The 71,654-nt window shown below is 36.5% G+C and overlaps 6 protein-coding genes across 6 annotated transcripts; all 6 read right to left on the reverse strand.

Moving 5' to 3' along the window:
* Positions 1-2,121: 2,121 nt before the first annotated feature.
* On the reverse strand, positions 2,122-6,138 carry LOC107790327 (uncharacterized). Its single transcript, XM_016612246.2, has 4 exons — positions 5,547-6,138; positions 4,598-5,029; positions 3,846-4,152; positions 2,122-2,584 (listed from the first exon to the last, which is right to left on the reverse strand). Exons 1-4 carry the CDS (start codon positions 5,982-5,984, stop codon positions 2,442-2,444), a joined length of 1,320 nt encoding a protein of 439 aa, XP_016467732.1. The 5' UTR covers positions 5,985-6,138; the 3' UTR covers positions 2,122-2,441.
* A 328-nt stretch (positions 6,139-6,466) lies between these two features.
* Positions 6,467-11,819, reverse strand: LOC107790326 (4-coumarate--CoA ligase-like 9). Its single transcript, XM_016612245.2, has 6 exons — positions 10,371-11,819; positions 9,524-9,713; positions 8,647-8,792; positions 8,467-8,534; positions 7,081-7,183; positions 6,467-6,844 (listed from the first exon to the last, which is right to left on the reverse strand). Exons 1-6 carry the CDS (start codon positions 11,385-11,387, stop codon positions 6,719-6,721), a joined length of 1,650 nt encoding a protein of 549 aa, XP_016467731.1. The 5' UTR covers positions 11,388-11,819; the 3' UTR covers positions 6,467-6,718.
* A 5,302-nt stretch (positions 11,820-17,121) lies between these two features.
* Positions 17,122-24,587, reverse strand: LOC107831767 (putative aspartyl aminopeptidase). The gene is made up of 11 exons (XM_016659560.2): positions 24,452-24,587; positions 24,180-24,315; positions 23,989-24,067; positions 23,667-23,869; positions 23,050-23,119; positions 21,505-21,627; positions 21,198-21,353; positions 20,451-20,621; positions 18,027-18,101; positions 17,814-17,954; positions 17,122-17,546 (listed from the first exon to the last, which is right to left on the reverse strand). The coding sequence occupies exons 1-11, from the start codon at positions 24,513-24,515 to the stop codon at positions 17,325-17,327; spliced, it is 1,440 nt and encodes a 479-aa protein (XP_016515046.1). The 5' UTR covers positions 24,516-24,587; the 3' UTR covers positions 17,122-17,324.
* Positions 24,588-32,555: 7,968 nt separating this feature from the next.
* Positions 32,556-35,326, reverse strand: LOC107831764 (O-fucosyltransferase 37-like). The gene is made up of 6 exons (XM_016659558.2): positions 34,157-35,326; positions 33,900-34,068; positions 33,683-33,772; positions 33,270-33,553; positions 32,926-33,184; positions 32,556-32,847 (listed from the first exon to the last, which is right to left on the reverse strand). Exons 1-6 carry the CDS (start codon positions 34,792-34,794, stop codon positions 32,632-32,634), a joined length of 1,656 nt encoding a protein of 551 aa, XP_016515044.2. The 5' UTR covers positions 34,795-35,326; the 3' UTR covers positions 32,556-32,631.
* A 135-nt stretch (positions 35,327-35,461) lies between these two features.
* Positions 35,462-40,614, reverse strand: LOC107831765 (adenylate kinase 4). The gene is made up of 6 exons (XM_016659559.2): positions 40,414-40,614; positions 37,551-37,696; positions 37,327-37,446; positions 37,047-37,214; positions 36,650-36,739; positions 35,462-36,237 (listed from the first exon to the last, which is right to left on the reverse strand). The coding sequence occupies exons 1-6, from the start codon at positions 40,520-40,522 to the stop codon at positions 36,139-36,141; spliced, it is 732 nt and encodes a 243-aa protein (XP_016515045.2). The 5' UTR covers positions 40,523-40,614; the 3' UTR covers positions 35,462-36,138.
* A 23,773-nt stretch (positions 40,615-64,387) lies between these two features.
* On the reverse strand, positions 64,388-66,461 carry LOC107831763 (putative pentatricopeptide repeat-containing protein At5g59200, chloroplastic). The gene has a single exon (XM_075255808.1). The coding sequence runs from the start codon at positions 66,291-66,293 to the stop codon at positions 64,410-64,412; it is 1,884 nt and encodes a 627-aa protein (XP_075111909.1). The 5' UTR covers positions 66,294-66,461; the 3' UTR covers positions 64,388-64,409.
* Positions 66,462-71,654: the final 5,193 nt, after the last annotated feature.

Raw genomic sequence — 71,654 nt, forward strand, 5'->3', positions numbered from 1 at the left:
AGATATTGATATATATATTTGCTGACATTCTGAACATGTTGGTCTTGTTGTTTGATTTGAAGAAAATGGAAATAATAAGGGAGGTGCTATCCAAAATTTCGTAGATGAGCCTGTCGATCATTTATGTTGAGTTCTAGCTTTCGTAAGCTTAACAATGGCCCCTTATTGTTTGTTGTAGATTGAAGTACTAACGGGTTGAACCGACATCGTGTGGTTAAGTAATGACATTTTGAGTTTACAAATGATCATGTCGGTGTATAGGCTTGTATCTCATATATATAAGTTTGTATACCATGTTGGATCATCCTATATCGAGTATTCCCTTATGTTTATTCTGGGTATCTCATGACGGCTTTCCGGTTCATTGGCCCATGATAGTATGATAAGAAGGATACGTTACGTTGGTACTCGGTTGAGTTAGGCACCGGGTTTCCGTCGCGACCCTCTGATTTGGGTTGTGATAGTCATTTGTCGCCCTAGTCTCGTTTCCTTGGTTACTTGCCATGAAAATGTCTATACGTACAGAGAGGGAAAAAAACTTTGTGGCTCATCCGGTTAGCAAGTTACGTGAGTTGTAGTTCTAATGGAAACTAAAAAATTAGCTAAGAAATTCCCACATACGGTGCCAAAATGTTTGACCAAATTTTAGATCTAGGTTTAAGCAATTACATTTTCTTAGCAAGGTAGGGTTAATCTTAGCCAATAATAATATCCAGTAGATTATTTAATTAGTGTTGTGACAAAATATTGCAAAATCTGTGGTAATAGTGATGAATATATGATAATGAACAATGCTTAATGGCGTAAATGTGATATAAGTAGCATTAAATAGCAATAAATAACGTATGATGGTATTTATATAAATAGATGTAATAGATATGATCGAGAAGGGGGGTGGAATTGTATAATGTTCCTTCTGATAACAATAAATGATTGATGAGCCTTTGAATATTCGGATTCTCCTTGGATCGTGGGGGAAAGACTAGATAGGGATCTCAAGAAAAATGTATCTTTTGTATGTATGTAATAAAGCAAGAATCTATAGAGAATGTCAAAGTGTTCTTTTACAAATGAGTGTTTAATGTCCCCTATAACTATGTTTCTTTCTATTTACAAGGGGACATGTGTCACAAAGCCCTAATAGTACAGATCCAGAGAATATTCATTGGAATATTCATTGGAATATTCTCTTTAAAGTCTTCCTAAAACTAGTCGCTATTACTCTGTTCAAAAAGAGTGCTCGTCCTCGACCTTGATCTCTGTTGATTCCTCGACCTAGCCCTTCATCTCTTATCAGATCACCTCGACCTTGAATCTATCTTTTGTAGAAGTCATATTGATGAAACGTTGCTGCCCTCGAAGGCCCTCTTAATGCTGACGTGGTCTAAACATAACTAAGATAATTTTTGGCCTATACATAAACATCTTACCCTCCTTAAGCTCCACTTGTGAGAATTCACTTGGTTTGTTGTTGTTATTGTTGTCAATTCACACTGAATTTCATCAATCATTTATTTTGAGTCGTATCTTCATGTTAGATAGATACCGTCAGAGAAATTACCCACCGTATGGTCAAAGTTATAAGTTGGTTAAAAAACGTCATATTTGTACTCGCATAATCTTGGGAGGAGATGATTTAAATGGAATAACATAGTTAATGAGTATTCATATAGCCGACTTCAAAAGTGTCCAGTTGAAACTGTTTCTTTTTCTCAGATCCCTTTATTTCATAAGTTATTCAGTTTATAAATTTCAAGCAAGATAAAAAAGATCCTTGAAACATAAAAAACTAACCAAGATCCTGATTTACTACAGCGCCTTGCTTTACTGGAAATACCGGAGCTTTTAGTTTTATAGCTAAGTTTCATATTCCAAACTCCCATCAGTCAAGCAGTGAACCGTACATTTTATCGGTAGGAAGAGGTTTTTAAAAGGAAGAATAATTAAGCACCAACTTTGATCGTAAGCTGAGTAATATATGGATCACATAAATAAACCCCTCCACCCCCAAAAAGAAGAAGGGGGAAAAAAGGGCAAAAAGGAAAAGAACCATGAAAAAAATAAGATAATGCATGAGTTGTGATGTTGATTACAAAACAAGAAAAGCAGCGCTGGAATATATGATACAGTAAAATTTGTTTTACAGAGGTTGCACAACATTGTTTTAGTCAAGAGTACAGTTGATGTTTCATGAGGGAAAAAAAGAAATAAATAACACAGTTGTCGTGTTCTTACAGATATCATCCCTATTTTGGACCATGATAAAAACTGATATCCAAAATACAAGGGAATCAGGTATATATCATCATACGGAGAAGCAAAAGGTTATGGCTCTAGCTTTCACCTGAAGAGAAACTCGAGGAGAGCTGCAAAGCACATGAAGTATTAATTGGAGTTGCTTGTATGCAACATTTAGCTGTTGTTGTTACAGTCGGTGTATGTCACCTAACTTTTATTGTTAGAGTCATCCCGAGTAGAAAAGTAACCAACGTCATCTCAACGAAGAAAAGTGTGTTAATGAGTAATCGATCGACCATCCATCCAAAAATGCTAAAACCACCATGGTTAGACTGCACATAAGCCACTGGAAAGATAAAGCAAACAAGATTTTATTTGCTGTCAGAGGAAAAAAAAAAGGAAAGCTAAGGGATTCTACCGCTGTTCACATGGATTTGATTCGAAGATAGTGAGAAGGATATACATTTAAAAAAGAAAAACAAGAATGTAATGGAAGTTTGGGTGAGCTAAACCGATGATTGTCACTCGTTACAGGACACATAAAATACAACCGCAGGTATTTTACACAGCATATTCCCAACCTTCCAAATCTGCTTCTCTAGAGATCTGAAAATCCAACTCTACTTCTCCAGAGGTCCCAAAACCAAACATCAAGCTATGCATCATAGTCCCACTACATCTAGAAAATTGTAAATACTATGCCCACAGCACTTGTTTTAACTTGAAGTGCTTAATCTTATGAGACCCCTTTATCTAGGGGCTTCACTCAACTGTCTGACAAGAGACTAGTACTGATAACTACGTAATTCTCTTTTGGAGTAACAAAGACTATTGAGATTATTATTAAATACAGTTTGTCCTGAAAACTTAGTATTTCTGGCAGTTTAGACCCTCGCTTCACCTGACTTTGCTCATGAGCAGAAAGATTTAAAATCCAAAGCAATAATTATTTAAAGCAAAATAATCAAAAAGAAGAAGGAAGTTCTAGCCAAAAAAGTACGCGTCTTTGGTTTCTATAAGGAAACATGAAAAGCATAACTTTGCAATTTTTCAATGAAAAGCATTCAAACTGCGAAAATGCAACATCCAAAAAAGAAAAACTGAAAAAAATTCAATGTAAAAGCATCAGAGTAGCTTTTCAGTAGTAGATCTGTAGATGAGATACCGATCTCATGTCTTTTTAAAACCTATATAGGCATTCCAAGACACTTCACAGGACAGGTTGGTACCCTAAGGGTCATAAAGTTTTCAGCACAGGAAACATGTGAAGCAAATAAATAAATAAAATAGGCACATTCACGCTGTTTCTTGTTTTGTTATGTGCTGTCATTCCAGTTAGAGAACTCACACCGCCAATCAAATGCAGGAAGGTAACAAAAGAGGATCTAAAAAGAGACTATGGCAAATGCGTTATGCAGGTACATCAATCATTATAACAATGTGGACTAGATGCTACTTCATACTATGTTGAACAAACAGACCTCTTATATTGCCTCAGTGAATCATGTCATTAAAGCTGCAAAATTCCCTTTCCACTTGGGCATAATAGGAATATAATACAAGCATACAAGCAGTACAAATTTCAGCAGAAGTTTGGTTTTGCATACCGAATGCTTGTCTCTTGTGATATGGCGACATAGTAGAAGTGAGTTGTATGTTTGTAGGTGGAGGCATACAATCAGCGGATTCCAGATCACCTTCTGAATAGTTTACAGGCAACTGGCTCACTGTTGTTGGTGTTTCACCATTTTTACCATCAGATGGAAGTCCGGAGACAGAAGTGTCATTGTTATTACATGTAACTAGTGCATGCCATCTACTGGCTACTGATCCAAGGCCTTGTGCTCTATGCGATATCTTTGCAGCTGCATTCAGACATATAACTAGTCCAAGCAGTTGAACAATTGATAATACCTGAATATGAAGTTCAATAGAAATAATACGATTAGCCAAGTAACAGTTTTAATATACTATGGTAGAGAATAACCACTAATATGATGATATTGTTTCGTAAGTTCAAAAAGTAAAGACAGGTACAAGATTTGATGGTCTAGATACACAAGTCTCAAAGATTTTGAATGCACTTCTCGGCGCTTCATATAAACTAACATGCCGAGAAATTTAAAAGTAGCATTCCCATGGGTTCCCCTTCACCTGGGAAAGAAGATTACATCCTGAACAATCAAGTTACTGTAAGCCAATCTGAACTGGGATTTGAACTTGTTGAATAAATGCATTATCTACAAAAAATTTGGGGCCTTAAAATTCTATAGTATCAGTAGATGCAGACAGACAATTTAAGAACTGTACGGTGAAACCAAGTGATTGTGTGAATGGTACTTAATATCAAGATGCATACCGCAAAATCACCAGCATTTATGAAGTTGATAATTCCTCGATTTGTAGTTGTCTGTAATAGAACTGTACATTGGCTGGCTGTGATTATCAAGTACTCCAGTAGGAGGAACATTCTAAACCTGTGGCTAATTTTACACAAATAATAAGTCAGACGCATATGTTCATTGATATAAACTGAGACATCCATATCCATTTCCAAAAGCTCGCCAAAATGTTCGAAGTGTATAATTTGTAAATTGCCCACTAGATGAAACAGAGCAGTTCCTACAAGAAAGATAATGGTAGAATATGCCCATGATACAAGTGAAGCAACCACAATTCCAATTGACCACAACACAGAACCATTGTAAAGATACACAGCCCTAGTGACTTCACGAGTTATCTTCAGCAAAAAGCAAATTGTCATCCATGAAACCACCAAATAATAAAAGGCCTGAAAACAACAAATTTGCCAGAATCAGAATGAGAAAAAGGGAGAAACATCGTGTTGGAATGGTAAAAACTTACCCGCTTAGAGATTCCTGAAAACACCAGTTACTTACGCCAAACCAATAGATTCATAACATATGTATATATATTTCTCACTTTACCATGGCCAATTAACATATACTCTCACTTCATTAAATCACTTAGCCATGGTAAGCTAATATAGTTTGGTGTACACAGTACTTCCAATAGCATACTATTTCGATTTTACAATTTATGAAGCATACTTTCGCTTTTTAGTTTGTCAAAAAAGAATGATTCCGTTCCATATATTTAGAACTTTAAACTTTCTACTTTACTATAGATTTATAACCACACAAACTACTTGTTTCTTTCTTAAACTGTGTACCCAATCAAACAAAGCCAAATAAGTTGGGAAAGTAGCTAAACAAATATGGACGCCATTTTGGGTGAAATTGTTGATGTGAGATTAACAAAAAATTAGGCTTGAATTGAACACTTACCCGTATCTTCTTGAGGTACAGCGCACTAAACTGAGTCAATTGACCATGGTATCGATCCACGAAAAGCAATTTCCTGATGCGATATTTACGAAGATTGTGTGAGATGCACAGCAACGATGTGGCGGCGGCAATAGATTGGCTTACAAGAACCTCGAGCTCAAAGTGATCAATCTTATACCGCTCACAATTAGAGCAGTAACTGAAGTCTACGAGAAGAGGCACAATAATTGAAATGACAAAAAAGGCCAGCCAGGAGAGACCGGTGCTTAAAATAGAGTACTGACAAAAGCCTAAAACTCGGAGAAAGCGTTCAAGCTTATTTAAGGAAATGTCGAGATCAGTGAAGTTTTGAATAGCGTCTATAAGCGAGACGTGAATCGAGTTGTCGTCGGCGTCGGCGGCGTCGGGTTCCGGTGGACGGCGTTCGACGGCGGCCATGACCCGAATGAGGTGCCGAAAAAGTCGAGGTTTTGGGTTATTGATGATAGCTCGTAAGTTTTTTCAACTAAATTGACACAAGAGACGTTAGCAAGTAGCCTAAGGTTTATGCTTCAGAAAGCAACATTTCATATGACTGTATCAAATTCTTTGTTTCCTCTTTATTTTTTTATTAACTTTTCATTTTCTTTTTTACGGGGAGAAGTATTATACAATGATGTTTGACGACGGTATGCACGTTCTATTACAAAGATTTTAATATTATTTTTTTAAGAATACAAGAAAAGGTAAGGCACCTTGCCAAAGTTTAGAATACAAGTTACTCTGTTTTTACCCTTATCTATCAATTTTGTATATAAATTTGCAATTCTTGAACATCTGGGGAAACTTTTTAAGTATTTTGTTACCTAAGCGAGTGACTGTATTTCGCTTTTGCCTTATTACATTAGAAGTGCTTTACTTGTATAAACAGACAAGTGTAAGACAGAAAATTCTGTTAAATATAGAGAAAAAAGATATAACAATTGATCACCCTATCCATGACATCAAAAGAAGGCACTTTGCCTCCTGTGAATTATTGCTCCATAAAACTTAAAACACCTGGTAATTTAAATTATGAGCTTCATAGGAAAATACATTGATGCAATAAGGTGACGTGGAAGACTTAAAACAACATATTATACATTAATATTGAACTGGTAATTAAAATTATGTAGATATATGTAATTGTTCCGTCATAATCTTGCAGAAGCACCACTAGAGGCATGATTAACGAGTTCTCTTCTCAAAATCTTTCCTGCTGGAGATTTTGGTATTGCGTTGATGAATGCAACACGCCGTATCTTTTTGTATGGTGCCACCTGCAAGGTAACTTCTGGTTACAATATGGATCTGTTGTTTACATGGACAACAGAATGTGCCAGTTCAAAATTAAATAGCCATATCTGGAACACATCAAAGCAACATGATACAGATTTTGATAGTTCATTTTAATTTCTGGTGCCATAAACACTCAGAGAGTTCACTTATCCTCTACATATACTAATGCAATGATCAAGCAAAACGGTTTTGGTTTTATATTCGGTTAGAGGCATACCTGTTTTGCGATGGCATCTATAATTTGCGACTCACTAATAGTGCTTCCTGGTCTTCTGACTATATAAGCCATAGGAATCTCCCCTGCTTCTTCATCGGGATATCTAGATTCAGGTGAAACGAAAAGATCGTATTAGGAGTTCGAATATCAAAAATGAACTGAAATTGAGAGTCAAGATCTGCTTGGGAAGCTTATAATTTCCACGAGTGGCCGAATACTAAAATACACAGACAGAGAGAGAGACACACACACGACACATCAGTGCCTCATTCATATTCCGTTGCCACCTTCAGAGCTAGTAAAGATTATTTAGATGGCAAAACAATTGCTTCAATTGCTTTTGCCATTGCTTAGTTTTCTTCGCATAACAGAATTCCCAGAATCGAAATCCTCTGGTGTCTGTGGAATCGGTGTAAGTCCCCAAATTGAGCACACTAGAATTGCATATCCCAAATGTGTCGTGTGGTAGAATATGTGTTCAATATGTGTGTCAAATGCTTATCATGTCTTATCTTCCAATGTGAATATGTTTAACAATGTGGAATATGTGTTGAGAAAGGTTAAGAACTCGTGTCAAAGAAATTGAATAAAGATTGTTGTGTCAATTCGTATGCAAAGTCTCTATGTGCTTAGAATTTCCGAGCTTTTCTCTTGTGTGTGAACATGCCTTACTTGATAGGCCTTATTGTTGCCATGATAATGTTATTGAACATGTAAAAAGGGAAACTTGAATTGTAAGATACGGCCAAGTGCCAAGAATGACAATGAATGAGGCTACTCGTGCCATGAAATGAAAGATGGGAAAGAAATGTAAATCGAGATGAACGATTTACCAGGCTAAAAATCACATATTGAAATACTGGGCTTCAATAAGAACTATAAATATTTATGAGTTTATACTTTATATGACACTCCTTTTCCTTTTTATCATTTTATTAGTATGAAAATGTAGAAATAAAGGTAAAGACACAAGCTTCTAAAAGAACAGATGCTGTAACTCTGCAACTACACAGTACAGTGGACCAAAGACTCACCTGATGTTCTAAAAGCCTAAGTATCAACAAGTTAAAAACCCAAAGAGAAAGTAGAATTTCCAGACCAAATTTGTGAAAGACATGTGTTAAGAAGATTCTATTACAAATGTGATACTAGTTAAATACTAGAGAGAGAGTACGAATACGTAGTCTTGTAAGAGGAAGCTGGACTGCAAGTTTTTGAACAATAATGCCCATTGGTTAAGTTGTATTGCTAGAAGTGAGTTTTTAATGAAATCAAATGTAAATTTTTCAAAAAGTTTATGATTTTCCCATCATACTGGTACATGAGTACATAGCGATGGCACAAGAATTGGGAAGGCGGCAGAGGGAGGCAGATAGGATTACATACGGAATAACTGCTGCATCAGCAACATCAGGAATTGATTGAAGCAAATGTTCAAGTTCAGCAGGGGGTACCTGAAAGTTCATCGTTTCATAAGATACTGAAGCAGTAACATAGTAAGAGAGGAGAGATAACAAGTTTGCATACGAATAACAACTGAAACAGGATCAGCTATAATTTAACTACCTGATACGCCTTGTACTTTATCAGTTCTTTTAACCTATCGACAACATATAGAAACCCATCTGCATCAAAATAGCAGAGATCGCCAGTTTTCAGCCAACCTTCTGAATCGAGTGTTGCTGAGGTTGCTTGTTTATCTCCAACATAGCCTGCCATTCACCACCATTCTCTTTCAGAATTCAAGTTTGATTGAAAGGGTATTATAAAGGCCATATTGGAAACAAATATAGTAGCAACAACATAAAAGTATGTTTCAGATCATATATATTTGCAATCACGTACACTATTTTTCATATTTGCCTCCTTGAATGAAATCAACAACACTCAGCAATATCAATAAAAAATATTACAAGGAAACTTCTCGATTGTGGCATATTAGTAAACTATACTAGTTAAATTTTTAAAACAATGAATTGCTTTTGACTTTACTTACTAACTCAATCTGCAAATCGTAAGTTATTGATGAAATCCTAGTTCAAAGCTATCATTGAAATGCCTAGTTCCTGAAGCAACATTCTTCTGTATTACAGGAATGAAAGGAAAGGGGAACAGACTGACAAAAAGCAAGCAAAGGCTGTGAATATAAATAATGTCAAGCCATTAAAGTAATCCTTGCAAATTCATCAACTTCAAAGGCCCATATTTGCACAACCAGAAGGTGAATTAACAACTATATATGCAGGAGCCAATGCCATATTTGGGCAATGAATGCAGCCTTACTTATCGTCTTCAACTTGATCCATAAAATTATAGCTGAACTATCCTTTTACAAAAATATATGTTTGTAATAACTTCTTGCCATAAAGTAGCAGTAGGTGGAGAAAGATCCATGTCCACAACTTAACATTTTGACTCTGTGTCTTATATATGCAAGCATCACCTTTCATGATTGTTGGCCCGCGTATCCAAAGCTCTCCACGCTGGCCAGGAGGTAAGGTCTCTCCACTATCAGGATCAACAATCTTAGCTTCCGCATTCACAGCAAGGCGACCAGCAGATCCATACCGGTCTGATTCCTCAGGGCCACTCATCCCTGTTGCTCCTCCAGTAGTCTCGGTCAGACCATATCCCTATGATGCATCACAATTGAACACATTAAACAAAACATTGTGTCATATCATTAGATGCAAGCACAATATGCACACATCATGGCATATAACACAAATACAGAACAAATAGTTACTCTCATAAGTATTTTCCTTATGCTTCTCCACTTACCAGAAATCTTTCACCTAATTTCTAGTTCGCATGTACCATCTCTATCTAAACATTTAGCATTTTATGTTCTAATATTTTGGTAGTTTGATTTTCTTTTTAATTTTGTTGCACCTCAATTAATCTATGCATACCTGCTAACCCCCACCAACATAGCTATCCGATAAATTTGCCCATCAAGGTTTAGATAGATGAGTAGAATTCAGTCTTGTCTCTGCTGGGAGCCAGGGACTGGAATCTTGGTTCTGATCAAGGTTGTCACTCCAACACTTAATTTCAGCAACTTTCTAATTCTTGTTAATTACTCCTACTTAAATAAAATATCTTCACGTTTATGTATATTAGTAAAGTAATAGTAAAAAATACGGGCTACGACAGTTTTAATTCACAGATAAAAGAGAAAGGGATTCCATGAGATATTCGGAAAGAGAAAAAGAAGCATCCCATGAGAGGTTACTGTTTCAGATTCACAAACACACGCCAAATCTAGCGCGTGATAACCGAACACATACTTGTATTATCATCACGTTAGGGAACCTGCTCTTGAACCGCTCTGCCACCTCCTTCCCCAGCGGCGCTCCGCCGCACGCCAGCAGCTTCAGTGAGCTGAGATCATACTTCAACGCCAAATCCGACTTCGCCATTGCCACCACCAGTGGCGGCGACACTGGGATGTACGTAACTCTGTACTTCTCCACCGCCTCCAACATCTTCTCGAAATCAAATCTCTCAATTATCACCACAGTCTCCCCGAACGCCGCTAATCTAATAAGCATAAAAAATCCAAACACGTGAAACATCGGCAACGTCATGAACGACACCTCTTGCTCCGCCTTTTCACCTTCATCAGCAGCATTATTGAATTTGTTGTAGTACAAACCGGTTATTAACGCGATTAAATTCCGGTGAGTTAACTCAACACCTTTTACTTTCCCAGTAGTTCCAGAAGAGTAGAGAATAGCAGCTGAATCGGACTGGTGAATGATTGGGTAAGAGACGGGAGCAGAAACGGGAGCTTGAATCATGGCGAGGAATTCAGGGGAATCGAGTAGAATAGTGCCAAGGGGAAGCGACGGCAGTTTAACGGCAGTAGAGGAAGTTGCAAAAGCAATGGCGGGTTTACACAGCTGAATCATGTGACTTACCTCGGCAGTGGAAGACAGTGGATTAGCTGGAGAAACAACAATCCCTAGAGAGAGGAGTGCGAAGTATACAATTGGAATATGGGGTGAAGGAGGGGAGAGAACAAAAGCGACATCGTTTTTAGAAAGGGAAGGAAAACGGGTTTGGAGAGAAGAAGCAAGAGATTGAATTTTTTGAAGGAAGTCGGCGTAAGAGAGGCGGTGGCCGGTGGTGGCGTCAATAAGGAAAGTGGTGGCGTTGACATTGATTCCGGTGGTCGGTGAGTTGAGAAGAGAGAGGGTGTATTGGATGATAGAAAGAGGTTCTGTTAACGGTGGCAATGGGACTGGTTGTCTTAGGCTATGGAAAGTTTTAGTTTGTGGGCAATAGCCATTCCTTGGATCCATATGGGTTTTGAACTTTGTTTTTTTTTTAAGTTAACCAATATGAAGAAGGAAGAAGAAGAAGGTGTATTATGGCAAAGATTTGCAGAAGTTCAATGCTATCTATGGATAATAATTATTGCAGAAATAAAAAATAAAAAAAAGTAGGCAGTTTATTCAAGCAAATATGAATGGCTGATTTTACGAAAAGCTTTGAACAATGTTTTCGTCGAGTTGTTGAAGTGAGAAAAGAAGTCAGAAGCCGACGATATTGACGGAGAGTAAGGCTAAGGGCTTGACGAGAATTAAACATGATGAGGTTTTCTAATTTGTTTCTTGTTTGTACAGGTATTGAATTTCCAGAAGAAGAGCAGGACTTGGCTTGGTTGGTGGTGGCGCTATATCGGAATTGTAGTCTGATAAAATAGTGGACGTCTACCAAACACGTCAAACTCATGGCTTTTCTTTATTTTTTTTCTTCTAAAAATGGCTTCCTCACAAACTCTTGTTATTTTTCAAATTTTAACCCCCTTTTCTTCAATTGTTAGTAGTAATTTAATCTTCAACAATGCCAAAAGCCAAAAAAATCTTAAATCTTTAATTGTGAAACCTGAACTTTTATACGGTGACTGGATCGAGTGAAATGAGTCAATGAGCAGTATTTTGATAGTTGATCTTACATTTTCTTATTACTCCTACTATGTTAAAAGATTTGTATATTACAGTAAATCCTAGATAGAGACTCATTATCATCAAAATCATTCCTCCGTCCATTTTTACTTGTCTATGCACATTACTTAATAAGCATAATAAAATAATAATTTTATTATATTACGCTTTACTAATGTTTGACTAGGCACACTCCAAATCTCTTGGAAATGGTTAGTAGCAGTACTTAATATTAAGGAAAAAATATGTATAAAATGGTTAATTATCTCTTGATTTTTCAGACGGAACAAGTAAAAGTAAATATTTCTTTAAGTATAGTGGACAAGTAAAAAATAAAGATGTATGAAGTATTAGTACTGCTTATTTCTAAACATATATTGTGATATATGCTGAAAAATTATTGCGCTCTGAAAGTTTTATCCATTGCACATTGATAGTGACATTGCCTAGAGGTCCTTGATTAAAAGTAGAAACCTTTTTGCTTGAGGGTATTTCAGACATTTTGCAGAGTTTGCTTTCTAGGAGACTTGTGCTTTATGCTTTGTTGTTTGGACATTAATCAAATTAGACAAAAGAAACAGCACACTTTTCTCTTAATTCCAGTGTATGTCCCTCAACCTAATTGAAATCCCGTTCTAGGTTGGGACGATAAGGATGTTTAGTAGCTATTGAAGATTTGTCCGTATTTCCGACTTTCTTATATTTAATTGTGACGTTTTTTTTGCTATTTGTGGACCTATGTTTCATTGTCATTGAATATTATGGGGCTAGTTGATAAATTATTATTTAGACTGTCTACATCTAAGATGATCAGGTTAGCACAAAATAATAATGGTCTTCTTTTGAGAAAGTAATAAAAATGGCCCCTTATGTTTGGGGTTGGTTTTGAAATAGTTCCTTAATATTATTCTGAGCAGTTTAATCTCTTAAGTTTGTTAGAAGTGTGCATTTTTTATCTTCATCAAATATTTTAACAAACTTTATTTGTTAAGTCTAATGGAAAACTAAAAATATTAGGTAACTCCCGTCAAATTCAAGAATTATAATACCTAAAGCTGCATCAAACACCAGAAATATGACAAAAAATACAACAACAAAAAAAACTATCCTCAAATAAAATTGACCGTTTTTTTCCATTTTCTTGCATTGTCTCGGTATCTTTTACCCCTGATTTGAAAACTTTACGACAAGTACTTTCTACCTCAAAATCGTATATTTTGAAATTAGGTATTTTCTATTGGCTTATTCCAGCTCAAAAGAAGTCATTGTTTGAATCTTATATATATAGTCCTTATTTGTTGTATTTAATGTATATAACGATCACGAGAAGAAGTATTTAGAGTCCACAGCCAGATGCTCGAGGACATGATTATGTGACGTTAAGGATGCCCATTTGTTTTTGGTTTTGCCTACGAATTATCTCTTCTTAAAATATTAACAAATTTCATAGAAAAACTTAAAATATTCAAGCCTCAATAAGATTTGCATTCATAGCCAAACATAATAAGGTAATGTCTCAAGTACGTGCCTTAACTATTATATTTATAGCAATCCAATTTGTACATACGATTTCCTATTTGGGTTATTAGTATAAATGGTTCATTTTTAAGAAAGATAAATCAAAAGAATTAATGCACAAGTCTAGAAACAGTGAGACCAATTAATGTTAACCAAAAAAAAAGACCAATTAACATTAAAAAAAATTGGAAAAGGAAAAAACAATCATACTTCTTAAAACTTTGGGACAAGATATTATTTGGTTATTACTACTTTGACAGGCAACATTAGGTCATAAATTTAGTAAACAAGGTTAAAAATAATGTGAATCTGAAAAAATACACAAGATTTGCTATTAGAAGCTTTTTTCAGTTTTTGTCACTAGAAAGATAAATCACTCTATTAGCTTCGTTTGATAAATAAGCTAGGTGGAAATCATTCTTTTGGCTTCTCAATTTTCGTTTCGACTTGTGAATCAAGAAATCAAACTTTATTATTTTATTTTAGGTGAAACTGTTCTTTTTTATCTATTTAAAAAAAAAAGTAAAACTTCTCTAGTTTTAATAAATTATCTTTAAACTTTTCATTTTATAAATTTTCTTTAAAAAGGTTAATTAAAACTTCCAGAGTTGTGTACAACAGTCGATCTGCAGTACTTATGTAATCGCTTTGCCTTTAGTATGGATATACTATAGTAAAGTAGTAATGTATAGTAGTAGGTGGTGGTTAGTCATTTTAATAATGAATTAATTATTTTAACTTGTTAATTTATGGAATTTTTACCCCCTATAGAAAACCTTAGTACCCTATTTATTTTAAATAAATACCATTTTAAAATATTACATCCTATAAATACCTTTTATCCTTTATTGCAAAAAATCTAAATATAGTTACATCCTACAATTAAGGCACCATATATGCTAAATATTATTTTTCTCTCTCCCTTTTTGTATTTTCTCTCACATAATTACCGTGTATCTGCAAACCCCAATACAATCTCTCTCTATTTGCATACAACCAGACTCTCTTCTCCCACAAACCCTAGTTTCTTAATTCTTCTCCCACCCAAATTCTCAATTTTCTGCTCCGCGTCACCAACGTTATCTATGTGCATATTCGATAAGAAATACATATTGGAATTACTAACCGTATTTGTGGAGGTTTTGAGCGGAGACCCAATTCACTGCTGGAGTCAAGAAAGAACGTAACCAAAACCTCATTTGTAATTGGAGTAGCTATTGATTTATTCTTCTCACCATAGCTTCCGTTGGCTTTGTTCCACTTCTTGACTGGAATTGGCAGCAACTTTCTCGTTGAGTTCAAGCTTGAGGATTGAGTTTTTATTTGTAAGTGTAATGTGAAAAGGGAAAAAAACAAGGAATTTGCCTCATGGCTGACCAACCGGAATTAATGGCTGGCCGCCATCCGGCGAAGCCATAGGGCTGTTTCTCTATCTAGATCGCCCAAATCGCCTATTTGTATTCAGTTGTATTCGAATGTATTCTTCGGCTGTATTCACTTGTATTCAGGTTTAACCACTTGTATTTAACTATTTTATTCAGCAGAAGTTAGTTGTATTTTGTTGCATTCAAGAGTTTATTCAGCTGTATTCAATTGTATTTTTGTTGTATTCAAGTGCTTTATTTAGATGAATTAATGTGTATTTTGTTGTATTCAACTGTATTATTCATATGTATTTCTCTTTATTCAGCTATAGTCTTTATTATGTATCTTTCAAATACAGATTAATGAGGGATCGTTTTAGTTCGTTGAGTTAAATTAGGAGAATATCATGTGATTTTATTTTCTTCCGTTTTTAGCGCAAATACGTTACTGTATTTAATGTTAATGTCGCTTGAATACAGCTAAATACATGTCAAACTTAGCTGGAATTCCAGATTTTACGCCTATATTTTTTGTTGTATTAATGAATACAACAGCTTAAATACATGAAATACATTATATAAAAACATAAAAGGTGTTTATAACATGTAATATAGCAAAGGGTATCTATAAATGGCTAATTAGACCAAAAAGATGGTGTTTTATGAAAAATTTACTTTTTTTAATACGTTCTCACCAGACCCACTCTCGCGAGAGTGAGTGCCTCTATTCTCAAAAAGTTAGTAAAAAAAGTTCCAAACCTTTACTTACATTTTTCAAGAAAAGGACAACAACAACATAAAAAAAACGTTTTAACTGCCTCTAATTTATCAATCTTAGCAAATTTTTTTATATTTTCATGAGTACTACCTGTACGGTCCACATTAAATGTATTTTTAAATTTTAAACAGACGTTTAAAACACACATTTAATAACCTTAATTATTAAAAATACGAAAAAGGGTCAAAAATACCGCTCTCCTGTATGAAAAGGATCACATATACTCTCGTATACTATCTGTCCATAAAAATCTTCGACATTATAAAACAAGTACAAAAATACCCTTCCTCCTTAGGACCTCCACCATCATCCCACATGGCTTGACATTTTGTTGAGGTAAGCGCCATGTGGCGATGCCACTTCATCGCCCCAACCCCATTTATCCTCCTCCCCACTTCTTCCTTCACACCACCTTCCCCTTCAGCCAACCACCATCATCAACATCACCCAACTACCATAATCACTACCACCCCTTTCATAATCAATAAAACAAGTGGGATGATGTCCAGATCGTTAGAGGGAGTGATATCATAATCAATAAAATAAGTTATTTTGTCAACAGATGTTAGAATTTATAGAAAAATTCTTTGACGGAGTTCGATGCACAATCAAATTCTTGTTCAGCATAACTCTTTTACCTTCTCAGAAGTCAATGCTCGGGAATTGGTTAAAATGATCAAAAAGCATTTTGGCCTCTTTTAATTTGAACTTTTCAGTGAGCGACTCAACACTCTTGAAAAAATAGACAAGTTCATCGCTGATAATAGTTTAGAAGTTTTCATCTCTATAAGGATTGAATACCGAAGTTTCATCACAGTGATGGAGAACCCTTTTTACCAAGATCATTGCTGAAACCAGATAGAGAGGAGAGAATGATGACTGATGAAGCGAGATGTGGAAGACAGAATGATGAGAATTTAAGCTAACAAGATAGGTTAATTCTATTCTTGTCGTCCTTCTATATTTGTGATTCAGTCTATTAAACGAGAAAAGTTTCTCTTTGTTGGATTTTATGGACAATAGAATGAAGGATACAGTAACTGGGTAATCTGCACTTGTTTCAATTATTATTACGATTAACGATTCAATAATCTAGTTTCACAATCAGCTGGATTCTATTTTTCATGGTTGGTAGTGATTATGGTAGTTGGGTGATGTTGATGATGGTGGTTGGTGAAGGGAAGATGGTGGTGAAGGAAGAAGTGGGGGAGGAGGGTAAATGGGGTTGGGGCAATGAAGTGGCATCGCCACGTGGGTGGGATGATGTTGGACATGGTGGAGGTCCTAACCGAGGAAGGGCTTTTATGGACAGATAGTATAACGAAGGATATATATGATCATTTTCATATAGTAGAGGGGTATTTTTGACCCTTTTCTTGCCGTTAGAGGGAAAATAAATAACCCCCCCCCCCCCTCACCCACACATAGAGACATACAGTAGTTCTTTTTATTTTATTTTTTCAAAATTCAAAACAAAGAAAGTACTGAAAACAAGCACGAGTTCTATAACTTCATGGACCGATTGTCAAACCTTTTGATTGTTGCATTCTAGCTGTGGAAATAAGACTTCAGAACAAGTTTGATATTTCCAAGTAATTCACCAGAACAAGGCATTACCAAATTACATTTGGCCTAGACGTCCACAGCAATCTTTCCATCAAGATGTGAGAAATCTTGGAAGAAGGCCTTAAAGTGCTCGTACGAATGCTTCACATCATCCACTGCACACATTTCTCTTATGCTATGCATTGACCACTGCGGTGCTCCTACATCAACAGTTCGAATACCTATCCCACTTGCCAATATTGGTCCAATTGTTGAGCCACATGGCATATCATTGCGAATCACAAAATCCTGCAAAATAAGTCACTCTCAAACATCTACACGTTACTAACTATACGTAATGAACATAAATCCAAACAGATGACAACATAGAAACTACAAATCCGAGATAAAAGAACGAAGGATTTGGCAAGGCAAAGGTTTCAGTAAGTTATTTGCATTCAGTTCTTATTTGCTCTGCCTCTTTATGTCAGCTGCCACCACTAGGAAAGTTTTATATCTTCACATTGGCCAGCTTCCGGAATGGAGTGCTTTAAGGATCCACCGTTATTCACTGACCTGAATAGGAATGTTGTGCTTAGCAGCTATTTCTCTAAATATGAAGGAAGTGACTGCATTGGTGGCATAACGTTGATTAGCATTGTGCTTTATAACAAGCCCACCATGAAATTTGGGTTGATGATTCTCTTCGTGCTTGTCCTGAAAAAGAACTAAATTAATATCAAGCCAAAAGATATTAAATTATAGAGAGTGACACATGAACGAACTTACCGGATAATTAGGATGCAAGGCATGTGCCATATCAGCAGAGACCAGGAAACTCCTCTGGATCGCTTTCGGTATTAACTGAAGCGCAACATAAAATCATATCAGCAAACCTGGAAAACGCTTCAAAGCGACTTAATGAAGGGTTTTAGGATTTTAAGATGGTTAAGGCTTTAGGATTTTAAACTAAAATAGTTTATTTTTATGCTAAGTATTTCATTAGGGCCACAGGCAAAAGTAAGGTCATTTAGTCAAGCCTGGCTATCTAGTTACGGACACAACAACTAGGATTTTGGCAATATCGTTTCCCATATTTTTCAGTTAAGTGGACTGATGGGAAACCATAGCATATTACTACTATTAATAAGAGGGAATGAGAGGAGCTTCCGGTCAATGTGAATTGACATCAAAACCAATTCACTTCAGTCCCTAAAAGGCACTTTTACTGAGGGGCAGTTTTGTCATTTCATATGCACATATGTCCTGTCATTTACTAAAAGACCACCGCCTGCTATGTTTGACTTCTACTGATGTTTTTGGTGACTATGTCTTTTTGTTTCTCTCTGTTTCCTTCTTCCGTTTTCTTAGTTTACAGTTAATTGAAGCTTGGAGTTTCGTGACTATGCCACAAACAGACTTTGACTCGAGTGATGCAAACAATCTCGAAATTCCAAAGTTCATCAATTTAAGTAGAACACCATGATATTTATAATTCTCGCTAATCAGCCATAGAGTTATTTAAATTCTACATTGATCCAGATTTTGATAAATTCACTCTTCCCAACTTTCCAACTTAAAATTTATTCCATGCTCGAACTTCAAATTTGAACAATTTCACATTTAATAAGCATTCCCAAATATCTTACTTAATATTTCATTTATAATAATAGATTAATTATTTCATAATATTGTATTAGTTTCTCTATTTCAACATATTAATCAACTTCTGATGTATTGGAGAAGGGGGAAAAGGCAATCTTTTGGTAAGGAAGATGGGGTTGTGGGAGGAGAGAAAAGTATTAGGGGAAAGACATAGTAATGAAAAGGGAAAAAACCTTGGAGTTTTATTTTAAAACTAAATGACATTGGTATAGACATTAAGAAATTAAATCTTTTGAGATGGTTTAAGATAATGATGGTGGTGGATGGACGGAGTATCCTACATTCTTTGTTAAACAACAACAACATGACATGTTCTTTTTTCTTCCTTTACGGATTGGATTTTGAAGAAATACACAAGCATTTTTCCTTCCTTTGGCTAACAAATGGAGTAACTTACAAGTTTTAAGAGTTAACTTGGTCAGAATCATCGTGCAGTGGTTTGTATCTGTATTTCTAAGTAATTGTTTGATGCCTACTTTTAAGTGGTAACTGTTGAAGAAGCACGGAAGTTGTGTATGATTTTGTTACTCGATAGACTGTATACTACTTTGTTTACTAAATTGAAGCTAGGCCTACTGTTATGCAAATCGGGAAAATACTGGATAACTGGACTTTTTATACAAAATATTGAACCTAATTCAAGTCATTTTTAAACTTTCCTTAGATAAACAGTCGTACATATAGGTCCAATATATTTGGTTTCAAGTATTAATAATTAGTAGAACGGTTGCATCAGTGAACCATAAATTAGTAATTACGGTATGAAATGGCAAGGACTATGATGAGTATTAAAATCATTTTTTCAAATAAGGCCTTTCACAATACAGAGTTCTTTGACTTCAATTAATTTATTTTTAATGTTACGTGATTATTCAATATTAATCAAACTGCCCATATTATAATATTGTGAGTGATTAGTTATTGAGAGACACCTAGATTAACTCCGTCTAGAATTGAAGCTCTAGCTGATTATATGCACTTAAAGGGTAAAAGCTTAGTGTACATTCTGATATTTGGTTGGAAAAATCCCCAATAATTGATATGATTATCTTTGAACTATGTCAAGATCGGCTGAAATACATGTTCTTATCTGAGGTAAAGTGCTTGCAGTTTTTTCTATTTCTCATAATGAGGTAGTTTTGTTCACATTGGGCCGGGGCTAAGCCCGGGCTACCCTTACTAGTATTACAATAAAGAGAAGTGTTATTTTATATGTTACTAAGCGGACAGATGGGAAACAATTGCAGACATTACAATTAAGAGAGGTGTTGGCCTCAACTAAGTATAAGCTTCTTCAGACGGATAGTTAAAACTTACAGAACCTATTTCCAGTAACTAGGAATATAAAGCAAGTCCAAATTTTTTCTCAATAGGATAAGAGCTATATAAAGTGATAATCCAAGCCTGCATGAAAACGCATTAAGAAGAGCTCTACTGCGTGTGCTTACAAGGTACCAAACATATTCTGTGTCCAAAAAACAATAAGAGACAATTTAAATATTGCAGCAATATGGAGCACTGAGATAGATATATTCATTCAATTGTTACCTTCGAATCTGGACTGAATGTACTTGTAATTCGTGAGAGAGCATCAAACATGACCGGGGATCCAGCTCCTTGTGCTGAATCAGACCCAACCTCTTCATGATCAAACAGAGCCACCATTCTTACACCAACCTCGTCCTCGAGACTATTTTGAGAAGTAGCATCTATCAGTGCCTGACTTGACCACCGCCAGAGTAGTTTCATTGCATGAAATTTAAAACAAGAAGTACCATTATTGCATTCCATGTTGATCAATTCAAATTATGCAAGTACACATGCAGGAACAGAAGACAAAGAATTATTGTTCAATATGTTACTTTACATGTTACAAAGCAACTAGCAAAGTATTTATCCTTTATGATTAATAATATTTTGCCTTTTTGCTTACAAATTCTTTACAAAGACTTCTAGGTTATCCAAATTAGCCCTGTCATAGGCTTTTCCTTGGTTTCCCTTCAGTAAACTAGGCATTCAACATGATTTTAAGTAAAACCGCTTCGTGCTGCCATTTCAAAATGCTTTACTAAAGCAACAAAAATGTGAACTAAAGAAAGAAAAAAAAGGAAAGCAATGCAGCAAAGGAACTTTGCAACTTCTAAATATTGTATCCAATCTTTTTATGTAATTTATGCACTTTGAATTTAACCATGCATCTATTAGACTATTAATACAAAAATGATGCCATTCTTTCTACCAAAATATCCATGAAGAACTATCCGGTGCAACTTTCTGTATCTATGCATCTTTTACCTTTAGAGAGCAGAATGAACTGCATAAATTATCCAGTCTTCCAGAAAAAATAAATTCCTTCATGGCACCAGCAATAACACTTGGCTGAGTATCACATGCTTGCAACTCAAAGTCACATATGTCACTTGGTTCACATCCAGCCTGAGCAGCAAGAAGCTGAAAGAAAAAGAAAATAGCATGAAAACAAAACTGTATAGCACCAGAGATCTTGGAAATATACGTCAAGGAATGTAAGAAAAGCATCTAGCAACTCAGATTCATCAACATTAACATCCATAAGGATTGCAATTTAAGCAATTTATGATACCTGCAGAAGAAGGGAATGATGTTGCTCACCACCAGGATTTATCTTTTTACTGGACTTACTTCCATCATTTGGAGGTCCATTTTCAATAGAATCATCAGCGGAAACTGGTTTATTAAGTTCATCCTGCAAACAAATGTTAGATATATAATGAATGCATTTATCCTAACAGGAAACAAGCTTATTCCAAAATAAAGAATCACACAGTTAAATAATTTTACTGTCTAATACTCCTTCTGTCCCATTCTATAGAACTTTCATAACTTTTTTTTTTTGGATTAGCGTAGCTTGAAATTTTAAGATTTCAACTTCATTTATCTATTTAACTTTTAAACTTTGACGCAATGTTTCTCTATCAAACTAACTTTTCATGCACCTTAACTTTGTGTCAAGTTATCCGTTGTCAAATAATATGGAACAAGAAGGTAATATTTCTTTTTCCTTTTTTTCTTTTCTCTATTTTCTTGTGATGAGTTCATTCTGCTTAATGTGTAATGTCCAAAGCGGGTTTGCGACTCATTTCAAGCAAGCATTCAAAGCAGGGCATTTGCAGATGCTTCATGTCCAACGAAACAATAGATTCAATTCAGGTGTTCTTCTGAAGTGCATGTAAAATGAAAAGACCCACCAACACGCCAAAAGCTTATCAAGGTAAGAATTTCCGGATTAGGGGTAGTCAGAATAACGTGTGAGCTATAAATGTACGTATGCTTGTAGGCAAGAGGAGGAGAGACATATGTACATATGCTTGTAGGCAAGAGGAAGAGAGACATATGTACATATGCTTGTAGGCAAGAGGAAGAGAGACATATGTACATATGCTTGCGGGAATCGAGGTTGCGATGGTTTGGGCATGTGAAGAGGAGAAACATAGATGCCCCAGTCAGGAGGTGTGAGAGGTTGACCATGGCGGGCTTGAGTAAAGGCAGGGGTAGGCCAAAAAAGTATTGGGGAGAGGTGATAAGGCAGGACATGTCGGTGCTTTACCTAACCGAGGACATGACTAGCGATAGGAGGGTGTAGAGGTCGAGGATTAAGGTGGTGGGTTGATAGGTAGTTGTGAGTTCCTCCTAGGTTTGTCAGTAGTACTAGTAATGTTCTTGCATTCTTTTATTCCTAGTTCTTTATTACTAGTTATGCCACTCGCTTTCATTACTTTATTATATTACTGTTGTTATTGCTTGTTGCTTTATTTTTACCATTCCTTAAACCGAGGCTCTATCGGAAATAGCCTCTCTGCCTTTATAGGGTAGGGGTAAGGCTGTGTACACATTACCCTCCCCAGACCCCACGTATGGGATTAACCTGAGTTTGTTGTTGTTGTTGTTTGTTATGCTTGTAGGCAAGAATTAGAATTTCCTAGATGATGCTAAAAAATTAAGAGTCTAAACCAGTGAGAAAAAGAATTAGTTAAGAATCTAAACCAGTGAGGAAAAGAATTAGTTCATATCACAAACATACATGTTCACATAAAGTAAATGCTTTTCTGGCAAGGAAAGGAATCTAAATGATAGGGAAATAAGTACAGAGAAGGGTATCAAACATTACCTTAATTGATGTAGCCAATACTGGTAGAAGATGGGTCTGTGTGTTCACCTTAAATCCATCATTCGTACCCCTGCAAAAATAGGAAACAAACTGTAATAATTTCTCATGCAAAGAAGCGGTCAAAATAATACGGAGAAGATAGAGATATTCTGACTCATTGAAGGTACAAAGCACATGATGATCACATAATATGTTTTTTAATTAATATGGTGACCACATAATACATTGATGCAAATCCCTCTAGTTGATTTAGAAGATTAGAACAACATGAAAGAATAATTAGCACCTACGCAAACCGTTCTGATTATCCCAATTGTATGTCGCTTGACATACAAAGGCATAAGCATGCTACATAAAACTCAATAGCTAAGCTAAGATCTTTTCTCTTCAAATCTACTCAAACATTGAAAGCAAGATTTGTGACACCTATTATCCTATGAAATACATCAAATTAACGAAATGCTCAAAACTTTCTTTATTCCAAATAGGTCCAAAGCTATTAGACACAAGACAGGAAGGCTGCAAAGAAATCTGAAACGCCAAGACCTCTGACACCCAAGATGAATTTCGAAACATGCAACATCTTAAGAAGAGAGTTCATCTTCTTATGGTTTTACCTTTCTAAGTGAATTGCCAAAGTTGGAATTCGCATTATGGGCTCCTCAATTCTCACAAGCTTGTGCAAGTAGGATTCAGAACCATCTTTCCTACTCCTTATAATCATCCTTCCCGCAACTGTCAAATCACGATCAAACCAAGTATGCCAAAGACCACCCCCATACGTTTGTACACCCACTTCCAGAAATCCATTTTTAGTTACCTACAACAACCCCAATCAATAAGAGACCTAGACGAATATTCGATAAGCCACAAATTCAAAAACTTTAACAAGCTTCAAAATCTAATTTTTTTTCCCCCTAACAGAATCAAGATTATTACCTTAGAAACTGGCTTCAGCTTCAGACAAGGACTATCTGTATGAGCACCAATTATGTAAAATCCATTTCCAGCAACGTATCTAAAAGGAAATTTACAAATATCAGCCAAATTTATTTGCATTTTCTCTGTTACAAATAGAACAAAAGAACCTAACTTCAGAAAAATAAAAAGAATAAAAATTGGGGGCGTACTTTTTACCGAGAGCAAAAGCAACAATAGTAGAATGGTTCCTAGTGAAGAAATACTTGTTCCCAGCTTTCAAATCCCAGTCCTCTCTCTCAAATATTTGTACATAACCTGCACTTTTAAGCCTCTTCTTTGCTTCCTCTAGAAAAAACCAACCAAAGCAAAATAAATCAAAATAAATAATTTCTAATTAAACAATAACAAAAAAATCAAGACTGATTTCAATACTGTGGTGCGATTAGGGAGAAAGAAGATAGAATGAGATAAAGTAGAGTACCGACTGCATGAAAAGCTGTAGGAGAAGCGTTCAAGAAATCAATCAGATCGGCCGCTACTGCCATTGTTTGCGTCTTCAAGCTCTCTGATTTCTTTGTTAAACTCTACTAGTACTCCCCAACTGGAAATTTATTGAAAAACATCGAAGACTACTATTAAGATATTAAACCAACAAATTATGATAATAATAATAATAATAATAATAATAATAATAATAATAATAATAATAATAATAATAATAATAATAATAATAATAATAATAATAATAATAATAATAATAATAATAATAATAATAATAATAAAATTGGTAAAGAGTTAAAACTTGCATATAAGCTCATAATTGTTAAAATTAGATAAATAAGCCGAATGTGACAGTTGTGCGTCCGTCCTAGAACCACGGAAAATTCAATAAGAATTTCGTCTCTCTCTTTCTCTGCAACATTGTTCTTCTTCTTTTATTGTTTTCGTCACACGTTATCAGCACGAGACTCTACTGTCTCAAAAAGCTCTTTGAGAAGATTAAGGTATAACTTTTCTCCTCTTTTTAATTATGACTGACATTATAAAAAGAAAGTTCGTTGCCCTTGAAATTTCGGGCAAGAACTATATGACATGGGTGTTGGATGCTGAAATCCACTTAGATGCAATGGGTCTTGGAGACGCCATTAAAGACAAAACTAAAACATCCACCCAAGACTGTGCTAAGGCCTTGATTTTCTTGCGTCATCACCTTGATGAAGGGTTGAAAATAGAATATCTCACAGTCAAAGATCCACTTGTTTTGTGGAATGGCTTAAAGGAAAGATATGACAACTTAAAGTTGGTCACTCTTCCACAAGCACGATATGATTGGGCTCATCTGAGGCTCCAAGACTTTAAGTCTGTTTCTGAATATAATTCTGCAATGTTCAGAATTACTTCTAAATTGAAACTTTGTGGAGATACTATCACTGATTATGATATACTTGAAAAAACGTTCACAATGTTTCATGCCTCCAATATGGTCTTGCAACAGCAATACAGAGAGAAAGGTTTCAAGAAGTACTCTGAGTTGATTTCTCTTCTCCTTGTGGCTGAGCGAAATAACGACTTGCTCATGAGAAATCACGAAAATCGACCCACTGGATCTACACCATTGCCTAAAGTGGATGAGGTATATTCCCATTATGCTAAGCGTGGAAAAGGCCATGACTCTATTCGTGGTCATGGTCGTGGTCGTGGTCGTGGCCGTGGTCGTAGACAAGGAAGAAATTTTCCTGGTGTTAATCATCCCCCAAAGAGAAATAACCACCAAAAGTGGAAAGGGAAAGATGAGGAGCCAAAAGCAAATGGTTCAGAAACTGAATGCTATCGTTGCGGTGGAAAAAGGGCATTGGGCAAATATTTGTCGTATACCAAGATATTTGGTTGAGCTTTATCAAGCATCTCTAAAGAATAAAGGCCCTGAAGCCAATTTTGTCTATGACAATGATTTTGACATCACCCACTTGGATGTGGCAGACTTCTTTGAGCGCCCTGATGGAAAAATAGACCACTTGATTGGTGATGGATCCGTGGTTAAAGATGATTGAGTAGTTCAATTTTTATTTGTGCCTGTTCGTAGTAGTTAATGAATAAAAATCATGTAATTATAGTTCTTTACATGAGTAGTAGTCATTAGTATCAGTAAGTATTATTTAATTTTTGAAATGTGTTAGTTTGTTTTGATTAAATATAGTTCTAATATTTGTTTTATACAATCAATTGAGTGTTTTAAAGTATTTACTCTTATATGTAGTCTCCCTTTAACAAACTCTCTTCATGAAAATTTGCTTCTGTTGCACATCTATCGATTTCTTAACGTGGAGTTAAAACAGAAAGTAAAATTCAGAGTTGAATTGGACAATGTATGTATATGGTTGAAGTCATGAGCGATCACGTCCATGTGGTCAGAATAATGGACAGGCAAATATGGTTATCCTTGTTCCCATGTTATTGTATAATGACAGTTAGCTTATCCAATTCTCTCTTTGTTTTATACAATGTGTGCTCGGAAAACTAATTTTTAAATTAGTTTATTTTCTTTTCTTCCACAATTGCAATTTCACACTGTGTTAATCGTATTATTTAGATGTATGGTATTTAATTCTAATAAATGTCCTTATCTTTCTCATTATTAGCTCCCTTGTTAAATGCTTGAACAAATTCATGAATATATTTAATCGACAAGAATATACTAATGTTTATTCGTATATTTCTTTTGTATGTCAAACCATGGGAAGCAAATATGGACATCTCACAAAGCAAACTTGGATCAAAGTTCAATTGTAAAAATATTTGTTTAATTGATTCATGTACGACACATACAATATTCAAAGAGAAGAAATATTTCTCTCATTTAAATATGTGTAAGGCAGATGTTACTACAATTTCTGGTAGTAGTAAATTAATTGAAGGCTCTGGAAGAGCTACTATAACTTTGCCTAAAGGAACAATACTTATCATAGAGAATGCAATGTTCTTCTCCAAGTCCAAGAGGAACTTGTTGAGTTTTAAAGATATCCGTCGAAATGAATATCATATTGAGAAAATAGATGAGAATAATCTTGAATATCCCATCATTACCAAGAATGTCTCTGGCCAAAAGAGGGTTATTGAGAAGTTTCAATCTTTATCTTGTGGCCTGTATTGGACAAGAATTAGTGCAATTGAGGCACATTCTACCGTAAACCAAAAGGTTACTGATTCCAATACTTTTGTACTTTGGCATGATCGATTGGGACACCCTGGATCAATTATGATGAGACGAATTATAGAAAACTCAAATGGGCATTCATTAAAGAATTTAAAGATTCTTTTAAATAATGAATTTTCTTGCACTTCTTGTTATCAAGGCAAGTTAATTATTAGACCATCACCAACAAAGGTTGGAATTGAGTCCCTTGTGTTTTTGGAACATATACAAGGGGATATTTGTGGATCTATTCACCCACCTAGTGGGTCGTTTAGATATTTTATGGTTTTAATAGACGCATCTTCTAGATGGTCCCATGTGTGCCTATTGTCATCTCGCAACCTCGCGTTTGCAAAATTAATGGCACAAATAATTCAATTACGGGCACAATTTCCTGATAATCCAATTAAGTCTATTAGACTTAATAATGCTGCTGAGTTTTCATCCCAAGCATTTAACGATTATTGCTTATCAATTGGGATAAAAGTGGAGCATCATGTAGCTCATGTTCACACTCAAAATGGTCTTGTAGAGTCTTTAATTAAACGTCTGCAATTGATAGCAAGATCGTTACTCATGAAAACGAGGCTGCCCACTTCTGTTTGGGGTCACGCCATTTTGCATGCAGCAATGCTAGTTCGTCTCAGACCGATAAATTATCATAAATATTCCCCGTTGCAATTAGTTTTGGGTCATGAACCTAATATATCTCATTTAAGAATTTTTGGATGCGCAGTATATGTGCCTGTAGCACCGCCATATCGCACCAAAATGGGTCCGCAAAGAAGATTAGGAATATATGTTGGGTTTGAATCGCCCTCCATTATTCGCTATCTTGAAACATTAACGGAGGATTTATTCACTGCTCGATTTGCAGACTGTCGATTCGATGAGACACTTTTCCCAAAATTAGGGGGAGAAGTTGGTGAAACCAAACGGGAAATTTTGTGGAAAAATCCATCATTATCTCATCTTGATCTGTGTGCCTCTATTTGTGAAAAGAGGTGCAAAAGATTATCCATTTGCATAGAATAACAAATCAAATACCAAATGCATTTACGGATTTGAAAAGGATAACAAAATCACATATCCCTGCAGAGAATGTTTCAATCCGTATTGTTGTCCCTGTTAGACAATCTTCTAGTGCCATAGCTAATGAGTCAAAAGCATGCCTAAAACGTGGTAGACCATTAGGTTCTAAAGATCGAAATCCTAGAAAAAGGAAAATAAATTATCAAAATGACACTACAAAAGAACCTCATGAAGAAATCCACGATTTAATAAATTCTGAGATTCATGAGGAATCCACTAAGCCCAAGGCTCAAGAAAATAAGGAACTATCAATAAATCCAATCGATATTGAGATAAAGTTGAATCGAGTGGATATAGTGGTGGATTATGTCTTTGCATATAATGTTGCATCTAGCATTATGCAAGAAAGTGAGGATCTCGAACCTCAATCTGATGGAGAATATCGACAAAGACTTGATTAGCCAAAATGGCAAGAAGCAATCCAATCAGAATTGAATTCACTTGCAAAACGTGAAGTTTTTGGGCCTGTAGTCCAAACACCTAATGGTGTTAAGCCTGTTGGCTATAAATGGGTCTTCGTACGCAAGAGAAATGAGAAAAACCAGGTACAAATATATAAGGCACGCCTTGTTGCACAAGGATTTTCACAAAAGCCACAGATATACATGAAAATTCCTGAGGGATTCAAAATGCCTAAAGCAAATAATTCAAAGTCCCGGGAAATGTTTTCAATCAAATTGCAAAGATCGTTGTATGGTCTAAAGCAATCAGGACGAATGTGGTATAATCGTCTTAGTGAGTATTTATTAAAGGAAAGGCTATATAAATGATGTCATTTGCCCATGTATTTTTATAAAGAAAACAACATCAGAATTTGTTGTACTTGCCGTATATGTTGATGACATAAACCTTATTGGAACTCCTATAGAACTCCAAAAAGCAATTGATTATTTAAAGAAGGAATTCGATGAAAGATCTCGGAAAGACAAAATTATGTCTTGGTTTGCAAATCGAACATTTGGCAAACGGAATTTTTGTTCATCAATCTGCCTACATAGAAAAGGTATTGAAACGGTTTTACATGGATGGAGCACATCCATTAAGTACTCCGATGGTTGTTCGATCACTTGATGTGAATAAGGATCCATTCCGACCTCAAGAAGAGAATGAAGAGCTACTTCGTCCTGAAGTACCATATCTTAGTGCAGTTGGTGCACTAATGTATCTTGCTAACACTACAAGGCTCGACATAACTTTTTCAGTTAATATCTTAGCAAGATATAGCTCTGCTCCCACAAAGAAGACACTGGAATGGAATCAAACACATATTGCGGTATCTAAAAGGGACTACCGATATGGGCTTATTTTATGGCAATAATTGCAGTCCTGATCTTGTTGGTTATGCCGATGCTGAATATTTATCGGATCCACACAAGGCTCGATCTCAAACAGGTTATGTGTTTACCTGTGGAGGCACTGCCATATCTTGGCGATCGACTAAGCAATCAATTGTGGCTACTTCATCTAATCATGCCGAGATAATTGCTATTCATGAAGCAAGTCGAGAGTGTGTGTGGTTGAGGTCTATAATACATCTTATTCGAGACAAATGTGGTTTGAGATGTGACAAACTACCCACTATTTTGTATGAAGACAATGCAACATGCATAGCTCAATTGAAGGGAGGATTCATAAAAGGAGATAGGACAAAGCACATTTCACCAAAGTTATTTTTCACACATGATCTTCAAAAGAATGGTGATATCAATGTGCAACAGATTCGTTCAAGTGATAATATGGTTGATTTGTTCACCAAGTTTCTACCGACGTTAATCTTCAAGAAGCTAATACATAAGATTGGGATGCGAAGGCTCAAGAATGTGAATTGATGCTCTCATCTGGGGGAGTTAACGCACGTTGCACTCTTTTTCCCTTACAAGGTTTTGTCCCACTGAGTTTTCCTTGCAAGGTTTTTAACGAGGCAACCAAAAGGTGTATAGTTAGATATGTGTACTCTTTTTCCTTTTTTAGAATTTTTTTCCCATTGGGTTTTATTTTAGTTAAGGTTTTAACGAGGCACATTACTTATCGAGTAGACATTCAAGGGGGAGTGTTATGAATAGAATTCTATTTAGAGTGAATGTCTATCTTGTAGAGAGTTTTACTTTGTGGCTAAGTCATTTTTCTCCTATAAATAGAGGGATCTTACCCCATTGTAAATCATCCCAAAATTCAATAAGAATTTCCTCTCTCTATTTCTCTGCAATATTGTTCTTCTACTTTTATTGTTTTATAATAGGACTTAAATAAACCTCTAAAAATTCACATAACTACTCACAACTTATTTGGATCTTATGGGTGTCGCCGTTACTTTAGAAAAGTCTGCTTGACGATAATGAACACATTTGGAAAAAATAAATTTGATTTCCAATTTAAAATATTGAATACTCCACTATAAACAACTCATATATATATATATATATATATATATTGTGCACAAATTTATCAAATTGTTTTTTAAGAATGCTTATTGAAATATAATCTTAAGAATGTTTATTGAACAATAACCTACTAAGTGCAAATCTTTTTTTCAAAAATTTTAATTCGAAAACTCAATATTATTGATTTCTAATGTAATTATTTTCCACGGAGTCTTGAAAATTTTAAAATGTCTTTTTTTTTTTCATTTGTTAAAATCAAATAAATATAATAAATGATGTCGATTTTATGATTTTATGTTACATTTTGTTCAAGTGACTTAATTTCACTTTGTTGTTTTCATTTTATTAAGTTGATAATGTTTAAAAATTAAATAAAGCTAGTGATCTAAGTAGGTTACAACGCGAATGACCTATGTAAGTTAACGTATTTCATTAGTCAATGGTTAGTTGGTTGATAATTTTTTGCATCTATAGAAGAAAGGCATAAATGTTGGGAGAAAATCATAAAAGCTTACTATAATTTAAGTAGCAATTTTGAATAAAATAGGTGCCGATTCGTCCTGACTATTCTCCTTTCCCTCTCCTCCCCAATCGCCCTATTGTAATGGACAAAATTTTATTGTTGGCACTTGGAAGAAAGGCTGGGCACTTTTTTCAAAATGTGTTTTCTCAAGTTTGTCATCAACAGATCAAATCATGCCTAGATATATACATCAGTCCTCGAATTATTAGTGTTTTAACTCTATCGACTATTCATTTAATATCGCTACAAAGTAAATAAATGTGCCACAAAATAGATTATAACTATACAAAGCATTGTTTTTTGTGGGATTGAAAATCATTTTGATCCCCATTTTTGTATTAAAAATCAAACTCCTCTTCCAACATTAAACAATATACATTCCGCTCCTCCAAATCAATTATATTTGTAAAAATACCTATTTTACCCTCAATCTTATCAATCTTGGTCTTTATTTTTTATTTTCTTACTCTTTAATATCTGAATATTTTTTAATCGATATTATGAATTTACCTATAGTGAAAATAATATTTTTAAAATTTTAAAAAACTGAAAAAAGATATCCAATCATATATAATTTATTGAAATTGAGTAATAAAGAAAATGGGCGCAATTAAAATATCAGAATAAAAGATCTTATTAATGTCGATCAAATAAAAGTTAGTACAGTAATATAAAAAAAATAATTAAAAATAGAGGACAATGTTATAACAAGATTACATATTAATAGCTAAATTCGCCATGGAAGATTTTTGTTATGTAAGAAATCTTTCTACTAGTGTATGTTGTAAGCTGGCTGCTCTAGGAAATGGAAAAAAAAATCCAAGTGAAAATGATATTTGAAAATTAGAGTTGTGTTTGAACATGAATATAATTTTGGGTTGTTTTTGAAGTTTTGTGAGTGATCTAAGTGAAAATTTTGAAAAATAGTTTTCTGGAGTTTTTCAAATTTTCGAAAAATTAGAAATTTTATGGCCAAACACTGATTTCGAAAAAAAGTAAAACAATTTTGAAAAAAGTAAAAAAATTCTTATGTCCAAACGGGCTCTATGTATTTGTATTAAGAATCCCCACCTTCAGTTTCGCATATTCATTTTAATTCAATTCTTAACGTTCTTCTGCGACGAAGAGTAGATGCATTTTGGCTGTTGTTAGTACAATGGCATTGAAGTGGAAAAGACTCAACTTTACTATTAAGAATATGTGCAGACGTTTTAGCCTTTAACTTTGTCTAATTAAGAAGTTATTACCCTAAGTTTAAATACTTTCTCATATCCTTTTCTTTTACTCTAAAATACTGATTTATACCTGTATTAGACCCCATACTGCTTTTTTAGACTTGGTACAGAAATGATCTTTTTTTTCAGCTTGGCAAACTGGAAATATTCAACTCTGAAAAAAACTCATGGTATTGAACATTTGCATACAAAATTTTAGCCTCAATGGTCTAAATTCTTGACACAGAGATATGTCTATTATTGTTTGCACATACACTCAGGAACAGGATATGCTATTACATCTCTGTCAATCTTCTTCGTCCTCGGCTCAGGTTGCCCCTGACTTTTTCGATGCAGTTTCTTTATTATCCTCTTGAATTCTTGATCAGGTATAGATGAATCTTCAAAGAAAGGCAGCATCATTCTCTTATTTGGCTTTATATACTTTCTGTGTCCTACATATGCCCTATGTCCCTGACCACCAAAGTTCAAAGATAATCAGCATTGTCCAATGTTAAAAAGATCAGTAAATAAATAACAAGTGCTTAATACCTCGAGAGTTCGGCCCATGTTACCTCCATGGGAATTGATGAAAACATCACTGCTCAAAGACACAATGTAGTCGATAGCTGCCAATATTGAAGATTTTTCCAAGTATGGAGTGAGCTCTCCATTTCGCGCCAATGTATGCTTTTTGACTAAATTTGGGAACTCCTTTTGTAGAGGCTGCATAGCTTGCGCGTCTCCAAAGGGTTCTCCTCCAGCAACATATATACGAGCACTGCTTGGCGCTCCTAAACCCTTCAGAAATCTGTAACATAATGCCCCGTTTGAGAGTGATTTTAGGTTAATTTTTAGTAAACCAAAACATGGTCAAGGACTTAAACAAATTTTACCTTGCCATTTCTGATGCATTTAAGGGACAAAGTCCTGCAAGTCGCCGTTGTGCATGAGTCATGTTCAATTTTCCAGTGAGGTATTCAGGGTGAGATTCCCTTTCCCTACTTATAATACTGTCAAATTGCTTCCCTAAACCGGTAAGACATCCGGTTCTGATCCAAACATCCTTCTCTAATCTGAGATGGATGGCAACATAAGGACCTTCAATCCACATTCTTCTAGCTATCTGATATCCTAGCTCCCTAATTGGAGTTGCAAATCTTAGTGCATGGAATGCAACCTGTTCATATTACAAAAAAACAAGAAAGTTACTTCCCAAATTTTTGTCAACTATCGGAGATACCCAAGGCAGCTCCCCGTGTTAGCTTAATCACTAGTGCAGAAAACAAGCTGTCGTTCGTTGTATTACCTTGCATTTGAGCTTCTGCAAGTCAGGCGGAAGATTCTTTGAGAGTTTAGAATCTAATCCTTTCAATATAAGCAGACCTTCTTCGTTTAGCTATAAAATTAAATGTAACATAAAGTTAAGACTAAATTGAACTAACATAACAAATTTAGACAGGATGAACTATTCACTACTCAACTTAAGTATTAGTACAGCAAAAGGAGCAGTTTCAATATCTTACTTGTTTGAGAAATCTGGCTCTAAGCCAGAGTGGCGATACATGAAAAGGAAGTTCGCGGTTAATAGTCTGTTTAGAAACAAAATGTGTAGATGGCAATGATGTTACAATCCGAACATCAGCTATCAAAGTCTTCTTGAAATGTTCAACATCGAATATATCCGAAAATTCACTGCACACAAAATTAAGTATTTATAATCTTGAAACCAAATGAGCCAAAACAGTGGTTAAAAAAAGCCAAAAGGAACTTCAGATTTTACCTATCATCACCCCAAATGTGATTTACTTGCAAAACAGGAACAACGAGAGAAGCTCCAAGAATTCTTGCTATGACAACTGCATCAACAATCTGATTCCTTTGCTGATTCAATCCTCCTGAAGCAACAACAACCAAAAATTTCCTCCTCTCTTCAGAAATCCTTGCAGAGGCTTTTCGATACTTGAGACTGAAATCCAAACAAGGCATGTATCCTTGATTATCTGGTTGTTTCCAGAACTCTTTTTCCTCCTCCGAAATATTTCCGATAGCCCCGTGAGCTGGTAGCGGCACCATTGCTCCAGTAGATAGAGTGACTGGTTCATTTTGAACAGAAACTGATGCTGCAGCCAAAACAGAAGCTAAGAACAGAGGAGAAGAAGAAGTCTCAGGGCATGAGACTGAATTTTGGAAAAGCGTTGTGAATGTGAGCATCAAAATGCCAAAGAAAGTGAGGAAAACGAGAAGAGAGAGGAAACAGAAAGAGAGAAATGGGGATGAATAGAGATATGTTTGGGTGATTCTTGAGTTCTTTTTGGGTGAGTAATGGAGGGAATTGAAGGGAAATAGTGAGAGCAAATGAGTGAAGAATGATGGGTTTAGAGAGATGAATGAGCTCTTGGAATTTCTTGTTCTCGCCATTGAAGATTCTCTGAGAAATTTACAGAAGCTCTTGAGGAAATTATGGAGCAGCTAAATGTATTTCAGTGGAAGATGGTTTTCTAGAGAGAAAACGGTGGAATAACAGAAAATTAAGAGAACTAATGGAAGGGGAGATTTTGGTCAAGATATTATTTACAGTTAAGTTGGTTACAAAATTCTTTTTCTCCCTTTCCCGCCAGAACTTAACCAACTGTATATTGCACGCGTATTTTCCTAAAAGAGTTGCAAATTGCAAAGAAACCCCTCTTACTTCTACTTATTGATATTGTTGACCCTTAACTTCCCTCGAAGAGGGTAAGGGTGACCAGAACAAGGGAAGCCTCCAGAGACGATTTTTGGCAACATAACTGCTAGGTGAACTCCAAGTAGCTTTTGCAACTGTCACACTCAAATTTTCTGGATCTCTGTTTTCTTATCATTGCATGGTTCCTTTACTCTCAAAGATGGACAATTTTGATTTTCTGAACACAAAGTTTTTATATGTTTTTGTGTGTGTATTCGATGTTCTATGTGATATTTGCATCGATGGTGCAGCTTCCATATGACTTTCTTTCTTCCTCAACAAGGAGGTTGAGTAATGGAGTGCAGGAGGTTGAGTAATGCAGGCAGATTACATTTATGTTCATACCTTTCACCCACCAACATCTTATAAAAGAAGGTTATTCAGACAAATGTTTTGGTGTACAGCAAAGTAATAAAAATCTAATCCAAGGCATGCTACGCTAGTTTCAGCAAACAAAATAGCACTAAACCAAGAAGCACCTTGCTCAGAACTATCAAAAATTCAGCCAATAAAGTAACCTGCAAAGAGTTTAAAAATACTCCTTTCTTCTCGTAAGAACTTAAACCTCAAGAAACATTATTTCAGGGTAAACAAACTGTTTTCTTATAAAAGACGGCAGCTAAGAGAGATGCTTTTGTGGAGCGACCTGTAAATGATAAGAGTCTCTTGACAGATATAGTAATGTTTCATAAAAGCGACTACTGAAAATAACATATCCAGAACCCAGAAGCTTCTTCAATTACCCTCCCACACACTCAAAAATGGTGGCTCCAACTAGCATCTTCTGTTACACTCTTGACTTCATCCTGGCTTGGCTAAGAGTAATAATTTTGTGTAATTTCCTACTGAACTGCAAAAGCTCAGTAGATATCAATGTTAAAAATAAAATAAAATTCAGCAACATTTTTCTGAAGTTCATAAGAAGTTGATACCAGCTAGTGCCATAAAAGATAAATAGCCCTGTCAGTCATCTAGAAATTAACGGGTTGAACCAAAATTCAGAGTTCATTGTTTAAACAAAAAAGTTTGGCATCCTTCCATCAGGAGAGAGCTTTCTTGACTTCAGCTGTGACCGCCTGTGGTGGTTTCTCGGCAGGAAGATTCACTACATTACCCTTCTTGGCGTAGTAGTCAATGACCTGCACATTAATTCAATAACTTAGCATGACGACAGAGATTGAAGGTAGAGCCCAACAGACAACAAAATGACCATTAGCCTTCACATGTTTTGAAACAAACATTATTAGGTCAAATGACTGCTATACCCTGTATATAATCTTTGTCCTAAAGTGAGAGGCTATACTCAATTGTAAACTGACGATCTCTCTTGAACACTTCGAATGTCAAAGTGGTAAACATTGCCAAACATCTTATTGATTAAGTTAGATTCCGAAATGCAATTCTAGACATACTTTCCCCAAAAGGGATCCTACTCAGTTCATGCAGGACTTGAACATTAGCTTGAGATCAATTCTCTACCAAAGCAACTAGATAAACAGATGTGTTTTCCTTTCCCTTCCCCACAATAAGTAGAGATAAACAGCTGTTTACCGGCTCAGTTTGCCTGTGGAAACCTTCCAGCCTTGACTTGAGAACAGCAGCAGTATCATCTTTACGTTGTATCAAAGGCTCTCCAGTGACCTTCATGAAGACAAATAAAATTTAATTAGATTCAGATATCAGAGCTTCCATTTTTTGTTTTTTGTTTGGAGAAAGTCCTTAATACAGAAAGTTGTGAAACTAAGTTTTTCTGACAGAATTTAAGCTGCATAACAGACAATAACGATTATAAAATTGTAAATAAACAATTGCTCAGTCTTTGCAGACACATTACAATGAAGTACTTCAGCAAAAAGACTTCTTTTTTATTTTTGATAAGTTAGAGAGGAACAACAGTATTATCACAACAGACCAATTAAATAAATAAATTTTGACAGTATTATCTTACATCATCTACCCCAGGTACTTTAGGAGGTGCAAACTTTGTATGGTATGAACGACCACTAGCTGGGTGGATCCAACGTCCGGTAATTCTCTCCTCCAAGATGGCATCATCAATCGCAAAATTAAGGACCTTATCAATTTTAGTCCCTCGATTTTGAAGCATCTCATCAAGCTGCAATAAGTAGAGAAAGACATGATTTCCTACTACAAAGATTCAAAGCTGACAGGAATTGAACATAAAGACAATATAAACATAAATAGTCATGGATTAACAGGAAAAGAACCTTTTCTGCTTGCACCACAGTCCTAGGGAATCCATCAAGAATGAATCCTTTTTGACATGACGGCTTCTTTAATGCTTCGTCTATGATACCAACAACCAAGTCATCAGAAACAAGTTCTCCCTGAAAAGACAGTACAAAAACAATTTTACTGAGGAAAGGAAAACCAATGTGTTCAGGGTAGTCAGAAAACTATAATAATAATTAAAATAAACAACCAATGTGACCTTATCCATGGCCTCCTTCGCCTTAATGCCCAAAGGCGTTTTGGCGGCAACGGCAGCTCTCAGCATATCCCCAGTGGCTAAATGACACAAGCAGTACTCATCTTTAATTATAGGAGATTGCGTTCCTTTCCCTGATCCAGGTGGGCCTGCAAAAAAATTCTAGTTTTTAGATTACCTTAAAAAAATAAAAATAAAAACTAGTTTTTAGAGATCTCAACACAATAATAGTTTGGAGAGAAGGAAAATCTATAGAATTATCTATCACAAAAATCTGGCAAAGCAAAAGAGAACTATTCATAATTCTACATATAAGTCCATATGATGACAACTCAACACCCAAATGACTTCAGATTGAGCACATGGATGACATTGTTTGTCGATAGAAACTAGAACAATAATATTTTTGATAAGGTAAACCAGAACAGAAATATTTAAACACAATTGCTATGACATAAATACTAGTCAACTACGAAAAAGAAGAATTCGTATAACTCATTAAGAAAAACCAGCTCCAAACCCAATCCAAATATATATATATCCTTGGCTAAAACTTTCAACTACCTATATATCTGCCCCTTACGAGCATTATGCAAAAAGCTTAGAGAAGAAAAAAATGCCAAAAGACCTAAACATGAAATAGGAGGCAAATTATTGTCCAGACTTCTTCTGGAGGCATGTGGAATCGATTGGAATGTTTTTTGCCTTTCTGTTTATATTATTGAGAATCAAATCAAGTCTATGAACTCCAGACCAAAGGATTACACCTTGGTTTAGTGTTGCAAGGGTTGAGCGGGTGGTAGCTTGACTTGAATCACAAAGAGATTTCCAAAAGGAAAAACACCATAGAACATTCGTATGTAGAGAGAGCACTTTACCAGAGCACAGCTACTTCTATCCAATATCAGCAAAAATGAAACAAGTCATAGAACACATGCATATAGAGAGAGCACTTTACCAGAGAATAGTATAGCTACTTCCACCCAATATCAGCAAAAACGAAACAAGTCAAAAAATAACTTTCAGTGTTACGTACACGTGATCTTAACTTTCAATGTATTATATCGTGAAAGCTAGCAACATAAAAGCTAGTATCATTACCAAATTATCCATTACAAATATCAAGAAAACAGATGCTCTGGCAGAATCCCTATTTTAGCTCGAAAGCTCCGTTGACTAATTACTCCTTTTAAGGAATACTATTGCAGCTTGACATAGCATATTAATTGTTTAGACTTGAAACTGAAATGCAACAGTACGAATTCAATCATATTAAAAATAAGCACAACCATGGACGCACTCAAAGCATGTAGAAACTAGACTTGCTAAAATGAGTTTGAGACAGCTATTTAAAAGAATGAGTTTGAGATAGCCAAATTTCTCTTACTTTCAAAAATATTTAATCTCCCATCAAGATCCTCCATGGCATCCTACTTCAAGCCAATTCCAGAAATGTTGCAAAAGGAGGCAGCACATCTTCGAGCTAAAGATTTCCCATATCAAAACAAGGCAAAATTTTACCATTTCTACTCGCTTCTTCTCATATCATAGTTATTGCACTCCCGGTGCCTCCCAATTTCAAAGACATTTTTTGACTTCTGACTTTCTAGACTCTTTCTTATACTTTCTAATATTCATAACCAATCTTCTAGAATTTTCAACATCTCACACAATTTTATTTGTGGATAAGTAACATCTGACGCAAATGTAGTACCAAAAAGTTCATATATCTATGTCACCTTATTTTAAAAAATATAGATAAGACTTCAGATGTAGATATTAACCCAAAATACGCACCACGACTTTGGTTCAGTGCTAAGGACACGACGTGAGAGATATAGATAAGGCGTGCGTCAAAAATTCGAACAATGCCACTGACAAGGAGCCTGGTGAATAACGGGAGCAAAGTAAGGGTGCAATTTTACTCTTCGACCGCTTCACTTAATAAAATTTAACCTAGTGCAACCTGTGTAAAGCAGAGATTTTTTTCAGAATTTAATATAAAAAAAATCTGGAAGATCTTGCTTCATCCTCTAAATGATAGGGCTGGGCGAGGAGGTGATACTTGTTATCAGGTCAGAGAGAACCCTGGCCCGTAAGCTGCCCCCCTTAAAACCTACTCCCTCCGGTTCACAATAAGTGACCAATTTGCTTTTAGCACGCCCATTAAGAAAATACTAAATTCTATACAAAAATACCTACTATGACTAAACTACCTCTAATTAAATATTTAATGTGAGGAGTAAGAAAACTTTTTAGGGATATGTACATAGGGGTTATTTTGTAAAAACAAATTGAATTCTTTCTTGATTACATAACTGGACACCTATTTTGAACCAAAATGAAAAAGCAAATTGGTCACTTATTGTGAACCGGAGGGAGTATTACTTAATAAGGATCTGTTACGCGCGATATGCCGACGACTTACTACTGGGAACCGTGGGTTCCGCCGAGCTTCTCATAGAAATACAAAGACTATCGCCCACTTCCTACAATCTGGCTTGAACCAAATTCACCTAAATTCCAGAACTTTCTTCTCGTTTCCAGTATGCACAATCTCCCTCCCACTCCCAAAACCCCAAGGAGCAAAACCCAACACAGAAATAAACTAATCATTACAAAATTCTACTTAACTGAAACGGAAAAACTGTAGATCTGATACAATTATGGGGGGAAAACCCATATAAAGTACTCAAAGAAAGAACTTTGAGAGTGAAAACCAAATATATGTACCGATAACATCAAAGTAATAAATAAATTGTGTGGATCTGATTGGCAAAAAACCATATGATACAGTAAAAAGAAAGAATTTTGACAACATCAGATATACACACAAATAAAAGAGAGCAGATGTGAGTATAATTACCAATTAGAATAAGACGTTTGTCAGGCTTGGAGGAACACCGCATGCGGCGGAGGAGCTCCGACATGAGGCTCTCCGACGGAACATCTTCTAAGTTCACGGATGTCGACATTGTTTCAATGGAGGCTTTGGAGTTTTGGGTGTTAGGATTCGGAACTTCCAACGCTTCAAACTGAAGCAAGATTTACACATAACAATGACACTACATGAGGTTTGCTGTTATAATGACTATTATATCCTTGAATCACTGTTTAATTACACATTCTTCCCTCACCAATATAAATATTTTGAGAAAGAAAATGTCCATATGTTGCTAAAAGACACCTTTTCTCTTTGTCTCACATAGCCTTAAAGTTAGTAAGTCTAATAATTCTTGTTTTTAAAGTTATAACAAGAACATACCCAAACTTTATCTCTATCCGATGAATGCAGAGAGGTTATTTTCGATCTCAAGAGAAGGGGAAGAAAGGAAGTAATAGAACAAACAATAACAATAACGGGATAAAAAGATAACTGAAGCGAACGATATAATAAATAGTAATATAGATTTAAAAAATAGGAAAATACAAGAATAGTAATGATACTATTGAAAAGGAAAGATAATTTTTTGACTATCTATTAACCTTTTACCCCAATTTTCGACATTTACCTCCTAATATCAAGGATCATTGATAGGGGGAATATTTGTTTTAAGAATATATCTTTTTTCGTTTTTAGAAAAAGAAGAGGAATTTTGAGATAAAGAAGAGTAAGAGTGGTCTCATATAGTAAACCTTTTGTGAGAATTATATGCTTGAGAAGATTCCTTTTAAAAGAGTGGACAGATTTTTAATAGACAAAAATGACACTATAAACATTGAACTGAAAAGTGTACTTTCCTTTTGATTGGTCCCAAAGATTCAAAGAACACTTTTAAAATTCAATGTACGATGCTTTTGATCAATTTGTCTGACTTACTAAATTTTTTAGCATACTTTCCACCTATCTGAAAGGTATTTATAATAATCTTACTTCATTTGTACCCGCTTTCGAGGATAACTAACTATAATTGATTGGATAAACCATTTAGTACGAAAGAATAGTTAATTATTGGATTTTTAACAATAGCAAACACTACTTCTAAAATAACCCAAGCAAAGACACTCTACCAAACGTGTTTGGTTAATATAGACGGGATACCACTTCAACATGTTAAAATAGCATGGTCTAATTAATTTTCGGGCTGGTCATTCAAAAATAATCGGTCTTTGTCAAGTTATTGAAAAATAACCACTATTTTGCTGCAACAAAGACCGGTCCAGCATAATATACTGGAGTTTGGTGCACCTGTGTATGAACTCCCAGCATATTATAATGGACCGATATATTTTGCTGACTCCAGTATAATATACTGGAGACTGGAGCACCGATGCTCCAAACTCCAGTATATTATGCTGGACCGAGATATTATACCGGAACTCCAATATATTATGCTGGAGTATTTTTCTGGATTTTAAACAGTTATTTCGTTCAGATTTATCTTTACATGAAAAGTGGCTAAATTTCGATTACTTTTGAAACTATGACTATTTTTGAATGACCACTTGTAAATCTGATTATTTTTGAATTTCCCCCTTCAACATAGCCTTTCCTTTTCTTTTGTTTTCTTTGTTTAACCAGAAAGTAGGAATTTCGGTCAAAGCCTATTTTTAAAAGTACTCGAGTTAATGATAATCAAAAAAATGAATATTTTTGTAATGAGAAAGGAAAATTAGAGTATGAAATAGCAAAGTAATCAATATAAAGCAAAAGTAAATTATTGTATTCCAATAGTCATCAGAACGTGTTCATACAAATGACATTTCTCTTCCTTATATAGTTATTTCTAAGTACAACATCTTTTTCCCTTTATGATCGAGTCATTATGAGCATTAATGACATTAATGAAACGTTATAATTGACAGTCGTAACTGTTTCATAAAGATTCTGTAACGTTTCTAATCATTAATGTTCATTAATTGAAGACCAATGAATCTGTGCTTTTTACTATCTTGGTTCATTCCACCGGTGTCTCTTCAAATTAATAAGAGACTCGAGCAACCGTTCTTCTTGTCTTTTAGACGTTTTGCTTGTACCTATTAAGACTCACATCTTTTTAAGTACTCTTCTCTAGCTGTCACTTTTCTAATGATTCATGTGTCCTGCCATGTCAGCCACATAATTAATTCCACGTGTAATATTTATTTTACCCAATACAGATAGTCCCCTCGCTTGCCAATTATTCAGCAATTGAATATTTGGGAAGTGGATCTCATTTATGGCGGGAATCTTTGTCGTTGTTTCCCACGTATCATTATACCTTTTTCTGAACTGATGTGTCGTACCATTTAATGCATGTGACACGTGGCAGTCATCGATTAGCTTTGCAACTCTGCAGCGGGTTTTAGGGCTTTTTTGTGGCTACTCCAGTCACAAAGTGATAGTTTTCATAATGACGTCTCCATCATTACCTTTTTTTATTTGACTGTTGCTTCTGCATATAAATACATCCTTTGCCTTTAATTTTACGATTTTTTTTCAGTGTCCTTTATTCACATCTTGTTCTCGTTCTTCAATTCGTTCTACTTCTCCATACAACTATGTCATTCATCAAACCCTGATCCTCGAGAAGTTCTCATTGTAGACGAACTCCCCCTTGCTCCTACCAGAAGTAGGAGAAATGGTAGGTTGCATAGTTTAGGATCAGTGTCTGTACAGGGTTCTTCTTCTCAACCTAGCTCTACTCCTCCATCATCTTCTAGAACTAGGGCTTCTTTTTCACATAGATCTTCTGCTAAAAATAGAGATTCTAGTGAACCAATTCGTGAACCTTCGGTTGATGAGATTATCCCTGCTGAACTATCCTTCTATTCTGATAGAGAATCGATTAGGAATCAAGTTACTTCTATAACTTCCCATGATCGTGCTGATGTTTACCCCTCTCAGATTACCGAGGGTTTGATTTCTGTTGTACGTAGAGACTGTCATTATAAATTTGATTTCCCAATTCTGGTCCCCAATGAAAACCAAAGGATCACTTATTTTAAAGTTAGCTTTTCTTTTGTGTATACATATCCCTTCGCATTAGGTTTGCCGTAAATTTGATGTGTGTTAGGACATATTGGCCCTATTGTATGGAGGGCCGTGGCATGCCTTAGGTATTTGGAAAATCTGTATCAGTTACCCTTCACATTTTATCATCTAATCCATCTTTACTCTCCCAAATTATTCTGTCGTGGGATTTTTACTCTCGTGACGAGAAGTAAAAGTGTTTTAGTTAGCCCTGAGAATGATAAAGATCGTTGCTGGTATGCCCGGTTCGTGACTGCCCCCACACGTGGGTTAGTAGGTGAAAAGAACATGCCCTTCCCTAAGAAGTGGAACTTTGCATGTAAGTTTTTCTTTCATTCTGTATTTCTCCTTTTTTTTTTGTGAAGAGCTTGTACTTCTCGTAACTGTTTTACTTTTATCTTTCAGCAACCATGAGAACTATTGGGGAGATTCTTGGTTTCCATGGTTGGGTAGAAAAATTGTTAACAATTGCTCATATGGAAGTAAGGTCTTGGAAGTATCTTTCAAATAGATTTGGATGGAAAGTTAAGACTTACGGTAACTTTCTCTTCCACTTTCTTTTTTATTTTCATTCTTATCTTAGAATTTGTTAAACCTTTTCTTTATTAGGGTTTCCCATTCGGGGTGTGAGTGATGAATCAATTGCTGCCCCAAGGCTCTTTTTAGCAAAAGCTCAGGAAATAATTTTGAGTTCCTCATAAAAAAAAGAGCTAATAGGCCACACGATTCCGAAGATGAAGAGGAGAGGGATGAAAACTCATTGGTTCGTAAGCCACGAGCCAGAAGACGGGTCATTTCTGATGACGAAACTCCTCCTCCTCCTCCTCCTCCTCCTCTTGTTTCTGTGTTTGAGCATGAGAGTGCTACTTTAGTGAGTTCTGATGAAGAGACGCCTGCAATACCCCGTGACTCTAATGAACACCTATTTTCTCGTGGATTTGATGATGAAAACATTTGCTTAATTTTCGAGGAAGCGCTTCTTGCCTCTTTTCCTATGTCTGCTCCAATGGAACCTCAGTTACTTGTTCCTATTGTTGCCAATACTGCTCCACCCGTGGCTATTTTGACTTCTTCTACTGTTACTACTACCACAACTTCCCATGCTGAAATTAGCTCTTCTAGTGGAAGTAGGGCAATGAAACAAGTTACCATTAAGATTCCCACAGATGGTAACCTTTTGAAGAAATTAGGCCAGGCTGACGTGTGGTTGAAACCACTGATAGGCCCAGTTGAGAAGTCTAAACTAGAAAGTCATAGCTCTCTAACTTGGATGAATGATATTGTGCATTCATCCTTGAAGGTATAAACCTCGCCTTTTTATCTTGTGTGATTTTTCTTTTATTAGTATCACATTTCTTTTTCTTACTATGTAGATCAATCTCATCGGTACAAAGATGATGAAAAAGATTGTCCATATAGAACAGCTAATGCATGACTATCATACTGAGGCATATAATTGGAAAGAGCAGTACAAGAGTCTTCAACTTGAAATGGAGGTTTTAGAGGAAAACAGGTGTACCTTGGAGCAGCAAGTAAAGGTTTTGGCGGCAGAACTAGCGGTTGAGAGAGCCTCTTTTAATCAGACGAGCAAAGACAAGAACCTTCTTGAGTCTTCACTTGCTGAACAACGTTCTAAAGCTACTGAAGATCAGAGGTCTGAAATACCTATTGAATCAGAAAGAAGTTTATGCTGGTGAGCTTGTTCAAACGCTCACCCAAGCTCAAGAGGATCTCCAGATGTCTTCTGATAGAGTTCGATTTTTGGATTCACTTGCTCCCCTACAAGCTTCTTATGATACTGCCTTAACTGAGAAGGAAGAACTTAGAAATGAGATTGAGCATTGGAAAAGAGACTATAAAGCCCTTGAGGACAAGACTGCCGTTGAAGTAAGTTGGGCTTTTTTGAACGCACGCCATGATACTTTAATGGAAGCAAGCCAGGAAGGCTTTGACTTAGCTGCTGAGATTGCAAAGATCAAGGAGACTATTGAGAAAACCCAACAAAGTCAAAGATTTTCTTCACCCGTGACTGACATTCTCGAGGGTGACAAAATTACTCCTGGTGAGGCTGCTATTCAATCTCCTTCCGCTCAAGTTACTATTCCTGCTTCTGATGATGTCGTTCTTCACCCTCCTAGTTCAGATTCTGCCTCTAAGTGAAAGTTTTAAGAAAATGTGAAGTGTTGTTGTGTTGTTTTTTTTTATTGGTGGAACGCTTGGAAGTTTACCTCTGATCCCATTTAGGGTGATGTTTTGGAAGATCTTGCCCCTAGTTTGTTTCGGGGTTTTTTGTAAAGATAATTAGGTTGAAACTAAGTTCATACTTGGTTTTAACCAAGTTATTATGATATTATAAAGTTTTTTGTCCAACCTTTATGACAACTTTATTTCGAGTTTCTGTTTTACTCTCTTAGTGGTTTGCCCTTGCCTTTTTCTTTATAAGTTTGGGGCTTTATTTTTCACTTAAATTTAATGTTTGGGTTTTTGTTTTACCCTTTGCTATTTTAACTTTTGCATTTAAAAATGCTTTGTTAACTTTATGACTTTTTGAACAAGCACGAATTATAAAAGAGGGCCCTTTTATATACTACACTTAATGAAGAAGACATCTCAACTTCATAATGGTGTAAACATACGAAAGAAGAAATACGAATACACATGTTTCTTTGAATAACTTTTGAAGAAAGTCTTGTATTATTCGTACTTTAAATAATACTTTACATGTATTTAAGTATCATCCATAACTTTTTTCGTATTGTTTTCTTTACAACAGGTTTGTGAAAAATTTAAGTGTATATCTTGGAAACACATGAGTAAATATTGCCTTTGCCCTATACATTCGTAAGATTTTGAAATTTACATCCATGAGTGTATTCTCCATAGGTTTGAATCAGGCTTGTGTTTTTGACTGCTCGTAGCTTTGCTCTGAACTTTCGATTTGTTGGGTAGACTTTAAGTAAGCTTGACTTGAATTCTATTTTTTCCAGTCTTCTTTTCCTTTCTCATATATACAGTCCCCCAAGTGTTTGAGCTTTGAAGTATGAAATCTCGAGCACTTGATAATTCCTTTCATATGGTCCTTTTCCTGAAAAAGGAAAAACGTACGGGACTCGAAGGCAAATATAATTTAGATGATGACTGCTTAACCCTTTATATTTCCATCAAAAAAGTTGCAACCCTAGACCAAGAATTATATTACTTCCGCGTGTCTTTCAGGTCTAATATCATCATTTGGTGTGGGCTAGCTTTTTGCCTATCATCTAAAATTGTTAGTGTAATTTTAACAATACAAAATACAAATCTTAATTGAGGGATACCTGACCGCGGGTATTTTCTTTCCTTATGAATAGTACTTCTTCAGATGAAAAGCATTCCAACTCGAGGGTAGAACCTTTCCATCTATGGTTTCCAATTCATATGCACCTTTTCCAGCGATACCTCGAACCTTGTAAGGTCCTTCCCAATTTAGACTCAACTTTCCTGCATTGGTTGCTCTTGTGGATTAGAAGACTTTCTTGAGTACGTTGTCCCCAATATTTAAGTGCCTAAGATGAGCTTTCTGAATGTAATATCGCTCAATAACTTGCTTTTGCGCAGCCATCCTTATTAAAGTTGTTTCTCTCCTTTCTTCAAGCAAATCGAGATTTACTCGCATCTCCTCCTCATTTAACTCTTCGGTTGCTTGGATGTATCACGTACTTAGCTCTCCTATCTTAACTGGAATTAAGGCTTCAGCATCGTACACAAGTGAAAATGGTCTCTCCCGTACTTGTTTTTGTTGTTGTTTTGTAAGCCCATAAGACTCCAGGTAACACTTCTGGCCACTTACCTTTTGATTCCTCTAGTCTTTTCTTGAAGTTATTAATAATAACTTTATTTGTTGATTCAGCTTGTCCATTGGTCATGGGATGATAAGGTGTTGAAGTAATCCTTTTAATTTTCCAACTCTAAAAGAATTTTGTGATCTTTGCACCTATGAACTGTGGGCCATTATCGCACATGATTTCTTTTGGAACCCTGAACCGACATATGATGTTTCGCCAAATGAAGTCCCGGACTTCTTTTTCATGAACATGTTTGAAGGCACCAGCTTCTACCTACTTAGTGAAATAAGCAGTAAGTTCTAACAAGAATAGTACCTTTCCTTTGGCTTGTGGTAATGGACCCACGATATCCATCCCCCACTTTGTAAAAGGTCATGGTGCAAAAACTGGATGTAATAACTCTGCTGGACGATGCATGTTGTTACCATATCTTTGGTATTTATCACATTTGGCCACGAAGCTCTCCGCCTCTTCTTCCATTTTCGGCCAGTAATACTATCATGCCCTAAAACTATATGACCGACACTCGGTATTCTACCTGACCCGAGTGAACCATCCTATAGATTAATACATATCCATATGCTTAATAGGAGGATGCGAAAGGCTCTTCAATTTCAATCATTTTAAGATATACGCAAAACATGAATAATGTCTTTAAGTAAATATTTTCCTTTGAAGGCAAAACTTCATAAAGATAAAAGAAAATTTCGTTCATGCATGCCATGTAAGTAACCATAGGATTACAACCCAAATTGAATACTATCGTTGTCTATGGAATATCTATGATACGAACTGAAATAGTCAGCCAAGGCATAACCTGGTGGCTCAAAAGGATATTAATATAATAAAGTCCTCCACAAATACAAGCGTGGAGTCTCACCAGATAACGTCAACGGAAAGTGTAGAGCTGCCCTATCCATGCGGTCTAAGTTGCTCAGGTCCAGTCCCCGAAAATAGAAAATGGAAATGTGGCCGAAAGGCCTAAGCTCTACATGCCTAGTACGAATCATGAATCGTTCCCCCAAAAGAAAATAGGACGATATTTAAGAAGATATAAGATATGCAATAATAATTGATATTAAGAAAAAAGTATTCATATCAATTAACAATAAAAAGTATAATAAATAATATGGTAAAACATATTTTCAAAGTCTTCCTTTATCATTGATCTTTGCAAAATCATGTTAGATTTTTCATTTATCGGGAGCACTATACCATCACCAACACGAAAAAAGGTCAACTAGGTTATGTACCTAGTGGCAAGTATCATATACCCTACTTGCTCAGATCGCCTCATCGTTGTGCCTCACGAATTGACTCAGCCATGATAATAAAGTAGCACAATAGTACCCCTAATGGGAAGTACTCTACCGTAGTCCCCAACCCTAAGGTAGGTTCTACGCCTACACCGACACGTGTAGTTTCATGACCTAATGAGGAAAAATGTCCAAGGTCAATCTCGGTGAATTTAAGTAACTCCCAAAACCTTTACATTTATCAATGATGATATTTATATCTCAACTATTTGAGAATAGCTATATCCAAGATATTTTACAACTCATGTATTTTCATTTCAAAATACTACAAGTGCTATTCCTTATTTATTTATTTATTTTCTTTAATTAAGAAACAACATTGCAGGAAATAATATTCATATCACTTAAATCTTTTATGATGCAAGAATGGTAAAATCCCAACTCACTCATCCCCACAAGCTAGGATTCGCATTTTGAAACTCAGTTTAATCGTGTTTCGATATGAGTTTGGAGAAAAGTTCTAAGGGTAGTAAGTTTCAACGTACCTCAAATTGCTTCCAACCTTATCACAAATAATCCAATAACGCCAATGAGCCACGATCTACATATACGAACTCACATAATTCAAGAACGAATCACAACGATACCTACTAAACCAACTAAGTGTCTACCACTTAAATCTAATCTTGTAAGTTTAACAAAAATCCTCATTTGATTATTGGAATGACAATCCTTGAATTTTAAATCCAACTTATTCATTAAACTTGTTATGGAATCTAGTCATTCCACTATAAACTCAAAATAACATCGTTCAAACAACACCCATCATTATTCATCATTCTTACCAACCAACTTTTCAATTTCAAGACTAGCTTGTAGGGTTTTATGAATAGATGTTTAAGTACAAATCTAACCTCATAAATATACTCTACTACGCACGTGGAGTATGGTACATAAGATTGGAGTGAAGAAATTACCTCTTTGTCGAACCCTAAAAGTTTCAAGATTTGAGTTTCTTGAAATGTCCTTGAGATTATCTTCAAAAATTTATGAATTCCACGATGTTGGAGGGTTAAGAGATGTAATAAATGAATCAAATTTATCAAAGAAAGGCATTTAATTCTTACCTTGAAGATGTATTAATGGTAAATAACTGCTCCTTCTCTCTAAACCCCAAGACCAAGTCAAATATAATATAATCTCTCCTTTTACAAAATGCCTACAAAAACTTCAACTGTGGATTCTAAATTTCGGGTGCTGAGTTGCACGCCTTCATCGGGTTCTAATTTATTCAATCACAGGAGCAACATTTTAGTCTTCAACTTTAATCATTCTATTTCCCACTTGCTTTTGTCTTTCATAATTACTTTCATTATTTCATTATCCTTGTTATTTAATTAACTCAATTGTCCCCCACTTGTCTCTTTGTTGGCCAACCACTTTTCCTAGTTTTCTAAATCCTTTCTCGTTGCCATCTGAAGACTAGGATTTTAAATCCTTGTTTTCCTTATTAAATTCCAACTCTTCAAGTTGGTTATATACCATTGAATTCTCAAAATTTCAGCACTTATGAATAGAAATTTGAAATGCTCCAAATGCATTTGATGACCTTGTAACATCCACTAATTCAATGATTAACTATCGATATTGTCCCTAAGCATTCTAATAACTTTGTTCCACTCGAATAATCATGTAGCTCAGATTTAATTACATAGCATTCTCAAGCTCAAAATTAGTAGGAGTTAACTAAAAAAATTTACGGGGCTTTACAAATACCCTGCTCTCATTAGAGTTTTTACCAAGGATCTTCCTCCTGCGTAATTTCCACAATGTCCTTCATGTATTTCTTTCATCACGTACTCTGTTTAAGAAGGTCCGAGACATCTTGCTAAAGGATCCCCGAACATTTTTCGATATAAATTGCCTCGATCCAAACAATAACGGGGCCTGAGCCTTTTTTTATCTTCAGGTAAGATTCCATTCTGCAAAAAATTAACGATCTCGTTTATCCAATCCCAGGTTAGATTATTGAAATATACCTCATTTTTGTCTTGATCGAGTGTTGAATGAAACAAATGTATCACGGAAGCATTTTCTTCATTTGTTACTTCTACAGCGGATTCAAGGTTAGCCAACATGTCTGCTTCGACATTATCTTCCCTAGGTATCTGCACGATTTTCCAAGATTAGAATTGTCTAACCAAATCTCGTGCCTTTTCCAAGTATTGTTGCATCCTCGTCTTTCTAGCTATATAAGTCCCCTGCATTTGATTAACTACGAGCTGCGAGTCGCTTTTGATTATAACCTGCTCTATTCTGAGCTCTCGTACCAATTCTGAACCTGCAATCACAACTTTATATTGTGCTTCATTATTAGTAATAGGATGGCTCTTTATGGCTTGCCTTATAGTTTCTCCTGATCGTGGGATTAGAACAATTCCTAAACCTACCCCTTTAACATTCGAGGAGCCATCGTTAAATAGGGTCCACGTACATAGATTGGAACCCGTTAAATACCTGCAATTCTTTTTTTTTGCTTCTATTACTATCCCTGGGCTAAAATCTGCCACAAAATCTACTAAAACCTGTGATTTTATTGCAGTTCTAGGTTGATATGTGATGTCATATTCACTTAGTTCTATGGCCCATTTGGCTAACCTACTTGATAACTCTTGCTTATGCAATATATTACGTAAGGGGTAGGCAGTCACTACAGAGATAAGGTGACATTGAAAATAAATCCTTAATTTTCTGGATGCCATAATTAATGCTAAAACAAGTTTTTCTAACTTCAGCAACCAATAAAGACTTACTAACATAATAAATCGGAGATTGTTTACCTTTGTCCTCTCGAACTAATACGGCACTTACCACCACTTGTGAAATAACGAGGTAGATGAGTAGCTTTTCTCCATCTTTTGGTTTAGCCAGCAACGGTGGGTTTGACAAGTATGCTTTTAAATTTTTGAGCGCTTGTTGACATTCTTCATTCCATTCAAATTGACTTTGCTTTTTCAAAACTCAAAGAACTTAAAGCTTTTCTCCGAAGATTTAGAAATAAATTTTCCCAATACAACTATCCTACCTGTCAATCTCTGCACTTTTTTTGCTCGTGAGTATATCTGGTATTTCTTCAATAGCTTTAATCTGCGCTGGATGTACCTCAATTCCATGGTTAGAAATAAGGAATCCTAAGAACTTACCTGATGACATGCCAAATGCACATTTTTCGGGATTTAGCTCAGTTAAACTTGCGGAGAATCTGAAATATTTCCGTCAAATGTTGGATGTGATCCTCCGCCTGTGTTATCTTGACTAACATGTCATCAATGTAAACTTCCATGATTTTTCCCAGGTACTCTTGGAACATTTTCGTTACTAACCTCTGGTATGTGGCTCCTGCATTCTTTAGACCGAAAGACATGACTTTATAATAGTAAGTCCCCATTTCTGTAATAAAGGAAGTTTTTTTCCTCGTCTAAAGGATCCATTTTTATCTGATTATATCCAGAGTAAGCATCTAAAAAGCTTAACAATTCATGTCCTGCAGTAGCATCAATTAGTTAATCTATGTGCAGTAAAGGAAAAGAATCTTTAAGGCAGGCTTTACTTAAATCAGTATAATCTATACAAACCTGCCATTTACCATTCTTTTTAGGTATCACTACAGTATTCGCTAACAAATTAGGATATTTTACCTCTCGGATAGATTCGATTTTTAAAAGCTTTTGTACCTCGTCTTGAATCACCTGGTTTTTAAAGGATCCTTGCTGCCTTTTCTTTTGTTTGACATGTGGATGTGTTGGATCTTTATTTAGTTTACGGATCATCACTTCCGGGGGTATACCTATCATATCTGAATGCGACCAAGCAAAGCAATCTGTGTTAGCTTTTAAAAATTCAATTAACTTACATTTCAACTCTGGGCTCATATTGGTTCCGATGTAAACTTTTCTATTTGGCCAATGTGTAAACAACCCTACAGCTTCAAGCTCCTCGATTGTTGTTTTGATGTTTTCATTCTCCTCTAGCTCTTGAATTGTATCTGGCCTTGAGTCTACATCAGTTTGGACATCTTCAGTTGAGGTTTGCGTTGCCACAGCCTCAACTGAACTCTATAGTTGCTATTTTTCATCTGCCACGCTAGTTTGTATACTTGAATCTGCCATGGAATTGATACTTCTAGAAACTTGTTGATCACCACAGATTTGCCTTATTCCCCATTGAGAAGGGAACCTAATAACCTGATGTAAAGTAGATGGAACGACATCCATCTCATGAATCCAAGGTCTGCCAAGAATCATATTATATGACATGTCCGTATCAATTACTTGAAATTTCGTATCTTTGACTACTCCTTCTGCGAATGTGGTGAGAATTATCTCCCCTTTTGTGACAACTCTTGAATTTCAAATCCAGATAAGGTACGTGCTTTGGGTACCAATTTGTCATCAACTTGCATCTCATTTACCACTCTTAAAAGAATGATATTGACAGAGCTACCTAGATCAATCAAAACTCGTTTCACATCAGTATCATGTACAAGTAAAGATATTACCGGTGCATCATTATGTGGAGTCAACACCCCATCCGCATCTGCATCATCAAATGTTATACTGCCTTCTTCCAAAACTTGGCGAACTTACTTTCTGTGGGTGACTGTGATTTTTTATACCTTTTTTGCAGTCTTGTAAGTCACACCATTGACCTCTTCTCCTCCGCTTATGAAATTTACTGTTCTCTTTGGTGACGGAGGTTTTGAGGGATCCTGTCTATTCTTCTGTATGCTTGCTTACCTTTCTCACTGAACAATTCAATTAAGTAGCCGTGTTTTAATAAGTGTTCTACTTCAGCTTGTAGAAATATGCAGTCTGTTGTTTTATGACCGTGATCATTGTGGAACTCGCACCAGAAATCTAGGTTTCTTCTGTTGGGGTTCGATCTCATTTCTTTTGGCCACCGCACCTTATCTCCCATGCTTCGTAAAACAGACACCAACTCAGATGTGCTAACATTAAAACTATAACCGCCAAACTTTGCTTTTGAACCTCTATCGTTATCCCGCGTATCTTGTGTGTCTCATTCCTTTCTATACTTGGATGATGAACCCGAATCTCTGTCCCTAGATCTGGAATCGTACCTCAGGTTCTCCTATTTTGAATGTGAATCCCTTCCTGCTAGTCCCATGTATGGTTCATACCTTTTCTTACCGGACCTTTTTTCAGTCTCTGGTCTCCTCGAGTTTACTCTTTAATCTCCCCGTGACTGAGTGATAGTATCTTCTTCTATCCGCAACTTCGTGTTATACCTGTTATAAACATCATTCCAAGTAGTTGCAGGGAATTTTCGTAAGCTTTCTTTGAGTCTTCTCGTGGCTTCTGAGCTCTTCTCATTTAAATTACTTGCAGATGCCATAACCGCCCAATTGTCAGGTACGCGTGGTAGCATCATCCTTTCACATTGAAATCTATCTACAAATTCTCTAAGTAACTCTGTATCTCCTTATTTTATTTTGAAAATGTCTTCCATCCTCTTCTCAAATTTCTGAGCTCCCGAGTGTGCTTTTATAAACGAATCTGCAAGCTTAGCAAAAGAATCAATAGAGTTTTCAGGTAAAAGAGAATACCATGTTAATGCTCCCTTTGTGAGTGTTTACCGAATGTTTTGACCAACACTGATTCAATCTCTTGCTTAGTCAAATCATTGCCTTTCACGCCTGTGGTAAATATGGTTACATGATCTCGTGGATCGGTAGTTCCATCATACTTTGGGATATCGGGCATTTTGGAACATTTTTGGAATAAGTAAAGAAGTGGCACTTGGTTTCCAAGGTTGTTGAGAATATTTCTCCATGTCCATCCCTTTGATTATTGGTGAAACACTAGGTATCTCCTCTACGCGATCATTGTGCTCCTTGCTTTGTTTTTGCAAAGTAGTACTAAACTTTGTAAATTAGAATCAACTGGGATACCTGGCCCTCTACCGCGAGATTCGCTGGGAGTTCTTCCGCTTCCTGAATTAGCGAGTCTTGAGCATGGATTCTCTATGGTCGCGGTGTTGTTTGGAGGCGGAGTTGGGGGTACAGTTGGAAACCCTCTGACAAAAGCTTGAAGAGAATTGTTGACCTATTATGCAATTAATTGCTTCAATGCTGCATCGATAGCTTGATCGTCCTCATATTGGTCATTTATATGCGATTTAGAACTGTCAGGTGTCCCTTCTCGAGATTGTCGATGAGAGTTTCATGGTGAGGGGATTGAAGTTCCATCACCTTGTTGATTTTGCTGATTCAACTGTTGCTTATTTTGTTGGTTTTGTTGATTTTTGTCGTTGACGTTCGACATGATTTTTTGGCAGAAGAATGGATTTGGAAAGTGAAAAGATTATCAGATTCCCGGCAACGGAACCAATTTGTTTAACCAGAAAATAGGAATTTCGGTTAAAGCCTATTTTTAGAAGCACTCGGGTCAAGGAATATTCTTGTAATGATAAAGGAAAATTAGAGTATGAAATAGCAAATTAATCAATATAAAGTAAAAGTAAATAATTGTATTCTAGTAATCATCAGAACATGTCCACACAAATGACATTTCTCTTCCTTATATATCTATATCTAAGTACAACGTCTTTTTCCCTTTATGATCGAGTCATTATGAGCATTAATGACATTAATGAAACATTATAATTGGTAATCGTAACTGTTTCGTGAAGATTTTGTAACGTTTCTAATCATTCATGTTCATTAATTGAAGACCAACGAATCTGTGCTTTTTACTGTCTTGGTCCATTCCACCGGTGTCTCTTCAAATTACTAAGAGACTCGACAACCGTTTCTTCTTGTATCTTAGACGTTTTGCTCGTACCCATTAAGACTCACATCTTTTTAAGTACTATTCTCCAGCTGTCACTTTTCTAATGATCCATGTGTCCTGCCATGTCTGCCACATAATTAATTCCACGTGTAATATTTATTTTTCCCAATACATTCTTTCCTTTAAATGAAAATTTAGAAACTTGGACTAAAATAATAAAAGTTCAACAAAAAAATAAGTGGATAATACAACGAAAAAAAGGAATTGAGGAGGCAAATTCTAAAAATGAGAGATGTTAATCCTCTCTTTATCCCCTTTTTCTTTTATTAGAGACTCTTTTTTAATCACTACTAGATATACTAAAAAAGGGACAACTCGGTACACTAATCTCCCGCTATGCGCGGGGTTCGAGGAAAGGTCGGACCACAAGGGTCTATTATACGCACCTTACCTTACATTTCCGCAATAGGTTATTTCCATGGCTCTCTACTAGACACACTGAACAAGATATAAACTAGTACCATCCAAAAAGATAATATGGCAAATATTAGCCTTTATTCAAAATCTCTAAGAAAATATTATACCATAAAATACCTGGTTTGGTTTTTGTATGGGTCAAATCTGACCATACATGGATTAGCGCTAAAAGGAATGGCAAGGGGCCGACTAAGCCGTGGTTGTATCCACAAGGCATCATAACGACGAGTATATCGGCCATTGCCGAGGCGAAGTATATATTGTGACACTCAAAGGGAACGACCTAAAGTACAATCAGCAGATTAGGGTATTCTAGCTAAGGACCGTTGGACAACAGAGAATACTTACTCTCTATATATATATGAGGTAAGAGAACAAGAAAGGGTTTTTTTTCTCCTTCATAAAAGAGAGAAGAACCAGAGAATGTTTCTGAGGAAAAAAAGTGAAGGTTCAGATCATGGCTACAAATCTTTGTAACCATCATTATTGAATCAATAAAGATACATCACGTAGCTGTTAATGGCATTTCTTCTTTTCCTTCTTTGTTCTTACATTACGGAACAGTACGTCAAGAATGTAAGCATATCATTTACGTTTGATATCTTTTATAATCTTAAAGAGTTTATAAGCTTAATTATATCATATTCTCTTATTCAATGTGTTTTGATCTAGAGTTAATTATCCTTGGCTAGGATTTATCCTCTGTTTTTTCATTAATTAGTTTAACAAAATTTTTAATACTTTTTGGTCAAACAATTTGGCGCCGTCTGTGGGGATTTCTTAGCCAAAATTTTAGTTTCCTCTAGATCTAAAGTTGGCCAAAGTATCACTTCCCGATTGTCATACCCTCACCATCTCAATATAAACACCAACTTGAAACAGTGGTAGACAAGCTTTTGATATAACCAAACTAGTCAGGGTCAGATCTTTGCATGAAATCGAAATTTATGTCAGACATCTACACAAAATTCGCATCTCGCTGGAGCGATGGATTTGGTACGTCGTACGAGTACTCAAAGCGGGATTACGGCCACTACGCACTTAGCATGGTCACAATCCTATTTGCTATATTAGCGTTATATGTCAATCTATACTTCCACCTCTTAGGGAAGGACGATAGCCTACCGTGTGATTCTTTGAAATAACCATCTTATCCTACCATATTTTTGTACCTGTATGCGCGTTGAGTAATTTATGTACGGAGTATAACTTGTGTTTCCCTTATTTTTGCGCACATCGGACGGGGTCGGACCGGGACCTGAGCTCGAGATCCTAACAGGCAAAGTATGTTCAGCCCATAAGGAACCTAGACGCGACTGACGGCGAAGCCAATCACGAGGCTATCAAATCTGAAACCGACATTCGAGTACAGGATAAAATGGGTCGTCCTACAGCTCCCTTCCCACTCCGCCGACCTATCAGGTCAAGGTAACATGAAATTTTGTTTGGGCTTAACTTGTCATTTTTTTGGATCGAGATAAGAACACCAACATTCACATAGGTGCGCGAACAAGGAACAAACACACAGAACACATCAGGACAACGTTCCGCACCATACTATCCCGCAGAAAACATCGAGAAAGACCCTCCATACCATGCCATATTACAAACAACGGACAAACGGCTCAGAACAAGCCAGCATTATTAAGAATATCTCAATGACCTGTAATTAGGAGGTGAGTCCATGGAATAGTCTCTCTAACACAGGCATAACGTAAGCAGAAAAAACTTGCACGGTTGCTCGCCATGGAAATCCTATGCCGGTTCAGCCGACCAGATATTACGAATCACGCCCGAACTTCGTTCAAAATTGATTAAGTCCCAGGGTATTCAGAAGCACAAGTGACAAAATTCATCGCCCATCCGGCCAAAGAAGGTACTAAACAAACCGGGACTCACCCTAACACACAGTACTCTCTAATAAAAGCAAAACTAAACAAACTGGGACTCATCCCAACGCACAGTACTCTCCAATGAAAGTAAAATTAAACAAACCGGGACTCACCCCGACGCACACATAAACAATGCAGCAATGAGTAATGTTCTCCAATAAAAGTAATGCAACAGGCAAATTTCACCATCCCACCAAACCCGTACATCGCCAAGTGAAAGGAAAAGTTCGACTTCGCTTGAACTCACAACGGGTTACAATTCTGACCTCGCTCGAATTGACACCCTTACGGCCACCGGCCAGCGCCAAGTAAAACAAAAGTTGGACTTCGCTCGAACTCACAACGGGTTACAATTTTGACCTCGCTCAAATTGACACCCTTACGGCCATCAACCAGCGTCAAGTGAAAGGAAAAGTTCGACTTTGCTCGAACTCATAACGGGTTACAATTCTGACCTCGCTCGAATTGACACCCTTACGGCCATCGGCCAATGCTAAGTGAAAGAAAAAGTTCGATTTCGCTCGAACTCACAACGGGTTACAATTCTGACCTCACTCGAATTGACACCCTTACGGCCATCAGCTAGCACTAAGTGAAAGGAAAAGTTCGACTTCGCTCGAACTCACAACGGGTTATAATTCTGAGCTCACTCGAATTGACACCCTTACGGCCATCGCCAAGTAAAAGGAAAGTTTGACTTCGTTCGAACTCACAACGGGTTATAATTCTGACCTCGCTCGGATTGACACCCCTACGAACCCCGGTCATTGCCAAAAGTAAGTCTAAGATCGATCTCGCCTAAGTTGGCAAGTCTGAATTCAACCTCGCTCGAATATACAAGTCAAACTTGACTTCGCCCAAGTTGGCAAGTCTGAATTAGACCTCGCTCGAATATACAAGTCAAAACTAACTTCACCCAAGTTGGCAAGTCTGAATTCAACCTCGCTCGAATATACAAGTCATTACTAACTTTGCCCAGGTTGGCAAGTCTGAATTCGACCTCGCTCGAATATATAAGTCAAAACTGATTTTGCCCAAATTGGCAAACCAGAAGTCAACCTCGCTCGAATTTGTAGATCAAAAGTGACTTTATTCGAACTCACAAAGTGAGATCCGATCTCACTCGGACCAAGCAAACTAAATTAGACCTCATTCGAACTCCCAATTACAAATCAGGGACTCATTACGGGGAAATCCGAAGATCTTGTTCAAGAAAAAAAAGGATAAAGAAAGTCAAAAGATATGTAACCAAAGGCAAAACGACTATTTTATTCAAAAGTTGTGCATGCGCAACAATTGCGCCTTACAAAAGGCCACAAGCGGGACCCCAAGAAAAAGATGAAAACAAACAACAAAAGAACAAAAAAAACGAAGTACAAATGCTGCAAAAAATTTCACTCGGCATCATCTCCACCGCCGTTTTCCCCAGCATCGTTGTCATTATAAGGAATCCCGTCTTCAATCTCAACACCCTCACCGACCTCCGGTGTCGCAGGGTCGTAACCGCAGGCGAGACGAGCCTCGTGTGCCTTCGCACAAGCATCTTCAAAAGCGACCTTGGGAATGCTCCCTGCCTCCCACAAACCCTTGTATATATCTCGTTGGGCCTCAGCATGGACCCATAGCTCATACAAACGGCAGGGGACAGTAGCAGAGGCAGATTCTTGAGGGGGAGACTGAGCCAACAGCTGCGCCTTCTCGTCCTCAAGAGCACAACTCGCTCTCCCAGGCTCGAAGCATCCTGATCAATTTCACCAATCTACTCCTCGAGCCGCGCCTCCCTCAGTGTGGCTGTCGCCCTCTCAAATTCCTGCTCAGACCTTAGGACGCGGATAGTGTCTTCTAGCACCACCAACCTTGCCAATGCTGACACTCAAGCCCCCTCGGCTTTCTCCAACTCGGTCACCTTCTTTTCTAGCTCGGCCACCTTCTCCGTCCATTCTGCACTTAAATTAGCGACTCTAGTGGCATTTTGCTCAAGCTCAGCTCGTAAAGACAACACCTTCGTCTGAAGATCCTCGAACTATGATGCAACCCCTTTTCCCACCTCGAGCTCCTCGTCTTTGGCATTAAGTAGCTTCTCGAGCTCACTGCATCTGCAGATAGACCACATCAGTTACTCATCTCTTTTCTCCAACTCGTCCCTGACGGATTGGGTACTAGAGCCTGCCCTAAGTTGCTCATGCATCTCACAACACATGTTGCGATACAACCGATATTTCTCGTCCATTTTTAGAAAAATAACAACCCTAGTAAATCCCTCCTCGAGCATTCTCATATCCTTAGGATCAATGTCAGAATCGGATTCATAGTCCTCCACCACTACGCCCTTCAATCTCTCACTAGCCGAAAATCGGGTACGGCCCGGCCAAGACGCCGATGGGATACTCGAAACAGTAGCGGCAGCCTTGGAACTCCGTCCCTCCAGCACAGTAGCCTCACGAATGCCCGCAATGGACATCGCCTTTGCGCCCAGGCTGACACCACCGCCGATTTCGGGCACTGTCAAAATGAGGTTGCCCCTCGAGGGCATTTCAGCCAAAGAAGCCCCTTCTAGCACTATCCTTCGCCTCTTTGACGGGGCCTATTTGCCACTGACGCGAGAAAGTTCGACTGTTGAACGAACTGTGGGGACCAGAGTCTCTGACCGAGGAGCAACCTCCAAATGAATGATTTCGGCCGCAGATACGGTCCGCCGAACAACCAAACTCTGTATAACCGCATCCATAGTTGCTCTTGATGTAGGCCGGGCAGAGGAAGTCGGTTGACGAAAAGTAAGGGTAGGAGCCCTCGCCCTTCTCGCTCATCTCCGACCTGTCAACAAGAAATTGGATCAAATAAAGATAAGATAAAGAAAGAGGATGAAGAAAAGAATAAAGCAAATAAGCCGAAACAAGCCGACTTACCGGTGGAAGGTTTGTGTCCAAACCTCTTATGAAAAAATGCCTATTCACGGATCACCACCGTGTGGGGTAGAATTGCATCCACCCATTCGTGAATGTCGGCAACTTGCGGAGGAGGTATCCTCTCGGCTACAAAAACAAAAACAAACCCTCAACGAGGTCATTAAAGGGAGACGATCAACAACCATCTTAAGAAAAAATGCATAAAGTAAAAAGAAAAGAAGACCTACGGGCGAAGTTCCACGTCTCAGGAAACCCCGTCGGGTTCGACACGACATGCTCTGTTCGAACGTAGAAGAAGCTCTCCCAAAAGCGGCGATTTGCCTTGTCATCCGTCTTCACCACTAAACTCTTGGCTCCTCGGTGACGCATGTGAATCATCGTACCCCTAAGAAAACGGCGGGCAAATAGGTGAAGCATATGTTGTAGAGAAATTCCTCAGTCGGCCAGCTCCGCCTACTTGATGAGCATAAGGAAAAGCTTGTACGCGTATGGAGAGAGTTGAGCTGGACATACCTCATAGAAGCGGCAGAAATCCACCATCAATGAAGGAAGGGGAAGCGTGTACCCAATGACAAAGGGATACACATAAAAAGCACAGTAGCCTAGACGGTGTATATGCACTATGTCCTGGTCCGCCAGAACCAATTCAATGTGATCAGGGATCCCTCATTTGGTTTTGAACGCCGTGAGTGCCACAACGTCCATCGTAGAAAAAACGGGTTCCGGCTCGTCTCCGGCAGGGCTATTGAAGTTAGTCCTTGCCTTCCCTAGGCGGGGAACCATCTCATCTACCGTCGGTAAACCCTCGTCCTCCGCCATCTCCACTCCCTCTTCGATTAGGAGTACATCATTTTCCGACACCGGAGCACCAACAACTCTATCGGAGTTGGAAGAAGCACTAGCCATCTTTTCTTTTATTAAAAGAAACGAGAATGATAAGGGAAAAAGATAGTGGTCACAGCAAATCCTAACGGAAGCAGAAATATGAGAAACTGAAGGAGAAGAAGAAGAGTTGCAAAAATCTCTCGAGCGATTAAGAAGCGTAACATTCAAATGAGAGGTTCTCCCCTATTTATAGGGGTATAAATGCCTTGAGCGAAAAAACTGAACGCCGCCATCTAGAAAACGGAAATGGCACGGGAAATGATGCAACGCATAGAAAATGTGCACCATCATGACGCATGAGAAGTATTAATGACAATCTGAACTGACGTGACGGTCTGACGCAACTCTCAAAATGTCACGTCGCTACCTCGCCATGAGGTGCTCGTCTCTCGCATAAAGCGTTCAGATTTCTCCTTTTCGAATCAACAGAGTCCGCCCATCGAGCTCTCCAAGAGGCGACCCCAACAGGCGGAGGGACTAACTGTATGGGTCAAAATCTGACCATGCATGGATTAGCGCTAAAAGGAAGGGCAAGGGGCCGACTAAGTCGTGGTTGTATCCACAAGGCATGATAACGATGAGTATCTCGGCCGCTGTCAAGATCGAACTATCAGAAAGCTTGCACGGTGAAGTATATGCCGTGACACTTAAGGGGAACGACCTAAAGTACAATCAGCAGATTAGGGTATTTTGGCTAAGGACCGTTGGACAAAAGGGAATACTTACTATTATAGGAGGTAAAAGAACAAGAAAGGGGGCTTTTTCTCCTTCATCAAAAGAGAGAGAAGAACCGGAGAAGGTTTCTGAGGAAAAACAAGTGAATGTTTAGATCTTGGTTGCAAATCTTTGTAAGTGTCATTATTGAATCAATAAAGATAGATCCCGTAGCTGTTAATGACATTTCTCCTTTTCCTTCTTTATTCTTACATTACGGAACAATACGTCAAGAATGTAAGCCTATCATTTACGTTTGATATCTTTTATAATCTTAAAGAGTTTATAAGCTTGATTATATCCTATTCTCTTATTCAATGTGTTTTGATCTAGAGTAATTATCCTTAGCTAGGATTTATCCTCTGTTTTCTCATCAATTAGTTTAACAAAAATTTTAATACTTTTTGGTCAAACAGTTTTGTTTCCCGCAAAAAGGAGACAGCTATAAAAGAATTTTAAGTAGTATGAACAAATTTGAACTCTAATATATCAATACATAACATTCCATATAGTTATTTGACTAGCCAAAAGGATTTCGAGAAGCAAGGCCTTAGTTAGCAGATTAAATTGTGTTGGGCTTGGCTATTTAAAGTCGTGATTACCTGATTGGCTGATTATGATCAATTGTTCATCCCTTCCTCTGAAATTTCTATGGCTAAGAAGATAGTCCGAGATGATGTGTAATGCTTTACAACTTTGTGATTGTCAAAACTTTACAGAATGATGGAACCAAAGAACATAAATAGATATGAATATGCTCCTCTCCTAATACATTGGCAAACCACCAGAAGCAATTGATAACGCAAAATGTTAGCATGTTATCCTACAGTAAAAGGTAAAATGTTGAGAGAAAGAGAGAGAGACGGATCGCATATTCTTACACTTTTTAGCTCTCAGGAGACTGGAAGAATCTGAGCAATCAACAAACCAAGAACCTTTATAAACATTTTTGGAAATCCTTGCGCAATGCATGTGTGGCAACTATATAACTCAACACCCTCCTGCGCTTATGTAACCCAATTTTGAAGTTCACATGTTAACTTACGGATGTGGAAATAGAGATTGTGATACCATATGGAAGAATCTGAACATTCAACCAAAAAACTTTAAACAATTAGTAGAGTAACCTAAGATATTTATAAACCCCTTTGGAAACGTTACCAACTATAGATAAGTCTAACTACACCTGACAACTATATAACTCAATAGGAAGTTGTTCTCAGACCAAACTCTTTCCTATATAAAACGGAAAGCATAGTTCAATCAAGAAGCATATAAATAAAGTATTTGAACTGTTTTAGCAATGTCAAAGTTAGGTGTACATGTATTCATACAAAATGGCTTGCTTAGTATTTTTGGATGAAGTACTAATCTCAGATCTGCGTCTTCATAATAAAATGTCCAAGCCTCAACCAATTAGATGTACAGTCGCTCATTCTTCAACCACAAATTACTCGAAAAACATTAACTCCAATATCCTCTTTGCATGCTTTAATGCCCCAAAACAAGGATACTCCAATCTTGAATACTATCTCAAAATGAATTTAACCTGGCATGTACCATATTTGCAGTGGAAATGCTAAAATTTGACAAAGCTAATCAGCACATAGTTATCTTGATAAAACATGCAAAGGAATGAGACAATTTATATGCAAGTAAAGATATTCATCTAGTCATGCTAAGGCATTGTGATGATATATATGAATTTTGAACCACTTTCATTCATGATGTATTTCTTTTTCTTTGACACTAGATTATTTGCAGAATTGGATCAGTCACTCAGCCTAGACACTGAAAGAACCAGAAAATAAGCCGCCTTAAGTGAGATAGAGTAATCAAGAAACGAGTAAATGTCGGTCTATTTGTCAGTAACTGAGCACTGTACCATGACATTCTTCAAGCTAATCTCTTAGACATCTCTCTAATGCAGCACAGAGCTTCTTCTTTTTCTTTTTCTTTTGCAAGCTTTGTATTGTGCTCAGTTTATTCACTATAAGATTGTATATTTAATACAGTAACCTCCGTAATTACAGCTTCCACTCTTACTTCTGTCTTCCTGGATTAATCCTAAGATGGATTCAAAGATGGACATTATCGAAATATAGCATCATATCAAGAACGTAGAGAAAAAAATATGTTATGTTTACCAGTAGTCACCACAAGAACAAACACCATTTTCAAAATGGTGAAACCTATTCCGATCTCTTACAACAATTCTCCTCTGTGTAATCTTAGATATAAGCTTAATAACTGAATGGCAGTCATTGCAAACTCTAAGATTTTTTACAACTCTTATAGTGGTACATGGTTTGGTAGAGATCAAACCATAGCATATCGCAAGCCTTTCGCTGTGTATGCTCAAGGCCCACTTTTTCTCATGTTCTTCAATATCTTGTGAGATGACATCGGTTTCTGGAGCATAATCTTCTGATTTCAGCATATCGTCCAGCTCCTTCAGTTTATCGTATATTGCTTCCCTTTCGGGGTGTCTAATGTCTCCCAAAAGGAACTCATGGATCTCATTTTTCACTTCAATTGAACTGCAACCTGGTTCCTTTTGGACGCCTTCTTCTCTCAACTTTGCTCTCACTTGTGCTGCTTCCTTAAATTTACCCAGTGAAGCATAGACATTAGACAGAAGAATATATGTTCCAGAATCAGCAGCACCATACTGCAGTAGAATTTTTGCAACCCTTTCTCCTAGTTCAAAATTTTTATGAATTCTACAAGCACTTAACAGCGATCCCCAAATTATATTGTCTGGAGCAATATTGGCTCTTTGTATAAAATCATAAGCCTCCTGAAGACGTCCTACACGACCAAGAAGATCAACCATACACCCATAATGTTCAATTCGTCGTTCAATCCCATATTCAGTTTCCATACTTTCGAAGATGTCAAATCCAATGTCCACTAACCCACCATGACTGCATGCATTCAAAACAGCAGAAAATGTTATACTTGTCGGTTTAATTCCTTCACGTATCATTCTCTGGAATATTTTGATAGCCTCTGTACTCTTACCATTCAATGCATATCCCACAATCATAGAATTATAAGTGGTCACGTCTCTAGCTTCCAAGTCTTCAAAAAGGCTAGCTGCCTCATCAATATCTCCACACCTCGAATACATGTTCACCAAAGCTGAACCAACTATATGATTAACTTCAATGTTGTACTTCTCCACATACGAATGAACCCATTTACCAAGTTCTAGTGCTCCCAACTGCGCACAGGCCGATAGAACACAAACAATTGTGACTTCATTAGGCTTCACACCTTCCATCTGCATTTCTCTGAATAACTCCAATGCATTATTCATTTCACCATTTCTAGCTAACCCATCAATCATAGCTGTCCAGCAAACATTGTCCTTGGTGGAAACCAGCCGAAATTCATCCATCGCCCCATGCACTAATCCATGATCAAGATAACATGATATCATAACAGTGGACCCAACAACATCTCTTTGAGGCATTTCATCAAACACCCTCTTTGCATCAATAAACTCTCCGCATTTTCCATAAAGCTCCACTAGCTTTAACCTCACGAATCTGTCCGAGCACAATCCCAATTTCATGGCCTGGCAATGGATTTGTTCACCACTGTTCAAATCGAGAGCAGACCCACATGCTCTCAGGACCAAAGGAATAATATAATTATCAGGTACAATGAAATCTCTAATCATTTGAAAATAAGTTCTAATTCCATCACCATAAGCACCCGAAGAGATAAACACGTCAATAAAAGCAGTATAGAGAAAAACATTCGGGTTTGAGGTATTTCGAAAGATCTTGGAAGCGTATTCGATAGAGCAGCTTCGAGAACATACTCGAAGAAGCTCGAATAAAATAAAGGGGTCATTTTGATTGCCATTCTTGATTATATGAGCGTGAATTGGAGCTGCCTGTTTTATGCTTTTGCATTTCTGTAATTTGATGAGCAGCTGCTTTCGATCTTGGAAACTGTAAGGATTTGAGTTCAAAAATGGCGGGGACAGATGAGGTGACGCGGTGGCGCCTAGCATGAAGGCAACTTATCCGAAACGAGTAAGGCGATTCTTTTGATTGAAAACAACTGTGTTAAGCATGAGATTAACGTCTCGTTTATTCCTCCTCCATTTTTCATCGTATTTCTTATGTGACAAAGTTACTCTAAAGTTCCACTAATCTTGGATTTATGTGATATTCATTTAAGTATCAAAATTTTTTGGTGAGTCTCGAAAAGAAAAGAATCGTATATTTATATTTAGAGCCCGTTTGGACATTATAATTTTTGCACTTTTTTAAAAAAAAAAAAAAACGAAATCAGTGTTTGGCCATAAAATTTTTAATATTTACTTGAAAATAAATTTTGAAAATTTTCGAAAATTAAATATACTCCAAAAAGCTATTTTTCAAAATTTTCACTCAGATCACTCACAAAAATTCAAAAACAACACCAAAATTATATTCATGTCCAAACACAACTCTATTTTTTAAATACCATTTTCACTTGAAAAAAATTATTTTTTTTTGAAATTTTACAATTCTTATGTCCAAAGGAGCACTAAATAATACTTTAATTTTCATTTTTTTTACGCTTAATGTTATAATTTATCGCTACATAATTTTTTATGGCTTGTTTACCACAAGTTTAAAGGTTTTTCTTTCATTAAATTCGGTATTGATAATAGGTGAATTTAACTATAATTAGGCCCTAAATAACCACCTTCTTGTATAGTTTGGATGATAAAAGTGATAACAAAATGCTCTTATTAGTGTTTTTCATGCTTTGCAGGTTATATATGACCAGAGAAGGCTATGGAGTACTTTTGGGATCAAATATGGAGAAAAAGAGGCCGATCGTAAAATTCCGTCAAGTAAACCACGCGAAACAACTCAAGTCAGAACTGAAAGAGGACCGCCGCGGTTCCACCGCGACCGCGGCAGAACCGCGGTAGAAGATGGCTGCAGACAAAGTGAGAATCAGAGAGCATGTTTGGCCGCGGTTTGACCGCAACCGCGGCAGAACCGCGGCGGAGGCGGAGAACTTCAGGGACTAAAGTGCAAAACACCGGATATTTAGCCCAAAACCCTATTTTAAACACTAGACTTCGCCCACGAGAGGCGTGTATTGATTTGGAGAGTATTTTGGCAAGGAAAAACAATTGTGAGAGATCACCAAAAACATCTTTCTTCTTTTCTTTGATTTTTCTTGCAAGTTTTATGATGAATATTGTTTTAGTTTGTTTACCCATAGTTATGAGTAGCTAAATCCTTTGTCTAAGGTTTTGATGGAACCTATTGGGGGATGAACTTCTTGTTTATGTGAATACAAATTGCTAGTCTCAATCTTTATTTGTTCAACTTTGTGCATGTTGTAGTTAATTGACAGGATCCTCAATTAGCTGTGTCTATTTAGTGTGCATAACTCGGGAGAGAGTGCATATTTAGGTTATTGTTGAACAACACCACTCCCAAAGTATAAGAGGGATCTATAACTGCGGGTTTAAAGGCGAGATTAGGGATAACGAAGCCTTGAGTGCAATCTAAAGTGAACCTTGTTAATTGGAGCTAGCTAGTGTATCTCGGGAGAGTGCATTGAGTATATTACTGTGATTACTCGGGAGAGATTTACGGTAAGATGAGCGTTCATGATTGATAGAGAGGTGTTGGTCAATTTGTATGAAGCATAAACAGAAAGGATTCCATCAATAGAGGAAGTCGTTACCTTAGAGTTTTCTCATTATTGTTTATAACCTTAGCATCCTTAGTTTACAGCTGTTTATTTACTTGCAATTTTAGTTATTAAAGACACCATCAACTGTGATTCAAACGTTTGGTGAAATTGGTTCTCAAGAGTTTAATGGGTCTAAAGATAGTGATTGATAGGTTAACTCTCTGTGGATTCGACTCTGGGCAGAATACTCAGGTTATATTTGCAACGTCCGCAGGGTCCTTTTTATAAGGCATAGTAGGGCGTGATCAGGTATCCAATTAAATATCATCACATAAATTGGGGTGAAGGGAAAATTATGATTTTAGTATAAAATTTTTAGCCGATACTTAGTTGCTAATATCCATAATCAAATATTGAATAAAAATATAATTCTAAATTTTATATCGAGATTAATATCATATTCCCGATAATCAAACGATCTCGTGTAACAAACAAATTTTTTCGATTTTTTTTCTTACTTACTATATTCGATTTTATATAACTTTATTTTCTTATTAGCTCGTCTCAAGAAAGAATGATAATTTTTATTATTTATTAATAATTTTTTTTTATTTTTTTATTTGTCTTATGAATTTTTTTTTATAGCTACACAAAAACTATTTAAATTAATAAGTTTCAAAAGTCTTATAACCACACAAATATTACAACATGTTTACATCAGTTTCATAATTTTTTTTTAACTCGGTACTAAATCAAATTCCATCACGTAAATTACATGGACGAAAATAATATTTTTAAGCATGTAAAGGCGCTGAATATATAGTACTACTACTTATGTGTGTTTTCTAGATATGTAACTTCCATTTTACAAATTAAGAAATTAACACTCAATTCCAACAGACCATAGTATAGTCGGAAATTTCGTCAAGGGTGTTCAAATTTTAAACGAGTCAATAATTTTATTTTATTTATGAATGGTATACCAAATTTTTTTAATCAAACTACACAACATTTATAGCTAAATGATGAAGCTAATGTGTATAGGACTTTCTGTTCGTACTTTGTCAATTTCTAGTATAGTTTATGATACCGTTCCACAGAGATTGGAGAATCTAAGCTACATATTTATAATATTTTAACTACTATTTGAGAAAATTAAATTTATAAAGGTGTGTTTGGGATTATAAATTAAAACGAATTACTTCCAAAATGTTTATATTTAAAAAGAGTCGGGAATCGTTGAATTCACTTGATATATCATTACAATAAAACCTCAGTTTTATACGTATTTCTCTAAAAATAATTGCTTATTGCTAATACAATTATATTTTACACTAATGAATAAATAAATAATTAACACTCTGTGAGGTTATATCACGATCCAAAACCAATAATAGGTCACGATGGCACCTAACGTCGCTGTTAGGTAAGCCCATAATTAAGCAACAATTTAATTACCCCTTATTAACTCTTAAAATAAAAGTTTTACTTTTAGAAGGACATAATAAATAAGATTTCATGCAACCGCACATGCTGTTTTCTCAACAAAATGCCATTGTGTTCAGTACATCCACTATAGTGATTGAAATAATAAGTACAACAGTACATGAATGCTAAAAGTCCCCAAAATTCGGTGTCACAAGTGCTTGAGCGATCTAGGGAATATATAAAATGAATACAACTATTGTCTAAAAGGTAATAGACAAAAATAATAATCAAGGTAGAGGGAGACTCTAGTACTGTGAATCGTAGCAAGGCAAGCATCTCACCACTAAGTCTCCATAGAAGATCGGCTACGCGCCCGCGTGACCACTGGTAGTACCTGTATTAGTACCTGCACATCAGTGCAGAAGTGTAGCGTGAATACGGAAAACAATGAGTACCCTGTAAGTATCTAGTCTAACCTCGAAGAAGTAGTGACGAGGGGTCGACTTGACACTTACTAGAGGTCAAATAATGATGGAAATACATAAAATAGACATGATGAGTATTCAACAAATAGCAACGAAATAAATAAAAGTAACTACAGTAATTCCACGCATGAGTCTATATCAATTTGCTAAACATGGCATAGTCGGCCTTGAAGGCGCTAACTCATTTATTGCCAAACCAATTTCAATTCCAATTATTAAGCACGAAGTTGTCGAGGCAAACGACCCGATCCCATAGGAATAGTAATACTCAGTACTATCGAAGCGAATAACCATCCCATAAGAATAGTATTACCAACCTGCCGAGGCGAACGACCCGATCCCATAAGAGTATTGTTACCATCATGCCGAGGCGAACGACCTGATCCCATAAGAGTAATTTAAGTCACCGCCGAGGCGAACGACCCGATCCCATAAGAGTAAAAAAATTTACCTCGCTTGCTGAAACAGTTGTGAGACGAGAAGACACGAATTTATAGTTTGTCAAGTATTTCCTAATTTTTCTAAAGCAAGAAACTAAGTTGATATCTCTAATCAAAATCCTCAACCTCAGTCTTAATCAAGATAATACATAGGATATGCATGAAATAACATAATTTAAGGCATGATGTGATTCTAAGTCTACTCGGACATATCATGAATATAGATACGTACGGACTATCGTCATCCCGTGCATACGTAGCTCCCCATAAAAAGTAGCACACAATAATTATTACACCTAAGGAGATAATTTCCTCTTACAAGGTTAGGCAAGAGACTTACTATAACGACCCAATCGGTCATTTTGAGTGTTGTATCCCCGTTCCCCTATTTACTGCTTATTCTATGCTTAATTATTGTTATGTGACTTTCCGGGGTAGTTAGTTTGATTCCGGGGATATTTCGGAATGAATTGGGACACTTAGTCCTAAGGTTGAAAGCCTAAGTTCAAAGAGTTGACCGATATTGACTTATGTGTAAATGGATCTGGAATGGAGTTTTGACTGTTCTGATAGCTCCGTATGGTGATTTTAAATTTAGGAGTGTGTCCGAATATTGATTTGAAGGTTTGTAGGTGATTTTGACCTGAAATGGTGAAAGATGGAAAATTAGAAGTTTGGAGAGTTGAGAAGTTTGATCATAGTGACTTTGTGCTTACTGAGCTCGAATTTTGGTTCTGGAAGTTGAAATAAGCCCGTTGTGTCATTTATGACTTGTGTGCAAAATTTGAGGTTAATCAGAGTTTATTTGATAGGTTTCGGCATCGATTTTAAAAGTTGGAATTCATTAATTTTCATTAGGCTTGAATTGGTGTGTGATTCGTATTTTTGATATTGTTTGATATGATTTGAGGCCTCGACTAAGTTTGTATTGTATTTTTGGGACTTGTTGGTATGTTTGGTTGAGGTCTAGGGGCCTCGGGTGGATTTCGTATGGTTAACAGATCGAATTTGGCTTAAGTGTTATGCTAAGGTGCTTCATGTCTGGTGTTATCGCATCTGCGGAGGGAATGGACACAGGTGCGGAGCCGCAGAAGCGTCTAGTAATGCGCAGTTGCAAAGAGGAATAAGTCTACTGGGGGTTGCAAGTGCAGAAAGATTTTCGCATATGCAGATACGCATCTGTGTATGATCGACCGCAGAAGCGGAAGTGGGCAAGAGGCTATGGAGTCGCAGAAGCGAGGGTTTGTTCACAGATGCGGTCCCGCTAGTGCAAAGCAGGGATCGTAGGTGCGTGAGGTCCACTATTTAGTGGGCTTTGTGGAAGCGTGATTTTCTCCGCAAAATCGAGATCGCAGGTGCGAGCCCAGGCTTCGC

The sequence above is a fragment of the Nicotiana tabacum genome, chromosome 6 (genome assembly GCF_000715075.1).
Source record: "Nicotiana tabacum cultivar K326 chromosome 6, ASM71507v2, whole genome shotgun sequence".
In the NCBI taxonomy this organism is placed as follows: domain Eukaryota; kingdom Viridiplantae; phylum Streptophyta; class Magnoliopsida; order Solanales; family Solanaceae; genus Nicotiana; species Nicotiana tabacum.

Coding starts and splice junctions, on each gene's coding strand:
- LOC107790327 (XM_016612246.2), bottom strand. CDS start 5,984: ATGGCCGCCGTCGAACGCCGTCCACCGGAACCCGACGCCGCCGACGCC. Junction 5,030..5,546: donor TGTACCTCAAGAAGATACGG/GTAAGTGTTCAA, acceptor TGTTGTTTTCAG/GCCTTTTATTATTTGGTGGT. Junction 2,585..3,845: donor TCACAAGAGACAAGCATTCG/GTATGCAAAACC, acceptor TTATCTTTCCAG/TGGCTTATGTGCAGTCTAAC.
- LOC107790326 (XM_016612245.2), bottom strand. CDS start 11,387: ATGGATCCAAGGAATGGCTATTGCCCACAAACTAAAACTTTCCATAGC. Junction 8,535..8,646: donor TAAAGTACAAGGCGTATCAG/GTAGTTAAATTA, acceptor ATGAACTTTCAG/GTACCCCCTGCTGAACTTGA. Junction 6,845..7,080: donor TAGATGCCATCGCAAAACAG/GTATGCCTCTAA, acceptor GTTACCTTGCAG/GTGGCACCATACAAAAAGAT.
- LOC107831767 (XM_016659560.2), bottom strand. CDS start 24,515: ATGGCAGTAGCGGCCGATCTGATTGATTTCTTGAACGCTTCTCCTACA. Junction 18,102..20,450: donor CATTCAGTCCAGATTCGAAG/GTAACAATTGAA, acceptor GTTGCGCTTCAG/TTAATACCGAAAGCGATCCA. Junction 17,547..17,813: donor AGCACAACATTCCTATTCAG/GTCAGTGAATAA, acceptor CTTATTTTGCAG/GATTTTGTGATTCGCAATGA.
- LOC107831764 (XM_016659558.2), bottom strand. CDS start 34,794: ATGGCGAGAACAAGAAATTCCAAGAGCTCATTCATCTCTCTAAACCCA. Junction 33,185..33,269: donor AATGCATCAGAAATGGCAAG/GTAAAATTTGTT, acceptor ATTATGTTACAG/ATTTCTGAAGGGTTTAGGAG. Junction 32,848..32,925: donor ACATGGGCCGAACTCTCGAG/GTATTAAGCACT, acceptor TTTGGTGGTCAG/GGACATAGGGCATATGTAGG.
- LOC107831765 (XM_016659559.2), bottom strand. CDS start 40,522: ATGTCGACATCCGTGAACTTAGAAGATGTTCCGTCGGAGAGCCTCATG. Junction 37,697..40,413: donor CAAACGTCTTATTCTAATTG/GTAATTATACTC, acceptor ATTTTTTTGCAG/GCCCACCTGGATCAGGGAAA. Junction 37,215..37,326: donor CTGTGGTGCAAGCAGAAAAG/GTTCTTTTCCTG, acceptor TACTTATTGCAG/CTTGATGAGATGCTTCAAAA.
- LOC107831763 (XM_075255808.1), bottom strand. CDS start 66,293: ATGCTAGGCGCCACCGCGTCACCTCATCTGTCCCCGCCATTTTTGAAC.